This window comes from Aricia agestis, chromosome 17 (assembly GCF_905147365.1).
Source record: "Aricia agestis chromosome 17, ilAriAges1.1, whole genome shotgun sequence".
Taxonomy (NCBI): domain Eukaryota; kingdom Metazoa; phylum Arthropoda; class Insecta; order Lepidoptera; family Lycaenidae; genus Aricia; species Aricia agestis.
The window spans coordinates 10,440,599-10,512,687 of NC_056422.1; the positions used below are offsets into that span (position 1 = coordinate 10,440,599).

The 72,089-nt window shown below is 34.2% G+C and overlaps 1 protein-coding gene, 1 long non-coding RNA gene and 1 other non-coding gene across 3 annotated transcripts; all 3 read right to left on the reverse strand.

Moving 5' to 3' along the window:
- Nucleotides 1-19,937: 19,937 nt before the first annotated feature.
- LOC121735331 lies at nt 19,938-45,188 on the reverse strand. The gene is made up of 3 exons (XR_006036837.1): nt 45,177-45,188; nt 39,139-39,146; nt 19,938-20,028 (listed from the first exon to the last, which is right to left on the reverse strand). It is a non-coding gene; the product is annotated as an uncharacterized LOC121735331 (long non-coding RNA).
- Nucleotides 34,765-36,161, reverse strand: LOC121735330. The gene is made up of 2 exons (XM_042126121.1): nt 36,014-36,161; nt 34,765-35,867 (listed from the first exon to the last, which is right to left on the reverse strand). Exons 1-2 carry the CDS (start codon nt 36,098-36,100, stop codon nt 35,511-35,513), a joined length of 444 nt encoding a protein of 147 aa, XP_041982055.1. The 5' UTR covers nt 36,101-36,161; the 3' UTR covers nt 34,765-35,510.
- A 386-nt stretch (nt 45,189-45,574) lies between the features above and the next one.
- Nucleotides 45,575-45,646, reverse strand: Trnap-agg. The gene has a single exon. It is a non-coding gene; the product is annotated as a tRNA-Pro (tRNA).
- Between the last annotated feature and the right edge of the window lie 26,443 nt (nt 45,647-72,089).

Here is a 72,089-nt window from a genome sequence, read left to right on the forward strand (position 1 = left end):
ACCATAGACAATTTAAATCATTAGTTTTATTCTTTTATCGTTCTGTCATTATGTCATAAACTTAGAGTTTATATGCACAATTATTGCATCGGTTTTGGTAATTTTGTTGATTAATTTGGGTATTTCGAGACCACACGCACTTTTGGATTGAGTTCTAAGAATCATTAACGTAAGAAATTCGTTTATATCTACTTTACAATATAGCCATGTAAAAGATGTTTTTCCACTCAGAAATAGACACTGACAGATTGGAAAGGACAGATCAAAACAAACTGCAATTTTCAATCTATATAGGCTATAGCTCTTCTAAGGCTGCTGTTGTCCTATGCTATGCTACAAAAATCAAGTAGTTTCAGGCGGCACCAAAAGCGGTAGCCTGAGCGGAAACGATTAAAAAACAGCGATAACCAGTCAAGGGTTATAAAGCCTTATTTAAAAACAGCACGCCCTTATCAAACCCTCCAGATAACTTTAGGACGAAACCGCATTTTTTATTGCCCTTCACCAAACCCCAAAACTTAACACTAATGGCGGATAAATCTTATCGTGACCCTAAATAATAGCGATAAAGAAAAAAAGATACCAAAAGATAAATATTTCTTAACACCACTATAAAGTTCTGTTATCTTAAAGGAGACTGCGCCCTTTTGATAGTGACACTTCCGATAAGAGAATTCTATAAATAAATTCGGATTTCAAATGTTTTTTTTTACCGCAGCAAAAAGATTTTTAAATATTTTATTGACTGCCAGCATTAATCAGGCCGCCTTTTTTATGCTATTTTTGCTATTGGGTAATATAATTAAACATAAAATAAACATAAATAACTAAATAGCATGTTAAATGCAAACTGTAAAATTACTTTGGCAATGTCTCAACGCCCTAGAGCCTACCAATATTGGATTATAGCGTTTCTCAAACTTTAAAAAATAGAGTGCGTTAAGCCCAAGTTTATAAACACTATCAGATTACGCAACACACATAATCGCTACATCCTGTTGTAATAGCTTTATAAACGTCAAGGGCCAACCTGAGAAAACAAAGTCCGCATCGATCATCGAGAAACGGTCCGAAACCCGAAGAATCCCCGAAATTACGGGCCTAAGAAAACACAAAAGTCGCCCGAAATACAAAAAGTCCGAAGATTTATTTAAGGGAGCGTAAAGATCTGTTTATGGTATGTGTCGGTAATTAAGGGGCTACACACGTGCGCGAAAACGAAAAAAACAGTACCTGTTCCCCGAGACTCGAAAGTCGAGCGACAGGTCCGTGATGCGCCCCGGGAGGGACGACTCCCAAACTTTAGGGACCGGAGTTCCCTTATTTTAGTATTTAACAGGCAGAAGTTAACTATATATCTCGTTCTAATAAGTTTTAAGTCTAATTGTTATAACACTTTGGATCACTGGTCTGAAAATAATTGATTTTTATTTTATTTTATTCATTTTTTTAATAAAATATAATATGGAGTTAGGAGCCGAGCTAATTTCTCGGTGTTGTAAACTGCTCAGTTTTTGAAGAAAAATTCCTCAAGTCAGATTTTAAAAGTAGATATAACAGGTAACTTATTCAGTAACAATAAGCATTAGAAACGGAAAAACACTCTTTAAAGCTTTTAAGTGTTATATGAAGTAAAACATAATTAATCTATTAACAATATTGATTCTTGCTTATCAACTTATAAGTTATTACACTTTCAAAAACAAGCCAGAAGATACTACGTTACTATAATATCTTCGCGAGTTTAGTACCCCTAACTTTTGCGAACCACTGACCTTTTCGTTTCTTAATGTTATCTTATTACGGCTAAAATGAGTTCGGTGTTCGGAGATAATAACCGACCGGGGTTGGTTGCCACCATTTTTTTATTTTTTTTTATTCACCAACTAATGCTTTTAGATGGTTTGTGCTAGATGGGGATATGATAGATATTTAGGAGTCGTTGACTCTTGAGTTCTTGACAGAAAGGTACGTAATTATGCGTCAATTTAATATAGTTTTAGTAATAGATGGTTTATAAGAATAATCTGATGGCATGGCAGGTTATATTGTAAAATTAAATTTTTGTCAGTCATCAGTGTCTCTGTAAAACTTTTATAATTTTGTATAGATCACCTAAGAGACACGACATGTCGAACCAAAGTGGTCAAAATAATTTTAGGGTTATCAGGGACTAATTATTTTAAATTTGAGGTATGATATTGGCATGAAAAACGTTTTTTGTAAGTTTCTTTTTTTTTCTTTAGCGTTTTAACACTGCACAGGTTATGCTGTAACCTAGCTAAGCCGCCGGTTGCAACATATAATATTATAATATAAAAACCACTATGAAATGATATAAAAACTAATAAAATTATGATAATAAATGTCTGTTTAGATTAAGATTTTTAAGTTTTTTCTCAAATATCCACGTCCGCGTCGTGGTTATTGGTTGCCTATATCTACTGATGGTTAAACCTTTGGGTACTCCTTACAACCTTCTTAACAATCCTTATTAGTACCCTCAGCTTTACTTCTCGATCCGATTAAATATTTAAATGTTTACTATCTTTCCTTACATCATTAAAACACCCTTTCTATTATCAAGTAGGAATCTGGTTCACAAAACTATATTTTTACCAAATAACGTGCAAGAATTCTAACGATGTATCCAATAGGAATTCGACACATCCAACTATGGAACACCAAAATCGTGATAGTGGATATTATTAAAAAGTTTTTGTCCCATTTTATGGGGGTATCACGTGTTAACCCAGGAACTGTTCAGGAATGTTAGCACGTGTTTCGAATATCCTTATTTTTGTTATCCTAAAATAATGCAGCCTTAAAAATCTTATAACGTGTTATGGTTTGGGTAAAAAATATCTACAGTTACTTGCCAACGATAGTAAACATTGATAGTTTACGCGTCTTTCTTTTTTTTTATAAGAAAAACTATTCGTAGCCAGCAATTTTGGTCGCGCAAAAATAATTTATCGCTAAATAACACATAATATCCTTTACTTTTTCCGGGCTCAAAGTATCTAAATTGATTCTGTGATTTCAGCGTGCATAGGTAACAGACATACATACAGTTTCAAATTTTGAATATTAGAAGGGACAGAATGGATTTTCCTTCATTCAAGCTTTTTTATTTTTTCTTGCAGCTCTTACATCGTCGGAACGCGGTACATTTCAAATGAAACCTACAAACCACTAGGGTATTAAGTACGTAAAATATGGCGTACTATCTGATACTCCTTGTGGCTGCTACATTGCATTAAGATAACATCTATGAAATTAGATGCGCGTGCGCCGGACGTTACTTGCAGGTACCAATGATATTTTGTACTAGCAAAGGAAATGACGTAAATGATTACGAATTAATTGGTATATTATTAAAGTATGTAGGTACATAACTCTGAAGTAAATAGTTTAAGGTTTTATAAAACACTTATTAATTTATTAAAACTTTTGTTAAAAAATCGTTGTACTCTGGCAAATTTTTCTTATTGAACATGGATTAATAAGTAGCAAAGATATCTTGATCAGCATTTGTTACAAAAAAGGAAGACTAGCAAAACTTTCATTGTCTTTTAAAAGAAATGCAATTTTTTCGCTCCTACATATCTATCATTAAAGACACATTTTGGGAAATCTTTCACCACTGTAAGAAACATCCTTCAAATTAATTCTACATTTAGTTCAGACCCACAAAAACTTTGTAACGAAATGTCGGCGTTTTCAACATATTTCATATAACAGCCAGGGGGCTGGCATGTCAAAGAGTCCCCTGTTAATCCTAATTTAATAACCTTCAGAAACTCGACTAATTACTAAACCAATTATAAATAGTTTATGATGATTAGAAGCTAGGAAGACATGTCGACGGTAATCACTTTCAGAATTAGTTGTAGTAACTTTAGGATAATGTTGATCTTGATAACTGGTTCACTTGATATTTGAACTTGGTTTTGCATTCTAATCACCTGATTATTTTTTTTATTGATGGAGTTAAAGTAATTTGTATCGATTAAGTTAATTGGTGAGTAATCCGACCCAACTTCGGTGTATTATGCCAAATTAAATTTAAGTTATTATATTTCCTATATTAAATATGATCCATAAAATTATTATGATTAAAATAAATATTCATGCGTTCTTATACTTAAACTTATTTTTACAAAAATAGGATCTCTAATAAAAATTAAATTTAAGTATGTATTATGCGATGCTTTATTTCTTTTATTTCATTTGACATAAAAAAAACTCAACTTATCAAGATAACCAAGGTTTAGTTTATGTGTCAGTAAACTCAAAAAACACGTATCTTTCTACTAGGACCAAAAAAACGACCAGTTCCACAGTCCAAAGTTCGGACCAAAATTGATTATTCACGACCAAAAAGTAAGGACCATTATAATTTATCCCAACAAGGAATATCTAATCTTCCATCTGAATCGTTATTTTGGTGTTAGTTTCGTCTAGGGTAATGATGGGTATCTCGGCCCTGATTCTTTTAGTTCGAATGTTTCTATCGCAGGCTGCCTCTTTCTCTTGCATACGCGTGAAATAGACATCTCGTGATCGAAATGAAATACGAGGTCTGAGAATCAGGACCCTGTGTCGAGTGATCGTCTAAATCGCTCCTCTAAAAGGATTTGATTCGATTGATACGGTGAACAAGGGCCCTATTAGACGTTAAATAGATTTTTTTATTTGTCCCTTATACGTACCTCACGCTTTGAGGACGATTGTACGATCTAGGATCGAGTTTATAGATCAAAGATCTTTAACTAGACGAGTAAAAACTTGTGTATACTTATTATTTACGTTTATATTTATTTGGATGTAGTTGTAAATATAGCGCTTATTATGATAAACAACAATTTTGAAACTTACTTAACATTTAATTTTTTTTCAGAAACTTACTCATATTTAGAATTCATTCATGTATTACTTTTTTAATAGTATTAACTTAACATATAATTTTTTTCCAGAAAATTACTCATATTCAGAATTCATTCCTGTATTTAATTTTTCATTTCGTTAAACAAAAATATATACTTTGAAATGTACTTTTTGAGATATGTAGAGCCAAGATTTTTTAAAATTTAGAACAGGCCACTAACCAGCATTTTATCTAATCTGTATAAAATAAATATTAATTAATGCATTAACAAATTCGCCGAAAGGGGATCTATCGCAATATCTTGATTAACGTCCAAATTATCCGTTTATAATGCAATAAATTTCGTTTAACTATGCCAATTAATCAAGTTTAAGCGGTCAAGGTATTCCGTACAATTTATAAAATCAACATGGTCGATTTTGCTTACTAAGATCTAAGATGCGAATGATATTATACAAGGTGTAACAAAACAAAGTGATTATACTTTTAGGCCTAGAGGATGTATGAGTCCTTTGCAGTGCCGTAAATAGGGCGGTGCCACCGGTGCCCAGGCACAGGGCGTAGACTCTGGGGGGCGCAAGAATGGCCAGACCAGACAAATCCTTATTTTTCGAATTGCTCCCGATAAGTTCCCGCTGCGCCCCAGAGATGTTTCCCAATGTAGTAAAAAAATATACACAGCCGAACATATAACCTCCTCCTTTTTGGAAGTTGGTTAAAAAAAAGGTGCAGTTATGTAGAAGCTCGCACAGGGCGCAAAAAAGTCTATTTACGGCACTGGTCCTTTGTATAAGTATAGTTCAGTATGAAAGTAGTAACGCTGAAAGATTTTGTTTTGTTTTAAGATGGCCAAAATCATAAAAATTGTACATTTCTCATAGATACATAGACTTTTGTTTCCTAGTTTTTGACTTCTATGTCAGTACTACCATAATTATACACCCAAAATAACTCTTATTTTTGTTACACCTTACATATTATATTACAGCTAGCTTACAACATGATTAAACCGATATAATCTGCAAGTTATCCCTAAAACCTGACAAGAAATTTCATTCTGATTCGCCAAGTAAAAAGTACTTAAAGTTAGAGCTTAGCAAATTAACAACGAATTCTGTTTTTTTTTCATAAGTAATTGCATACTATCAGGTGATCTATCTGCTCGTTTATGTTATACAAAATATGGGATAAAAAAAAAGAGATTTAAAATAAACACGTTTAGCAAATCTCGCGGCAAATTTTAAAGATGGGTTCATTCTTTTGCACAATAACGTAATCTTGGCACGGTACACTTGATTCTAATGCGGGATCTATTCAGTCAGGATTACGATGTTTATCAATATTTCCTCGCAAATATTTAGTACACGTGTTTACCTAACATCTTGCGTGACAATATTTGTGTAGGATTAAAGATATAATATTATGCAGTTGCATAGGCTAAACTACAAAAAATATAAAGCAACGTTTCTTGAGATATGAAATCGTAACAAGACTGTCACAATTATATTTGTTTATTAATCCAAGACTTCAGCGAAAGTGTTTTGATAACTTGGATACAGGTAGTTTCTCCGTCTCTTCAGAAAGGTCACTCTTTATTAAGATCGTCCTGAAAATTTAAAATTTTGAGTACACCGTAGAACCGACATTGATGAAAACTGGTAAAAACTTACAGTCGCAGGAAATCACCGTGGCAAAATGTATAGTTTTCGTATAATAATAAACGAATAATATCTAAAACTATACTATTATTATAACAACTACTACACTTTCTGTATCGAATCTTACTAGAAGTACCTACCTCATGGTAGGTACTTCTAACCGCACAAATATATACAATATACATCTTGTATCCAAAATATTATGTACATCAATTACCTGCACTATAAAGACATTTTATAGAATGACCAACTTAAAAGCACAGGGCCCAAAAGCTTGGTCTTATCTGAGGACACCATCTTTTGGTGTAGAGTTACAATGGGACAGGCAGACCGATGGATGGATGAAAGACCATACATTTACGCCTCACTTGATTTGAAGGCGTGTATGAAATTCTGATAAAGGTTAAGCTACTTTGATGGTTTTATTAAATGTTTGTGCGATTCAGCTGTTGTAGAAGAATTTGTTAAAGAAAACATCGTAAGAAAAATATCAAAAAAATATATATACTTATAATCAACCGAAAGTAGAACTTCCTCCTTTTTTGGAAGTCTGTGAAAAGGATCCAACAGTTTTCTAATTTTATATTTTTCATTTTGAAATGATTTAAGACGCTCGTAAAATCATCAGATACAAGCCGGTGTTCTAAGCCCAAAAAATAATAAATTATTTGGATTTTATCGGCTCAGAGCATTACAAATCGCAACATTTTGTAACCCATTATTTAAGCCATATTAATACAATATTTATACGAGATCTCCCCTTTGTTTTGTCACTGATAAGCCCGGGATATGATATTTCATCATTTACAAGAGACCCCCTGCGGGCGGAATCGCTAACAAATATTTTGGAAATATTTCTCCAACTTGTTGCCCTTTTATCTACCGCTTCTTTCCGTTTAACTGTCTATAAAACTGCTATTTTCGAGAACAGCCTAAGAAATATTAGCAGACAAACAAACTCCAACCCAGTTTCAAGGATTTAAAACGCATTTTTCTTCGAATAATACAAAGTTGAAGCCGTTCCTAATTCGAGATCATTATTATCTAACAGCAAAATCTTTACGTAAAACTAAAAATGGTCGTGAGCAAAAAACGCCGCACATATTTAGGGCTGCCAATAAATCTCAATTTATTAACTAATAAAGTTAATTTAATAATTCATAATTGATAGGGCGCAGTTCTGCGATTTTATTCGGTCCCTTCTTTATAAACAAAAGGACACGTGTTTTCTAAAACGAATATGCGATTTATTAACAAAAAAAATAATTATAGCACGTTCAAAATTAATTAAAATGGGGTGGATACTTTTTTATGAACATATTTTTTAAGGATTTTCAATATTTATTGGCTATTGTAACATCGCAGCAGCGCAAAAATACCTAAAAACAAAACAAAAAAATCTTTTCTACCTACCTAATAACTATTAACTGATAATAATAATAATTATCATAATAAATATCAACTGACAATAATAATAGTATAAAACTAGAGATAAGAAACACATGAGATAGTACATTTTATTTTTAACACAATATCACTTACAATAAATTCACCTTCATTATTCTATTACAGATTTATAATATCAATTAAATGTGTGTAAAATAACCGAAGTATCAACCCTACGTAATCTACCATCTCGTGGGCTGTAACTCGACACTTTTCGCTGACAAAGCGCACGTTTTCTCGACAGTCAGGACTTATGAACCCGCGCAAAAACCCCGGCAAAAACCAATTAGGGGTTTTTGCCCCAAATTAATATTTACAGGAATGTCGGGGTTCAGCACGTGGTAATGCACATGTGAACTTAGCAATTAACTTGCCACTTGACGGGGCTAGGGGTGGTCTTAAAGAAGGACCACCTCAATTTTAAGTGGTCAAAGAGCGTTATAACTTATAGAACATTATTGACTAGGTGGCCGTTGAAATCTGGAATATATCTGCAATTAATACAAATCTTAAGATTTAAAATAACTTGCGGCAGCTATAACTGCCGCACTCAGAGTGGAACATTAATTAGTTAAATGTAATTAATTCAAAATTTTGCCATAAGCCTCATACATTATCTGTAAAAGTCTTCATTAAATTGAAGGTTAATCGTAATTAAATGTCTCTGAGTACGGCGGTACGAGACATATTTTAATAATAATTTTAAATTTTTAAGTTTAATTTGCAGTCTTAAATCTGATTTATTGTATAAAGTGTAAGTCAAAAACTTAATCAAATTAATCATAAAATATCTCTGGATAACAGATCCAAATAAAGTAAAACATAAAACATTGTTCGTAGCACGCGCTACGACCATGAGTCATAACCGTAGCTCGTGGTGTTGGCGCGTGGTCGTCGGCGCGTGGTCGCCCGCGCGTGGTCATGACTCATGATCGAACGATGGAGTTGACCTACTGTTAAAATGATGCTGTATTTTTGCTCATGTCTTTTTATTTTTTAATTATTGGTATTTGGCAAAAAAGTCACATTTACTTGATGATTTATGAAGTGTTTGTGGAAATTACTGTTTACTGATACAATTATAAATAATAATCAGTGTTGACAGATTCCTAATACTTTAACCATAGTATTAATTATTTTTTTTACTTTTAAGTTTTAAGTATTTCTTCTCACAATGCCTAACGGTTGGAGTGTATAGAAATAAAAATACAACTCAAAAAATAAAAAAAAGCAATCCGAATCATGTTACGTATCTTCAACGCAATTTTTGGCAATCGGCGGGCAATATTATCAAATATTACGACGGAACCAGTGGTGGGACAATGCGATGCACTTGCGGACAATGTGCCCCGGGTGACACACGATCCCACCTATCCTACAGGAAGTGCTTTGTCCTACCAGATGCGAAATTCCAGAGCTGATATGGGCGGGGCTGGAATTGTGCAGTCTTCCTTTATCTCGACAGTTATTCCAGGATCTAAGGAGGTTTTTAGGTAACAATTGAAAACTTTAAGCCTCCGGTTTCGGTAGGCTATAAAGGTACGTTTTCAACGAAAGAGAGCCGCCAGAGATGGTACATAGACTGAAATAATTATTGTAGAGCCACAGAATAGATAATAGTACAAGTAGTAGAGCTAAATTATGTTTTGTCTTGTTGTGTTCAGCTGAGCAGACTGTGTGTGAAAATATTTATAATTTTTTAAGTTATATTCTATAAGGTATCAAAGATTCTAACTTGTAAAAACCGAATTCTATAGGTGTCAAAAAAAGAATGAATAAAATAATTCAGGCGGCAAATTGGTATCGAAAAAGGATTTTCTACTGTTTTGAAAATAGAATGCTGCTTCTCTGAAAGGGATTAGGAACCTTTTGCGGATTGTTTTTACAGCCTCCAGAACCCCTTTGTCGGGTTACAATACGTGGTTCTTTGACGGCGGCACCCATTTTACGGTTCTTGAATGGTTCCCGCATCCTTTGACGAACGTGCGCTGTCAATAGTTTGTTTCTATTTCACGGCTAAGGCGCATCAATAGTTCTACAATCAGCATTTGTTTCGCTACTTTATTCTTGAGATTTCGAGTATTCTTGTAATAGTTAACCGTATTTAAGGGAAACTGGGAAGCTTTTGTTTACCACTTGTGGTGAGTTCTCTTGTGATTGTCAAACGAACCGTTCTTGAAAAAATGGCTGCTGGAATCTCTTATATTAACTATGTCCACACTATGCAATTTCATCTTCAATTTTCGTCATCATCTTTTTATTCAACTTTCGTTTGGCATATTCGATAATTGAATGCGTCAAAATCCACCCGCGTTGGAAAGAAAAGTGTCATGCGTCGCGGGCATGCGTCACGTGCGATGTTGACTGCGCTATAACATATGCCCTTGATGAACAACAAAAGGCACAGTGTGGACAAAGCTAATAACCACTTCATTTCATTGCGTATTTTCTTACTTTATAGCTAAAAAGCTAAAAGATCTATGATATCTGCGTCTATTTCTTTTGCCAAAAAATAATAATCATGAACTGCAAGCAAGCGAATGTAGTCGGCAGAACTCTGTTCTGTAGTAGTAACAAATGTCTTATGAATACAAGGTATTATTAACCTATCGAATAAACAAAATATACCGTTACTTTTACAAACTGTATTTACATTTTACATATTTAAAAAAAAACTTACTAACGAAGTTTTAGGTAGCAAAATGTAACCCGTAAGCTTCTAAGTGTTTTTCTAAACAACCCCAGGCTACCTGGCTTCCACGACCGTGCCATATTCGTATTCCTCAAAAGGGTTGGTTAGCATGATTATAGGGTCGGTTATAATAATTAACATGTCCCTATGATAACCACGCACCCAAAAAGGATTTTTAAATTGGTGACTAAAACGAAGACTACTTTGAGTAAGTTTCATTCAAAAACAATGTTAACAAACCTGCATAAATACAAAATATTCAGACTACTTTGTGTAAGTTTCATTCAAAAACAATGTTAACAAACCTGCATAAATACAAAATATTCAGACTACTTTGTGTAAGTTTCATTCAAAAACAATTTTAACAAACCTGCATAAATACAAAATATTCAGACTACTTTGTGTAAGTTTCATTCAAAAACAATGTTAACAAACCTGCATAAATACAAAATATTCAGACTACTTTGTGTAAGTTTCATTCAAAAACAATGTTAACAAACCTGCATAAATACAAAATATTCAGACTACTTTGTGTAAGTTTCATTCAAAAACAATGTTAACAAACCTGCATAAATACAAAATATACTTTGAGAGACAGTTACCGCGGTAATAAGTACTAACTACTTAATTAGATATCATAGAGGTTTAACGAGTAAACGAATCGCCTGATGAATGGACTTTATCCTAGTGCATTACGAATGGAGTTCGAAACTGAATAAAAGAATTGAACTCAGAATTCCAATTGAATACAGTTAAGTAAATTAATGAAAAATGATTAAGATCCTCTAAGATTATACAGACAAAAAGGCGGTTCGTACCTTGATATATTTAAATCATTAACAAATTTGCCACGGCTCTGATGAAGTTGAATGTAACTAATACGGCTTTCATATGCTGAGGCATCCCACGTTATTAATACGTACATTTTTCAACTTCTGACCATGCCTAATCCTTACAAGGTGTTTGCATTAATCATAAGTTACAAAAGAAAAAAGTTTTTTAGCATCGAACAGGAAACCGTACCTCAAATATTTAAAAGTGGAACGTTTTTTTAAGGGTTACTATATTTAGCGTCGGACCCTTTTTAACAATGCTCGGGACAGATTAGACCCTACGGCCAACATTGACAGCTATTTTTTCGCGCCCTCGAGGGCTGACGGATTTTTTGCCTCTTAACTATTATAAATGGTCACAAATGATACTTTTTGCATAAAAATCCTTTGCCTAATTTGAGTTGCGGGCTGAGAAATTCGATAAAATACACAAAAGGTACGCAGGAAAGGTTTGACAGTTATTAAAAGAGGTTTAGTAAGGACTGAGGACCTTTTGTATGATAAAAAATAAAATATTAAATGATACTTTAAGTATTTTTAGAAGGGCAGCATTTGGTTTCCATTTTTATTACAACAAGATCAATAACAAATTATTTGGTATTTGATATGTATGATATTATAATTACTTTAATTTAATGAATATTATTTTTATATAAACTCTTTACATTTTTTTACAAACTATTCATAAAATTAAAGTTGAACAATAATCATTACATGTACCCTTATAGCAAGTAATTTATATTTTTCGTCACGCAAATCGGAAAACCATTTTTCTTCAACTTTCGCTACGGTATTTCAGATGTAACAGAATATGCGTTAAGCAGAACTACTGACAATACGCCAAAGTATCACAGACCAATTGTCAACCAATAAATAATAACTGATTGATGACAAAACCGTACAACTCCGACCAACAATACATCCTAAGCCCAAAAATGCCTTCCAAGTGTGTCCTATAAATAATACGTTATATTGAAACTCTCAATGCAAAGCCTTAAGGTTGGATGATCTCTTAAAATAACAAGTGTTTGCTTCAATGATTATCAACAATGCCAACCTTTGGCTGCCTTATAAAAGGCTCTTTACAATCCCCCGCAATCGCCATTTAACAAAATTGGACTCTATAACTCAAAACATGAAATTTAATTTTGAACACCCTGTGTTATTCATCGCCCAGTTGTCTGACATTTAAATTTAAACTCTAAGCTAACTGTCTAAGTTTTAAATTGCCTTGGATGTATATTTATTTGTAAGTACAAAGCACGCGTGAATCTTTACGGCCAAGATGGTTCACCATAACATAAAGCAACAATATCCCATTGATACTCAACTATTAAATGGTTTTACACATTTATAATATAAACGATAAATAGAATCTTTTGTGAACCAAGTTTTTTCATAGCATACACTAATGCATTTAATTCTATTTTCAATATTTAGACGATTATATTATTTTATTAAAGCGATAGTTGCTGTTACATAGTTTACACTGTTTGATATGTAAATAAAGTTTAAGGACTTGAAATTAGTTAGGATTAGTGATGGGTAAGTGCCCATCTTTAGTTGGTTAGTTAACTTTGATGGATAAATACTAAACCATGGTTGGAAGCTTGGGACTTGGGAGTTATACAGGGTGTAACAAAAATAAGTGATAATACTTTAGGGTGTGTACGTGTTCCTTGTAGAGAGTTCAGTGAAAGTAGCAGCGCTGAAATACCAAAAAAAATTTTCACTTTTGTATGGTAAAACTCGTGACGCTCGAACCCTTCCCCATACAAACGTGAAAAAAATTTCGTCTTTTAGAGCTGCTACTTTCACAGTGAAATCTCTACAAGGAACACGTACACACCCTAAAGTATTATCACTAATTTTGTTACACACTGTATAAAATTATTTATGTAGAAAATAAAATGTTATCTTTGATATTATATTATGTTCTGATACAAAGAAGTGACATTAAAATAATATTGCAGGCAATTTTCGTAAAAATCCTTAATGTAGCCCGAAACTTCGTTGAACATACATTCTTGTATCCTGTATCCTTTCCTAAAACTTAAATTTCCTTCACATCAATTTTTGTCTCAACCGATTTGTCTGTTCGTGGTTGAGGAGGTATCGAAAACACTGTAGTGAAGTAATAAACGCATTTACCACTACTTTCTAGCACTATTTATAGTAAGTACAAGATAAACATGTATCAACAAAAAAAAACTATCGCGTATCACGTTCAGTTAAGGAAGTAATGTGTTCCTCCGTCCGTCCGCCTACAATATTAATCTTACAAATTGGCTTCATTCCTCGAAGTCGTTACAAATAGAACGAGCCGTTCCGCCCTAGGTATGAAGTGCCCCGCCCTAGGTTTGAAGTGCCCCGCCCTAGGTTTGGAGTGCCCCGCCCTAACACGCCCGGTGCGAGCGTCGACACGAGGGTATTAGGGCGAGCCCGCCTTAAAGTGTTTGGTCAAGACGCTGTTAATGGGTTTTCTTAGAATTAAGCAGATTGAAATAAAAAATATATGGGAGTAATTTTGAGATCCAATTATTGTTTATTCTAGCAAGTAAGCACGTTTCTTTATTGCTTAATCTTTATGGAATCGCCGATCAAAATGTATGAAATTGGCATGACATTCATAGTCGAATGTCAACTTTATAATATAATTATCTAACGCATATGTTCGAGAAAAAAGCAATAAAAATGTGTTGGCTAGGGACTCCGATGCTAAGTTTGAATAAGGCATATATATCTGCAAAAACCGTATTCAAATCGGATCAGCAGTTTTCGTGTTAAAGAAAAAAGTTTTATACAAAATCTTGCCGCCTCTTTTGTCCCCTTAGAGGGGTGAGGGGAAAAATTTCATACACCAGATATTAAATTAGAAAATACAGTTTATAATATGATGTAAGTTTATTCAAGAAAAAAGTTTGATACAAAATCTGCCCCCTCTTTGGTCCGTTTGAGGGGTGGGGGGGGGGGGGGGGGGGGAATTTTTTACACCAGATATGAAGTTGGAAGAAGACAAATATATCTGCGAAAACCAAATTCAAATCGGATCAGTAGTTTTCATGTTAAAAAAAAGTTTGATACAATATCTGACCCCCTCTTCGGCCCCCTTAAAGGGGTGGGGGAAAAATTTTATACACCAGATGTTAAATTGGAAAATACAGTTAATAATATGAAGTTAGTCCATTGAAGAAAAAAGTTTGATACAAAATTTGACCCCCTCTTTGGTCCCCTTAGAGGGGTGAGGGGGAAAAATTTATACACCAGTAGTGCTAGCACGGCGACCAGCGGAAATGCGAAAGTATGGACAAACTGTGGAAATAAACCTAAGGTGCCGTTCCGATCTTTTTTCGTTCCGAAAAATTCAATTAAAATGCCACTTTATGACAGACTATAGTCACAAACTGTGGAGATAAACTTAAGGTGCCGTTCCGATCTTTTTTAGTTCCGAATAATTCAATTAAAAAGCCACTTTATGACAGACTATAGTTCTAAAAATTCAAATAATATCCTACATTATGACATATACTATAGTGTGTCATAAAGTGGCATTTTAATTGAATTTTTCGGAACGAAAAAAGATCGGAACGGCACCTTAGGTTTATTTCCACAGTTTGTCCATACTTTCGCATTTCCGCTGGTCGCCGTGCTACCGCTACAGGTGTTAAGTTGGAAGAAGATAAATATATCTGCGAAAACCGTATTCAAATCGGATCAGTAGTTTTCATGTTAAAGAAAAAAGTTTGGTACAAAATCTTACCCCCTCTTTTGACCCCTCGGAGAGGTGGGGGGAAAAATTTTTGTACACCAGATGTTAAGTTGGGAGAAGACAAATATATCTGCGAAAACTGCATTCAAATCGGATCAGTAGTTTTCGTGTGATGCTGGAACAAACATACAGACAGACAGACAGACAGACAGACAGACAGACAGGCAGACAGACAAAAAACTAACCACAGTTTTGGCTTCTGTAGCGATGTAGTAACAGCTTATTATGTTTTGGATATCTTTAATGTACAGAATTGTCATTTCTACAGTTTTATTATATGTATAGATTTATTTAGGTAAGGCAAGACGCAGCACGTGCAGACTAAACAACAGACGGCCCAATTGGGCCGTATTTGAATCTTCACAACGCGCGCGGTAGTAACATATCTGCTTTGAGTTTTTCATCATTGGTTTTGCATAAATTATTTTACTACAAAATAATCTCTTACAAATCGATGGTGTGCATCACATTTAGTTACATAAAAATATTCAGCATTAGTGACAATACCATTTACATTTGCAATAATAATATGTTGTAAAATAATAATATGTTACGGCAAGTACCCTTGCGGCTATCTCTAGTTCTAGTTGATCTGAACCTAGTTCTTATAATATTATCTATCTTAATACAATTGGTTAGATCTGGTATAAGCCGACTCCTTTCGAGTAAAACTATCTCTAGCTAGTATCACACCGGCTAGTACTAGGTCCAACAGAACCCTAGTAGCTCTTTTATTATATTGATAAGGAAAACAAAGCAAAGTGATAATACTCTCGACTATTGAGTATGTATGTGTCTCTAATATAGAGTTCACTGTAAAAGTAGCAGCGCTGGAAGAGTAACTTTTGATTTCTGTTCTGTGTTTCTATTAGAAATACCTCAATGTCATGAATTAAGGCCCGTAGAATAATAAAAGTAACTTTGTCAGTGTTGTTAGTTTGGCGAAAGAAAAAAAATCACTCCTATGCAGTGGACAGTGGTATGGCGGCCATTGGGAACTGTCGGAAAAGTATGTCAAGGTGATTTTCGTGAATGGCTACTCGACGATGAATAGCTTTGCAAAAATTAGCCTGGTACAAATGGTTGAATTGTTTTATTTAAATTAATGTATTCGCGTCGGTATAGCGGGCTGTAAGTCACACCCGAGAAGTATGGCATTACGCTACCGCCTACTTCTTTTTTTTCGACCATCTGAAAATACAACCATTTTTGTGGGACGAATCGTTCAACACTCGTTATTTATCCGACACGTTCGATTAACGCCCACGCGTTTGGGCCGCCGGTGCGAGCGCTATGACCATCATTTTCCTTTTTGCCTTTACGTAATTAGACCCCTGAAGAACCGCCATACTGGTACAAATAACCAAGAATTTTGTGTCGCCATCTCCCGGTCTATTATTTTCACAGCAAACTTTATAAAAAGGACACTTTAAATTTTTTTAAAGCACTCTGTAAGTATATTATATATAACAAAATAGAATTTTGAATTTTGTTAGTCTTACTATAACTCGAGAACGGCTTAACCAATATCACTTATTTTAAACTTGAAATAATTGTGGAGGTACAGATAAAGTTTTCATAGGGGAAGGAGGATGAGGAGGAGTGATACGAAGTTCATCGGGTCATCTATTTTTTGCTACGGTATATTTTATATAGCAATGTTTTTTGCATAAACAGTACTTAATGTCGGTGGCTTTACTGGCACTTACTGGCAATGCACTTGGCATGCCTTTCAATGGGCATTGATTGACACAACACGTGTAATCGGCCGATCTGCGATCTTATCTGCAATGCACGTGGCCTGGACTCCGAGTACAATCGAATTCTCGCGTCATGCCCGTTAGCGTTGAGCGGTATTTGATGTGTAAGTCCTTCAATACTAAGATTAAATACTATGTGAAACTATTTGTTGATGAAGCGGTGGATGGATGTTTGTTAATATCTCTTATATATGACAAAATGTAGGCTCCGAGAGATTTGAATTAATTAGATACGCAAATAAAATGCATTAAATTGAGAATGGGAAAGAAAACACGTAATTGAAGATTTTTTTTCTTAGCCTACACTGCCTCACTGCTGGGTAAAAGCCTCCCCAGGTAGGCTTTTACACAAAAAATCTCTAAAAGTTAAAATTTTAAATCTAATATTGCCTAATCTATTAACTAATTTCTCAAGTAATAAAATTTCTCGAAAATATCTATTAAAAATATTCTATGGCTATCGTATCCAAACTTAATGCATTCAAATCAATGAAAATTGAAAAATCGAAAAAGGTCTATGCTTATTATGATTCAACGTTACAATACCAAGCATTTTAATAAAATAACATTCCCGTATAATATATTTATAACATTGAAAGCATACAAACCTCTCGTCCCTTGGACGGCCAATGTTTGGTTAGGTGCGCCCTTTGTGAAGGATCGATTTATAGTAATTGTCATTTATTATGAAATAAATATGATCCTTTATGTTTGTTGTAAGAAAAGACGTCCTTTATGAAATTATCCGCGCGTAAGAATGTAAGTCGAATGATATTACCCGGAATGTAATGTCAAAAATGTTATTTCAGTTTGCGGCAGATGTTTGTCATTTATCATTATTCATTACATTGTAAGAATTAAGATTAAGAAAAGCTTAGTAATTTTCGATCTCTGTCTTTCAAAATATGGTATGCTTATAGTCCACCCAAAAATAGTCAAAATGAAGGTGTAGAGTGCGTGAGCTGCAACCTAAGCAATTTCTTCAGAAATGTTCAGGATGGCTAGAAGGTAAACATACTAAAAGTCCCCGCTCCTGGGGGTGGAGCCGGAGTGGGAGGAGGGGGTTAAAGTTCCCAAAATTCAGTTTTTTTGCTCATATTTTTAAAACGGTGCGTCGTAGACAAAAAGTGTGTTCTACATAATAAAAGCTGATAAAATTTCCTACATTATTAATTGTCTAATTAATACACTTTTGAAATGACTGAGTTGAACTCAAGTTTGATTGAACTGAGTGTGACTGAAATTTGCTCAACGGGATAAGGTTCTCACTTCTTGTTGTTTTTAGTCTGGTGAATTGAGAAAGCATTGCACTAGGTCGGCAACAGTAAGTATACCTAGTAAGCAGCATCTTGTATAGATTTTGGTTATAAGTTTTCAACTCTACTATCGTAATATGCATTGATAAATAACGCTACCAATGGACACAATATCAGAATGCATGACATTATCATAGTAGAACGTAAATTAATGCAAACTTATTAAAGTGTCAATTTCCATATTTTCTGGTGGTAATACAGACGTATTATTTTCAACATAATTATGCTCTAGCTACATTCAGAACAGATATTTATCAGAAAAGATGTCCTCTTGATAATATCTCACTGTTTTTTTCGTTTCATTATTCTAAATTGGTGGCATCTTCAGCGACGTGGCAAAACAGTTGTCCGACAATGTTATTGATATTATATTCCTTTGTGTTCAGAGTCACCTTATAAAACCCTTCAGGTGGAAACACAAAAGGGGATGACGTTTTAAAGCGAATTTGTCTACATTTAAACGACTAAAAGGTCTATTAATGTCCCTTTGTGCGCGTGATTTGCAGATTATACAGCGGGTTTTAGTTTAATATTGAATAATATTAGTGGTTAAAGTGAAGTATGTTTTTATTAACAATTAAGTTAAAGTCTGCAAAATTCTGTTCTTAATAACATACAATTTGTATGTTAAAGAATGCTGTAACATACAAATTGCAACATACTTATATAAAATTGATCTATCTCATAATATGTAAAGCTATCTATGCATTCTTTACATTATAAAGTATCGTATCAAATAAAGGCTTAAATAATAAGGTTTGTATAAATAAATAATAATGAGTTCTCTTAAGAGATTGCTCAATGCTCAGTATCTTAATTTCTTAATTTAGAATTAGAACTTGTAATTATATTATGAGAGATAAAAAACTCTATACAAGTAGAATGTAGAGTTTTACGTAAATTTGTAAAGTACAAACACTATTTTTATTTAAAACGTACATATTTCTATGAAAGCCTCTACAACATGCATATAATTTGGCTCACCCTATATAAAGTTAAACCTCGTTTAACACAATAAACATGACAAAGGACATAATAAAATCATAATAAGCCGTAAACTGACTCAAATGATATTTTCTCGGTTGGATGATCTTTTTGAGTTGATGATATTTAGCGTGAGCATCATCTGTCGTTATTATCTAATGATATTATATTGAATGATTTCTAAACAGCCATATATCGTCAATTGTGAGACGTTTAAAGATGTATAAAAGTCTCTACAACTTATAGCTTTGATTTTCAAGCTATGTAGAGCACAAAGAGTTTAGGAGAAGAATGACAAACGAAAAAATATATGTATATGAAATCATAATTATTATATATTATTCAAGTAGGTATCTTAGAACTTAAAATTTTACTACGCTTATGTACCAATAACCTATAACTAATAATGGTTGGTTAATGGTACATATACAGTGTCATTACATCACAAATAGTACACTACGCACCTAGGGCAGGAAAATAAAAAATGTCTTAGATCACATTTTAGCCGAGGCGAAGCCGAGGTCAACAAACACAACAGGCTTTCTTTACTGCCCATGTTGCGTATATTATATAGGTGCTAGGTACTATTTTTCTCCTCGACGAAGGCGGCAAACGGCAACATCGGTAAGCGCAGCGGGACGAAACTTGACGTTTTCCGCCTGGAGGTGAGAAAATATTGCTTTATCAAGAACTCAAGAGTTTCATTTATTTTTTAATTTAGTACATTTTTATAATTTGTCACTTAGCTTGATTTTTTCAATTGATTTCTAATGTTGCTGTTCGAGACTGAAAGGAGATGTACACTCAGGTTGGGCTTTACGTAAGTAATTATGAATCTGTACTTGCATAATGCATTTGATAATTTCGACAGTGAGTTGAGAAATAAAAAATGGCGATTACCATGTTTTGTGTCAAAACACAAAGCATGGTAATCGCCATTTCACTTAGCCACGCGTAACGTACCATATCTCACACATTTCTGATTTTATTACTTCGCTGTCGAAAATTATCGAATACAACTATTCGAGTACAAGTTATCAAGTACTCTAACTTCTAAGCTGCTGTTTTTATGGTGGCTGATTTTAAGACCATTCTTAGAAGAGTTTTATAATAAATTGGCAGTTGGCACAGTGTGAAACTTTACCGAGTCACGTACGACGGTGCGATTGTTTTGTTAGTGTTCACGCCATCACAACATTGAGCGGTCATCAATTTGCCCACTTCCTTAAAGATGTCGTTCCTGTCTACGACTAAATAGCCAGGTGTACAGACAATTAGGTAATCACGGCGAGTGGAGTGCTGTCACGGCTTCGCGGAAACCCATTGTCCCGGGAGAACCACCCAGTAGTGTTTGCAAACCCACACCAATATTTGCCGTACGAATGAACGAAACAATGCGACCCAACAGTCAAATCTTTCTTGTCACGAGGGTGTAGTTAAGGCGAAGCACGTTTGTTATATTTTGTTTTGTCCAGAAATGTGTTTATATAAGATTTGGGATAAGACTGTTGAAAATACTTTGAGATGGGAATAGTTTTAGTCTGTGCATTATTTAGTGGGTTCTTTTAATTAATGCTATTTATATTAATCAATGATTCTTATGTAAATTCAAAAACCATTTGTTACATCGTACTTGATAATAAAAATTTAAAGTTATGGTAATAATGGAAATAACAGAACTAAGTTATTTTAATACCGTATTTCTCAATCGTTTTTTTATTGAAACTTGATTAAAACTAAATATAACATAGTATTATAACCAGAATAAAACAAAAACTACTTTAACTGTTTTGCTCTATTTTCAATTTGCTCTAGATTCCAATTTCAATGTCGTGCTTCGCCTTAACATAGTTAGCGAGCACGGGCGAGTATGTTGGCACGTCCGCGTCGCCCCACGGCCCCCACGGGTGGTGGCCACCACTGCGTTTTGTACCACCACATTGTACCATCACCATATTGTAAAATCCACCATAAATAAGACTCAGCGTGCGATACGCGGACAATTGAATTAATCCAATTTTTTTTATGTCAAGATCAACACTGCTCAAGTTGACAGCTCTCTGAGCGCAATGATTGGTGGTACTACTGGTACTTAACTATCAAAAAAATTGAGGACCTTTTTACTTAATCAAAAACAAAATTTTATATCGCAATATAGCTATCAATATTACTTTATGCCATTAATTTAGGCTCCTTTAATAAGTAGCTTTAGAGATGTGAGTTTTATATCTGAATAAGAATGCTGCAAGCATATACATGCAAGCTGAAAATCTTTTTTTTCCTTTCAGATTAGTACGTGGAAAGAACCCTCAAGATTTTCAGAGATACAAAATTATTCTTAGCATTTTTATTCTAAACTACTTAGCCTTTTATATTAAAATAGGTTTCTAAAAGATTATATATTATTATAGGCCAAGTAGAGATCTACCCCAAATATTTATCACTAAATTTTAAAAATCGATTTCCGATTATAACACACACATTCATTAATTATTCCTAATTCAATTAAGCCCTTACCATAAATAGGTCTGTCAAAAGGGCTATTGAGCCCGCACGTGTACTCACAAAGGGCTCGGCTGGGCCCTAGTGAGAAAGTCCACAATACACGTGTCATAATGGCCTCTATATTGTATCGGAATTGTCACATAGAAATTACCAAATATGTATCGGTCGAGATTCCTTGAAAGTCCTTTGGATTGAAGTAAATTCAAGTTCTTCTGAAGTGAATTTTCAAGTTTTAAAAAGTAGAAGAATGTCAACTAAAGTAATGATAGTAAGTAAAGTAAGCATGCAGAGTTTTGGTTTAAACTACGCAAGTACAGGTTTCATTAAAAAGATTTTTTCTAGGAACTATGTATTTTGAAAAAAAAAATGAATCAAACGAAATATTCTTCACTTTGCTTTATTAACGAGTTTTTTTTACAATATTAATTTAATTACTAACTAATATAAAACTTATCTAAGACATAAAGACCGATAAGAAATGAAACGACAATTTGTAAAATTCCTAAGATTTTAGTGCTCGTTCAAGGCCAACGCTTAAAACACAATTAATACCATCAAATAATCTTGAATATCGTTAATTATGCATTAAAATACAATAAACTCCCAACTTTAGCTACCTAAAAGCATTTAGGCATTCGCTATTAAATTAAGTAGTCTAAACTATTTTTTATCATCGAATTAGAAGACCACCTGGCCGGTACAAAAGCTGGACTTATTCTAAGAGCCTACGTGATTAAATTTTGAAATAACACGAAATACGTTTTAAAACGTGATTAAAATATAATTATAATACATTTGCAAGTTAATACTGGTGTTAAAATAGGCGTGTTTTTACACTAGGTGTATTTATCTTCTGGAAATCTTATCCTTATCTTTGATTTTTTGCGCACTTGATATTTCAGACCTTAGAACATTTAAATATGACCTTTAGATGTCGAGGAAAAGCCTAAATATTAAAATCTCTTAATTATTCGACACTTATAAAGCCTAAATAGCGAGGCTAGTCACACTTCTTAATTTTTTACATTCAATTAGCTTATGTTTTTTAGGAACTCCTACTAATATCTTCTTATATATAAAATTCTCGTGTCACAATGTTAGTCACCGAACTCCTCCGAAACGGCTTTACTGATTTTTACCTATATGCAGGTCTGAGAATCGGCTACTGGGTACTTTTTATATTGATAAGTGCATTTGTTAAATAAATAATAGTAAATTATTACAACTCGAGACTGACGGCGACCATTGTTTGTGCGACGGGATAGCGATGGACGTTGCCATGGTGACATACTTATTTAGTCACTTCAATAACATCATACGGGCGAAATACTTTATATGGCAAAAGAACGTTTGCCCCGGCAAACGTTCTTTACAGGTAGTTTTATTATAAGTTTATTAGCCAATGTTTTTATTCACCAACACTAATGATTTTTTTTATTCAGGTGATGAATACGAAAGTCGATGGGTATTTAAAGCCAAACATATTTAGTATTTGTTCATGACTAAACGCGAATTCTATGAAAAACCTTTTTACATTTTGTTCAGTCATTCGCTGCTTGACTTGCCCAAACAGACCTTGAGGGTGTATTTATTTTGGTTCATCGATTGGTGTTATCATTCCAAACATCGAAGGCTGCTTGTTTGGCCAAGGACTGCAAACACCCACGTATATTTAGTAAATAAACACATTCTGAAAAGCGCATTAAAGTTTGACTTTGGGCTTATGCGAATTTGGTCTCTTGGTACAGTTTTTTGCAAGTATTATGCACCTAATATTGTTTATTCAATGGGAATTAGCAATTAAGTATTATCGGATCAAGTGATGTTAGGTTAGGTGGGGGTTTGCCGTAGCGTACTTTGCGTACTTTGGTGAAAGTCCCTTTTGAGGTAGACCGGCCGGTCGTGGAGGGAGTTCTGTGTTTGACAGATCCAGTACATCCTAAACGGCTGATGGTAAAACGCAGATGGTTACAATGTGTAGGTTTGGCGCTTCTCGTCGACCAGCCCGACATACACCCGGGGTGCTACAGCTAATAGCATATCTAAGGCACATCTCCAACCCGGGACATCCATAAAACGGTTCTCCTGTATCATAAACAAATGTTATTCGTCACTTACGTCCTACGCGCTTTTCCGAGGGCGTTGCATTTGGTTCTATGTTTCGTATAAACTAAAAGATCGCATCATAATAGCATTTTATGGACTCTGCGTGTTCATCTATAATGGACCAATACAAACGACTAAGAACGAGTTCAGGGGGCTCATTCATCTGAGATTGCCACCGTGATATCTGTTCAATCATGGTGATGATCTAGGTTTTCCGTGTCTCAACTTGAAGAGGACCTGCCTTTAGAATCAGTCTTTGGTTACACAAACTATCAAATTATGTATTTGGATCCTGGACCTGATTCGAAAATAGCGTAAAAAGGCCAGGAAACATATTTTACTCTCGACAGTTCAAAATGTTTTCAACAATTATAAACGTTGTAAAATCGCACTTGAATGGATGTAACAATGAATTCAAATAGTTTACCATTGTTGAGCACACTTTCAAAAGTTTAAAAAGAATGTAATGAATTCAGTTCATTCGTGAATGAATCGCGCACTCGTTCATTCAGAGTGTGCTCGAGTGTCCAATCACTTGGTCACGGGGTGGTCAAATTGACAGTGGTAAAATGGTATAAATTTTTAATTTGCCACACTCTTTATGTCACCATTCGATATGAAGTGTAAGGTAATGAATAGGCTATAATGTAAAAGAGCAGCAGTTACAAAGAAGCATATAAATTTTTTAAACTTCAACCATCTATGAGGTTTTATTTAGAGCTACTATGTTGCGGTGGAAACCCTCAAGTTGGTAGGTCAAGTAGCATAAAAATGCCGAAATAGCTTTTCACGTTAATTTCAGAAACAGCGTCTGAAAAGATCTACCTAAGTAACAAAGTAAGGGTAGGTACGGCACGACGCATAATACATAATTGTTTTTGGCCGTTTCTTTTTCTGGCCTCGACATTTCTAGAATACACCTTTACGATTTTAATACTAATAATTTTTGTGTCAATGATAATAATCTTCTTTATTTTCTAGGTAATTTTCTTTGTCTTCTTTTGATAGCTGTGTCCAAAACAATTTTACTTACCAAAGTTACATTTATTATAATAGACGTAAAATTAAATTTATTTGTAACAAAAAATCGAAAATTATGGGTGCAATAATGTGCCCGTATAACTCAGCGTGGGTCCGAAATTCGATCAAAAGGAATTTATTGGCCAGATTCGCAATTCTACGCTTCCTTTTCAGTTTTTTTTCTTTTTTTCTCAATTGTTAAGGCGGACCTCAGATAATGCGTGGCGTTGCCGACGACCATTATACAGAGAAAAAGTAACGCCCACTTTTTAATTCCTTTGTGAGCAGAAAAGTTTTTAAAGATTATATTCTTTCAATGAGATACGAAAAAGAATATAAATATTTTCGAATGTTAAAGAATTCGGTAGTTCGGTACTTAGGATCGAATTTCTTCAGCTGCTTTTTGAAAATGGCGACCGTTTTTCCCGCCATGTTACTTTTGAAAATATACAAAAAGTTGGTAGCTAAATAGAATATAAGGAATAAGGGGACCTAAATAAAAAAAATCTTAAATTACATAATATAAATTTTACCTACCAGCGGGGATAAAACGGTAACATTTAGCAATTCCTCTCAATCAATTCAGCAAATGAATTGTCAAAACTGCCAAACTGACAAATGTCAAATTAGTACGAATTACTAGACATGAATTGCAAGCAGACTTGCATTTTGCGATTTAAGAAAAATGAATCATATTATGATTCAATATATGATTCTCCAAAGCGACCATTTTAGCCCCGCTGTACCTACATTTTCATAATAATTATTATCCCATCACTATGCTTAATTAAAAATTACTTGTACGTATACTTGTATGGTCTTTGATTGAACTTATAGTATATTATCTTGTCTCTACCTATTATACACGTTATTAAAATTAATGAATTGTGAGTTGGCAGTTGGCACTGAAACTGATATCAGATAAAACTAATGAAGAAACTCTATGTATTTACATAGTAATATAATACCTAGTAGTTTTTTTTATTTATTTATGAAATAAGGGGGCAAACGAGCAAACGGGTCACCTGATGGAAAGCAACTTCCGTCGCCCATGGACACTCGCAGCATTAGAGGAGCTGCAGGTGCGTTGCCGGCCTTCTAAGGGGTAATAGGGGAGGGTAGGGAAGGGAATAGGGGAGGGTACGGAAGCAAATAGGGGAGGGTAGGGAAAGGAAAAGGGTAGGGGATTGGGCCTCCGGTAAACTCACTTACTCGGCGAAACACAGCGGAAGCGCTGTTTCACGCCGGTTTTCTGCGAGGACGTGGTATTTCTCCGGTCGAGCCGGCCCATTTGTGCCGAAGCATGGCTCTCCCACGTTTAGATATATTATATAGTTAGATAGTAGTATAGAAGCCAAAGCATAGTAGTAGTCTAGAAGCAAAGACTTACATTACAGCATTAATAAGGGCACTATTAAGGTAGTAGGTACTCAAAGCCGTTAAACTCATTATCATCGAGAGTATTGATGATCACCGAGGAGGCTACTATTCATCACAATCTTCTAGTGGCTAGCTAACACGTGTTCTGTTTGGTAACAAATCGCGTACGTTGGAAAAAGACCTAAAGTCCAGCACTGGTTATGAAAAATCTACCGTAACTCAAAGATTTAGAATTCAATGTTGAATGTAGAGCAGCAAGAAGCGATTTAAATTGAATTTGAACTTTATTCCCCAGCGTTGAAGTTAAAAATGCAATGAATTTGCCATAAGGGCATGCACAAAGGAATATCAATTTTAAGGGGCACTTAAACTATCTAAGATGTCGTGCACAATGATTACGTTACGTCGATCCATCACGGCGCAGACACTTCGTAGGCTTCTATAGATTTTTTGTTCGCCCATTTCCTGTCTCGCCCGGGGCCAATTCGCAAAATACAATTAAATTTTTTCGGATTCGGATTTTTTCTTTCTTAATTTTTTCCGCGTCGGTCAAAACTTTTTGTTAAAAAAGCCGTGCGTAATAGCTTCGTTATCAATGCAAACCGAAAACGGTTTTTGAGGTTTTTTTTACGGAATTCGCAATGTTTTTTGTCCTTTCAAAATGACCGCTCGAATGGATTTTTTGTCCGCGGAGGCGGAATCATGGTTTAATTTTTTATATTTTTTGGGCCAATCGAATTTTTAGTTTTTATTAAAAGTGTTGAATGCCGATCATTGCCAAAATGTGATGAGGCAATTAAAAAGTGAAATTGTTTGCTTTAGGGTAGTTTTAAAATTAAATGCAGTAGTTTTAGAATTTTTAGGTTACGACAGTTTTTCTCTTAATTAAAAAAAAATCTTTTACTATTTAATTACATTCGTCTTATGTTGTATTCGTTATAATATAATATGTAATACGTTATAATATGTATTCCTACAGGTGAAGCTTTACTATTAAGTTCACAGTGAAAAGCAATAAAAATTAATGAACTTCATTATACCGTGTCAAATTTTTAAATTATGTCACGAGTTCAAGCCGAAGCCACTAAATCCTTATCTAACACCACTTAATCCAGCATCCGTTGTACAAATACGTCTAAAACCGTCGTCACCTAAATTTAATAGCAAAAAATTACCAAAAATATGTCAGTCGCCCAAGAAAAATTGGTTGGAAAAAACTGGCTGGCGATAAAAAAAAAACTGGCTGTCAATAAAAAATCTGCAGTTTCCGTTTTAAAAAAGGAACGTAATTTGAAACCGCACGAAATTGTTGCAACACGTGACGATGTTGCACTTGTTGCTGTGTTTTACAAAAACATTTCGGGCTCCTTTTTGTGTTGTCACGTGTTTTTGATTTGCCTAATGGATACGGGTTGCAATATTGCATTCCGAGTGATTTTAGTGAAGTGAATATGAATTTTCGTTTTACAGGACCGCAGAAATACTAACGCAGATCTACAAACGGGGATCTAGACTTTTCAGAATATTATATTATGTTTTTGAGATTTAATAGTGTATCAAAAGATAATTATATATCAATTGTTAAGCTTATCCTAACGGAATTCAAAATTACGGGATAGAGGATTTAAAAGAAATTTTGACATGTTATAAAATATAATAATTACGTTTTACGCCAGGATTTATCTTTGTACATCATGCTTCTATTTATTATCTCATAATATATTTTTTTCTACTTATGAACTTAGGCCTTCTAGAAGGAATCTTTTTTTAACTTGATCTTTACAGTATATGGTAGGTACGTAAAACGTATTTAATTTATATATACATCAGGTACCAAAAACACATTTAATTTAAACAGACACATCGATATCGGGTATCAAAAATTATCCGCAATTTGGCATGCATCATATGCACCTACCGGAAGCTCGCAAGTGGTACACGGCACCTAATTATGTGGAGTAATGGTTTCCTGATCACCCCGCGTCCTTGCGAAGCCGCTAATGCACACACTTCCGAAACACGTTAGGTTGGTCACACTGTTGAGCAATTAACGCTACTTTAACCTTTTTTGGTACTTTCAGAAGTGCACTGGTTGTGTTTTTTGCGAAAAACTTAAATTCAAAATTTGCGAAAAAACTTTTTCTAATTTTCATCACTAGGTACGTGAGCAGCAAGGAATCTGAGGTCTTGATAGTAAAATACTTACCTAAGAAATTTTTCCTCATCCTTCCAGTATTTTTATTTCCACTTTTTATTTTTAGGTAAAGTCCATGACTTGACAGTTTCTCTGAAATCTAGTCATTTGGGGGCGTTCGAGTGCCAAACGCCCATCACGAGTCGGCATCTTTTATTTTCAGCGCAATTTTACTATCCGCCATCTGCTCGTGTCCAAACAATGTCAAAAGCGCGTCAAAAGATACCGCGCCATTGTCAAAAATCACACTCTTGGAGGAGCCGCGGGCACAAAATAATTAACATCCACCATCGAGAATTTTATTATTCGCACCTACAAAGCCAACGAAAAGTTGTTAAACACGGCACTCTCGGTGTTAAGCCGGGAATAGTCAACCGTAAACTCTTTTGGATACCACCAACTTCATCGCATGCTATTTTAGACTATGTTTGGCTATAGTTTTGGGTTATATTTGCATGCAGAGTTAAGGTTTAGGACAGTTCTACCAACATAAGGATTTCACGCGACACTTGTTTGTTTTCCGCCACCCTGTTTCGCACAAAACACTGAGTTGTTTCACACAAAACTAACAGGGCCAAGTGGTGGCATTAGTTTTACACGGGTTTGCACTTAAATGTGTACTTATAAGACGCGTGATGATTCCTTTAATATGAATAGTTAAGTCTGTATTGAATTGAGACGTTATGAATACTGCCGTAGAAGAACTTACTTAAAACTGCTGCACTGGAGGTCAAACTTATAACGTTAGAATATGATGCATACATCTAAAATTAAGTTTTAACCTGTAACTAGGTATTACAGAATGCCCAATCTATTATTCAAGGAAATATGAGTTGGAGATGAATAAAAAAAAATATGCGATATAAAAAATCATAATATTATTATGATCTTTCATATATTCCTTAAATATAGCTTTTTATAGGAAAGACAGTGTATTATCTAAAAAATACCGCAAAATAATATTTAACTTATTTAGGTCTTTTTATTGCCAGTTTTCCTCATTTTTAAAAGATTTACCCGTATTTGTTTTGTAAAGTTCAACAAAGTGCGGTTTTGGTGAAATAGCTACCAACTACCACTAAACCACGAGTTTTTGTGGTGAACTCATGTACATATTGTTCAGGCATTGTTCAATTCTCTAATTATTGTAAATTGTAGAGCATTATTTAAAGTAATTGTTGTACTTGAAAATTGTATCTTCTTTTTTAAGTCTTTATGGTTCTTTTAAAATCTGGTGGTTGTGTTTACTTACGCATATGGATTTACCAATAGTAATGAATGCCGTTATGGGTTTTGCAGCGTATTATCGTGTACTGTTTTCTCTACTTGAAATTAGTCTATTTGAGAATTAGAAAATTTATAATTTTAGATTAACCTGGGAACAAATTTTAACTCCCTTCGGCCATTCTCACCTCAAAGGTGATCTAGAATATTCGGTAATGGCTGCTGTGTTTCCTATTTGCCTAGCTGCCAGGTCTCAGGCCATCTGCGTATTCAATAATAATCTATGTCCACCTTATATAAATGGCGTGAAAAATGTTTCTTTGGCTTTTATATTTAACGGCGAATATGAGCGTAGCAGCTGTGACGGAAGGTAAGTCAACATCAATGTAACGCGTCTAGACCGTGAAATTTGTCGCCAAATTGAAAAGCCGTCCCGGATCGCACAATGCAGAAACTTGGCTAAATCAAAGCGCATGTGTCGGTCGCAAACAGCCGTTCAGCGGATCGAATCGCCGAAGAAAGCCCGTACAAATCCCTAAGAAATAACCGAAAAACCGAAATTTTTCTGCGATTCGCCACGCCACCCCCGATTTCACGGGCCTATTAGAATCGCGACCTGCGACGTGTCGTTGCCGGCTCGGGACGGAACGAATCGCATAGAAATTCCCGATTTATCATTCTTAAACGTATTGCATTATACCCTTTGGACGCCACTTTTGTGGGCCGTCACGTAGCGCATACTGTTTCTCGACACGTACCTTCGATCATATTTTATTTATGTCAGGTCCGATTATGCTCTGTCCACTGAATGTCCTTACACCTCGGCTTTAATCGTATAGGATTTCTTTAGCGGTTGTTTGTTTATCAGTATCAAAAATACACCGCGGTAGGTAACTAAACTATATTTATGTTAACCTTTGTTCAATTCCAGTTAAGTATGTACATTATTATCAGAGAGCTACATAATATCTTTCCCGTTCTTTGTAATTATGAAAGAGATAACATGATATGTAGCCCAGCGTTAACTTTACCCAGAATCGCGAAAGTTGGCCTTTATTGTATATTGTATAATCTTCACCTGTTTGACCTTACACTTCACATCAATTGTTATCAATGCCCAAATTATCTGCAAATTCAAAGAAAGGGATTCAGCACGTGTTCAAAATATGGACGATAATGAGCATAGTGACTTAACTATTCATATCAGCTGTTACTTGTTATTGACCCTAGTCGAGGTCAAAGGTCAACATGTGACCTCTAGTTTTTATCGGAAATGTGCGCGTGCGATAACTTATATGATGAAAAATAATTAAGACTTACATCAGGTCTCAACGGTAATAAAACATGATAAGTAATTATTATTTTTAAGATAAAATACCCACCTATCTGACCTATATGTAACTTGTAACTATAATATATCATTATTTTAAAAGTACAATATACCTAGTCCACGCGTTGACGGTTGAACTTAAGGTGACGCCGCGTTAAAGTAAAAAACCGTGTTGGATATGTTTAAGATTGCTTGTTTGAAAACAAGCAATGGAACAGCAACAAATGGAAAGGGCGTTAGCGACAAAATGGTTTTTTTCGCGTAATTTAAAAACCATAAATACATTTCATATAAGCTATGATCAAATTAATGTGTATGCTTGAACCAATTTATGTACAAATTTTGGAAGCTTAAATCACTCTCCTCTGTTGGCAAAATAGGAATCCCTTTTTTACAGAGGTCTTTTTGATTGATTATTCTGTGTTATAAGAGTTGACCAATCGTGTTATGATATGGGTAATTCAAAGACAAAGACACGATTAATACTGACAATGAACTTTAATTTCTTAGCTTTAGTCATTGCTGAGAAAAACGACATCGCTACAGCCAAATTATCAAAGCGTCCCCTTAATAACAGAAACAGAAAATAGCACTAAAAAGTAAAAACATATTACCGTGCTAAAGCTTGTGTTTCGAGTAATATAGGGCATAGGCACCTACTTAACAAAATCACTTGCGTCAACAATAATATCTATGGACGCTTCACACCACGTCAGTCTGGCCCCGTGGTAAGTACCTGAAGGACTTGTGTTAGGGGTGCCAGACAACGGAAATATAATATTTAATACTTTTATACTATACATATATTTAAGATTTTTATTATATGATACACATATTTAATACACATCCATGACCCAGGAACTTAGAAAACTTTTTGTTCCGTCGGCGGGATTAGAACCCGCGACCCCCGGCTTGAGCTACCAACAGCCCACCAACTGCGCCACAGAGGTCGTCAAACAATGTTTTATATTTTAAAGAAAAAACAAGAGCATTTATTTAAATAGTGACAAAGTTGAATAAAGCACCCATGAAATTATAATAAGGAATGTAATAATTTAAATTATATTTATTGGTTAAAAAGTTTTATGTCATAATAATAATTCTGTGCAACAAAGATTCCAGTAACTTCTAATAATTAAAATAATTAGATGTTGCGTCTGGAACTTATTTGGTCGTAAAAAAGTTTTAGCTTGCTTGCTTTTTTTTCTTGCATGCTGTTTTCTAACTGTCCAGTACCTATCTATGGTGCTTACTTTTGGCAATATGCGTCAAATATTATTATTTTCATCTACACAAATTAATAAAAATTAACACCGCCATCGTGGGTAAGTATCGCAGACACAATAGATTTTAAATTTTTATGCGCTTGGGGATTAATGGATTAATTTTAAATTTTTCTAGTCTCGCTAAAACTCGAGAACCTCTGGATTGATTCGGCTTATTTTAGTCTGGTTGTGGAAGTTAAGTTCCCTCCTAACATAAAGCTTTTATGTTTATTAGGAAAGAAGTGATACGAAGTTCACCGGGTCGTCTAGTTAAAAATAATATAATATACTAGCTGTTCCGACAAATGTTGTTTTGCTATATAAAGTATTTCGCCCATATTATTTTATTGTAGTGACTAAGTAAGTATGTCACCATGGCAACGTCCATCGCTATCCCTTCGCACAAACAATGGTCGCCGTCAGTGTCGAGTTGTAATAATTTACTATTATTTATTCAACAAATGCACTTATCAATATAAAAAGTAGATGTGGTCCGATTCTCAACCCTAGCCGATATGTTCGCTAAGATTCACGAAAATCGGTCGAGCCGTTTCAGAGGAGTTTACGCACACCGTGACACGAGAATTTTATATATTAGATTTTTATTATATTCCTGTGCTAAAAATGACCGTCTCAAATATTGCATAACGCAATTTCTAGAGTTGTCAATATACCAGAGGTCACAGGTCATCTTACGTTGGCCTTACATCATATTTTCATTGATAACTTGCGATTACATTGTTCTGTGTCGTTGAATTTTATTTTTTAGACAAATTATTCTAACGCGTAGAACTCTGCAGATCTGACGAAGCCGATATGATTTGATTACGTTAGTAGACGTCATAATATTCTTTTTATTTTACAAACATTCAACGTTTTTAAATTTGGTTATAATAACAAAAGCGTTTGCAATAATATAGCACCATATACCATAAAGTTAAAAGCACCTACTATAGAGTCTCTTATGTCAACACGCATCTATTAAGTATCGCTTATTTATAGAATCGCGGATCAAAAATACATAATATATTATGTTATAAGGAATTGACTTAGACATTGATTGCGTTAGATAATAATATGAAGTCGACATTCGACTCATGTAAAACATTTTGATCGGTGATTCTATAATGAAGCGAACAGAAAACGTGTTGGCTAGGGTCTCTAGCCTGTCGTCATGTTGGGCTCAAGCCCCTGATGTATATTTATGCCTATTATGATTGGCACCATTGCAAAGCTTCACATATTTTGGACAATAGAAGGTGATTATGACGAATGTAGTCTCTTTACGTAATCGCTTGTCCATCAACCAATACGCTTTTTTCTTGAAGGTTTGCAACGTTTGTTTACTCGTCGTTCGTAGATCAAAACTATAATTCCGGCTATAGACAGGGTTGCTATACGTCAATTTTTTGAATTTGCAGCCTTTTACAGTCTCATCTTTCGCTAGCCAGACTCTATGACGTGTGCAACATGTGGGATTATGGTCGGATCGTTTACTTCATGTGCTAGTACTACAGTAGTACTACAAGATATTCTATGGAAACTTAAAGACTATCAAAGCCTATAAATTGGTTCCAATGTACGGTTGAAGACATCCATCCATCCTTTTTACCATGAAAAGGTTGAAAAGTAGCTAAATTGATAATTATATTATTATGCTACGTATGACTACCTTCCGTATTAACTTTTCCTACATTCCAAGTAGGTACTTATTACTAAGTTCATTTATCTGCAGTTACCTATGTAATTTTATGATTGTTATTATCAGCGTTGCCTTCCTTATTATCAGTATATTCATATATTCATGTTTGCTGACTACAGCTGATGTTACTTTTTCTGTAACATTGTAATTTACCAAAGAAAATTTTCTTTAATAATATTTTTGTATCATAACATTATCATTTTAATCATAATTCATATATGATTTAATTATTATAACAAAATGTGTTGTTTAATATTAATCTTTATCTAAAGTATCATGTTACAGTTTTGAAATCAGCAATTTAATATATCATGAGGAAACATAATTGATTTAAGTAAGTAATTCAAATTTATGAATGGTAAGTTTATGGTTATTCGCAAGATAACATTGAAACTTGAAAGCTTATGTATGTAGGTTAAAAGTATTAGGTTACTGAATAAGATTTGGAGGTGAGTAAAAATTAAAGAATTCATTGTTTTATTTATTATCTTTATTAGATTCAGAGATCAAATAAAAGTCTTGATATTCTTATTGTTATCAGTCTAAAATGATAGGCACATAACACTGTTGATAATGTAAACATGTACATAATACATAAGTAATAATAATTACTAAACCTAAACAGTAAACATACAAGTTAATGGAGCATAAAACTAAAAATACCTTAAACATACTAAATTCGAACTTAGAAAATAATACATTTTGCTTAGTACTAACTTGAATGTAACAAGATATGACACGAAAGAATACAAAACTTAACTTAATTAAAGGTTTAATCGACAAAACTGTTAAACTTACGAACAAACATAATTACAAAACCTTAATTTAGATTAATCTTAAGCTAGCATTGGCACATTCGGCCTATTTCGAAATCAAGTAGATTAAAAGAAATTTAAAGCTTGCTACACATAATATATCTCTTTTATAAACTCTTCTTAACCTAGTTAAAGCTTCAGTAGATGTCCATTCATATCACAGTTGGGTCACTTACGAACTAATGGAAGACGATGATGATGAAATTGAAGACAGAGATGAAGATCCGTGCAAAATTAATTACAGTGCAGTTGGCGTTAAAGCTGTCTACCAAAACATGACGGATAATTTTATCGTAACACAAACTTATTTAGATGTTGCACTTGTATCTCTATTAGATTTTATTCAGATAAGAATCTTATTAACTTTAAACCTGATTATCAAATTTTAATCACTGCCAAAGTTTAAATCTAAACGTTAACTGAAGTTAAAACGAGAATTTAGAATGAAATCAAATTCAAATAAAGATACGGTACAACATCACAAAACTAATTCTAATGGAAGACGTTGGCGTGCTCGGCACAAACTAAATCTAAAATTGGAAGACGCGATTTTGTTTTCACTGCATTAGAACCAAAATTAACCGATAATGGAAGACGTGGATTCGTTAACTTGATCTGGATTAACAGCAAAGGTTACATACGAAACAGCTCCTGTTGCTCTCGTAGCAGATCTCCCGGACCTCGTTGGCCAAGTTGTCGCTGACCTCCTGGTCGGGAAGCAGCTCGAAGCGGGCGGAGTTCAATATATTCTGGTTCGTCGCGTTATCTTCGTCCTCGACCGGCACCGGTTTGACCGGATCCAGCGGGTAGAAGTATTCCGAGAAGGCGATGACGAGAGGCTCGTCGGCAGTCTTATGCGATGGTAGGTCAGGGCTGGCCGGCGAATTGGAGATCAGCTCCCCCAGCTTCGACCAGCACTTGTTCAAGTTCACTCGCGTAGAAGTCACCACCCTGCGCGGAAGCCGCGGCTTCGAGCTCTGTAAAAAACGATAAGAATATGTTAGCACCGATAATAATATAGTATTGTAGAGTCACCGAAACCGGTTGCCACTTGCGAGTGACAAAAAGTAAAAACAAAACTTCAAAGATATCACGGCAAAGGTTGAATAAAAAAGATCGTTACCTGACGATTTAGGAGCTTCATCCACGGTGAGCGAGGTGACTGAACCTCCTTAGAAGGAGATTCTGGATTCTTCTCCGCGAGACACATACTTATGCTACGATCTACGACTACGTATTTACAATGCCGCTGCGGGAGCGACGTGCACACACGAAGGTACAGACGGGAATGATGCGAGCAGGAAGGGCGGCGGGCTTTATATAGCGGTCCCGTGCGGCGCGCGTGCGTCCCGGGACTAGCGCGCGCCGCACCGCGCGCCGCGCTGCGCACGAGCGGTAGCGCGCGCGCATACTGGTTTCCACGAACACGGCCTTTGACGTGCCGCGACTTAGAAATGATTCCACTGGATTATTATGGGACAACTATCGATATTTGAATAGTAATTAATGTGTTGACAACGATGCAATGTTAACGGATCTGATGCCTGATTAGTGATTAGAAAACAATAACTTAGATAATATCTGATAATTTGCAATCAATAGGTTCAATTAGTACTTCATCAATAACAATTGATCGAGTATCGTAAAAGTATGTACTTCTAAAGATATAATAGGCAATGATAATAACGACGTCTCAATTAAGATAAAAGGAGTTTTGACAAAACACTACACCCCTATCCTCGCATCCGGTGAGCAAAAAACCTATACAACGAACGAATACATAAAAATCATTTGCATAGAATTAGAAGTTATATATTAGCGTATCCGACCATGATATATAGACGGAGGCCGCATGATTTGTGGCGAGCTAGGCTAGCTAGGTGATTTAATCACAGGAAGCGCATAGGCAATCTCTGGACCTAGCACACCTGCCGTTGTGATTCATAATAGTCAAGATACAAGCCTAGAGCAATGTACTCTAGCGCTAGCTATTCTTAGGCTAGATAGCCTTCCGCTGTATTGTGTTGGAATAAACGCTAAATAACATAAATGCATCTTCTACAACAGTGGGTGCTTAAAGATTCTATTTTATTGACCAACGGCAAGTCAAATGCATTGACAGAATAATAGTCTCTTATCGTGTTCATTTTTCGAAGATTTTTTTTTCGGATAAACTGACAAAAGGTAACGTTATGGGTAATATTTAAATATTATCTAGCTAATTTAAATTAGATGAAGGATAAAAAATAGAAATCCTTTACCATGCAAGTCTTGAGCAATCAAATGCTGATAAGAAATTGCTAAGTTTTGAAGTCTTCAACCACAAATGACTTTCGCCCGTACCGCGTATAGATGCTAATTTCAATAAATTAATGCTACATAATTAATACATATTAATTTATTAATTAAATGCGTAGCGAGGGAGCCGATGATTATCAGATTCAGAATTGTGATTAGAAATTTGTTTTTGAGTCGCGGTTAAATTTATAGATTTTAGCGATTGGGGCGTTCAGATTATGGATCTGTTAATTATTTTTTATTTGAGCATAATCATAGGATCTTTGATGAACTAAAAGGTCTGAAAGTAAAGTAGAAGTTAAACATCTGGTAAACTAGGAAAGAGGCTAATGAAGTTTTTGATGATGATGATAAAATAAAAGATGGAGTCGCGCTTCTAATTAACAAAACGAAACATAAAAATGTCAGACTTAAGACCAAAGTCTTGTTAGAATAGAAAATAAGCAGCTAATCTTTATATTTGTTAATGATAAACACATTTTTGTAGAGTACTAGAGTCCTAGAGTCTCGATTAAAATTAAAAGGTAAAGACCATAATATTATCTACTACGAAGCATATTTTATCCACCCCTACACCGAATGTGGCTTCTTTAATATCCTCTTATAAACGCTCTAGTACGTTCCATTTTTCAACTCAATCAACGATCTCATGAAACTGAAACCATATTTAGAACTCGTTGTAACCGATCCCACGCATTCCCCGCTGAATCTTACACATTATACTTACATTACGAAAAAGAAAACAAAAAAATCAACACCACATCGCCACCACGTGCAGTGAAAAAAAACCTCCGCCTTTCTGACGACCCCTCCACGGATAGGGTTACAAATGGAACTTTGTATAGTTTTTTGTGCCATCGAGGATTTTTCAGTCAAGATTTTATCTTTATTGATATTTTAAGGTACAACGTTTGAAGTGCGTTTCAAACAAGCTTACAAAATTGTTGCCTGTTGGCTATTGTTTAAAAAAAAGTGTCAGCCATTTTTAATTAGTGTTTAAAATTCGAACGCGGTCAATAACATTTTGTCTAAATAGGCTTGTATCTTTGTATTGTATAATGTATACCTACTATTATAAAATGTTGTTAATCAACAAAATTTGTTAATTAACAACATTTTATTAGTTTTTATTGTATCAGCTTTTAATGCTGATACAATAAAAACTTATTGTAATTATATACAATCATAGTTATCAATACCATTTTCCACTTATCAGCATAGTGTTGTTATGCTAATTTTATTTCTAAAATTTCTCGGTGGAGTACTTTATATTAGCATTTTCGTGCCTAGCAGATAAAATTGTTTTGTTTCTTTACAAATGATGTCGCTAATTTAAATAAATTTTTGAAGATTTGAAGATTGTAGGCAGGTGAATTCTTTTATATTGGTATAAGAAGGAGAATTATAATAATAACCTGTGTTTCGTCAATAACATTTTATACTTATAGGTAGGAATAGGTACCTATAAAGTATCTATATTATTAATTATTATTTCGTTTTGCGAAATTTCTAGATGTTAAGTGTTGTTAATTTTATTTCGTTTTTATTTCTTAATGAAAGTTTTTATTTTTAATATTGACATCAAAATTTAATAACTTAATTTAAAAATATTTAAGTATTATCACTTAAGATCTAAATTTAATCCTTTAAGATTACGGATCAAATAAAAAATAGAATCTTAAAAAATAGAAAAAAAGTCATTTTTATATAATCTGAAAAGCAATTTAAGGAACACATTTATTGGATAATTTGCCGAAATTTATAGTAAGGTTGTTAAAAAGAATACTTTTACTTTATCTTTGAAACATCGTCAGATCTTGTAAAGATTATAGTTACAATATTATATTTTAGTAGCACCTGGATCATTGTAATAAAATATTTCTTGTGAATAATAAATTTAGGAAAATATATTATTCGGTGTCTAAGAAAGAAATAATAAAAACCTAGGACTATAACAACTCTATCTTTGTGACATATTTGTCACACAAAAATACCAATCATCTATATATTAATACGTGAGCCAAAAACTTTGTATCCCTTTTGCACAGTTATAGTTTATATGGTGAAGGAGTGCATCGAGCTAATATTATTTTGAAATTATGCATTTATCATACATTTTTTTAACAAATAAAACATTACACACACTACAACACACACACTAGGAAAAATTACAGATTTTTGAGTGACAAGCCTATACATACGAATTATTCTCTTTTATTTATGGTTGAAGTTTGTTGACAACAAGGTGCCAAATTGAAAATGGATAATGTTATTTTTTATTGAATCTTAGATACTATTAGACAATGCTTACGCGGCCAGTCTGAGATCAGCTGAGTCCCAGAGACAAGAGTTGAAAAAATATATGATAAAGTCAATATTTTTTTACAAAATATAGGTAGTAGTCCTAATGTCGTTGAAACTAAGGTCTAATTTCGACCATTGGGCGATCTCTAGTACTTTTAATTCTAAGAAGCATTTTGTGTCATTAGAATTCGTTACATAATAATAAACATAAAACATCATCATAACAATAAGCAGTATAAACAAAAGACAAACGGTTCCATCAATTTATTATAATAACGTTTTATTATTATAATAACAGGAAAGGGATAAATAAAACAATCACGAATAGATAAGTGTCCCTCCATGACAATGCATGCATTCCGACACAACCTAATGCGGGCCCTAGCGCATAACTTATACTATAATATGCCGCGGTAAAAGTAGGCAGAATGGGCAGCTTAGGAAATGTCTGGATACAAAAAAAATGCAGCCACCATAGCATTTAAAAAAATATGGTTACAAAATATATTATGATAAAGCTACTGTCATACTGATGATTTAAAAAGTTATCTGGATAGTAAAATATAAAAATCAGAATAATATTCTGATTTTGAGTAGGTACGGTAGGTACTGAAATAAATATTTTCTGCTGACATTTAACGAAATAGTAATCTAAAATTCGTTACATATTTTATCGATTTTCCAATAAGGATTTAAATAGTTTAGTCAAAATCAGCGGGGGTTAATTAATTTGAATCGTTTTTTATCAGATTACGTATCCATGAGCACAATTTATAGAAATAATAAGAATATTACGTCTAAAATTACATGGTGAAAGATCTTTAAGCAGATTATTTAAAGGTCAAAATCATTATTTTAATAATAAAACCATTACAATAAATATTTTCGTTAATCGAAAATTTACTTATCATGTCCTCCATATGGCCCATAGGACCAGTTTACACCAGCTAATTATTTTAATAAGATACTCACGTATAGTTACTTATCGTCGTATATAATTATGTATTATAATTTTTAAACATGATTGGAGACAACAATGTTGATTGTTTTGGTAGTCAAATGAGGCGTTCATTAAAAACGAAAATAATTAATTATTACAAATTTTATTGCCTTATTCTGATAGAGTAATAGGTTGTTGTTTATTTTCTACGCGTGGTTTTATCGTTTAAGATCCTTTGTTTCTATTTAGTGACTTTGAAAACTCCTAATTGATATTATCTAATTATCGTGATATAATATTATGATTATTTATACAATTACTGATCGAAAGTCAAATCTAAATAAATCTAGTAATTATGTAACTACCCGGTTTTGTGCATTGCCTGTAACCCCGATTATAATCTATAGGGTAGGGAGCTCTATTCATAAGTCCTGACCGCACGCCCGGCCGTGTGCCTGTTTGTTGTCAAATAACGCCTCAATTTGGCGTTGTGACGTCACATTGTAGGAAGTGACCCCTGATGAGGATAATTGAGGGGTGCAATGAGTACATTGTAATTTAATATGGCATTTTGCGCTTCCGAGAATAATGATGGTAGTCACGAGACACAAATTGGTACTTTTATTGAGTATTGTGACGATTAATATATTCCTCATTATTTACAGTGTGTAACAAAATATGTGATAATACTTTAGGGTGTGTACGTGTTCCTTGTTGAGAGTTCACTGTGAAAGTAGCAGCGCTGAAAGACTACACCCTGTATAATATATTATTTCATATAGATAAATTTTACAAATTGTTGCCTTTATTGCTATTGAGTGTTGCGTAGAAGATTTTCCATTATCTACATCTCATCTCTAGGTAGTAGATAAGTATTCCCTGGGTGCAACTATTAATATCTATGAAGGCTTAAGCTATGATTACATAAATAATTTATTTCCTTTAGGAGCTTAATCTTAATAGTTTTCTGGGTTCGTAATCAGGGAGCGATCTTATCTTAATTAAAGCATCCGCCGGAGTTATTAAACCGATTACATTATGCTTAACACGAGAAACTTCGATTACTCCGTAAAAAATCCCTCGATTACCATTAAAATGGCGCGAGGACGCACCCAATCACGGCGAACCCCTGAAAGTACGCACACGCACACGCTCACGCGTACGCATGCGGCACACACGCACGTTTTCAGCGCGGGCGCAACGCACGCTTACGGCGCGAGCACACACGCACACTTTCAGCGCTCGCGTACACGCACGCTTACGGCGCGAGCACACACGCTCGGCAGCTCCTCGCGTGGCGGGCGTGGAGCATCCCCGTTAAGGGGCGCAGGTGTGGGCCGGTGAATGGTGCGTGGGAACCCGCCGCAACCCCGGGTTCCCACCGCCACCTGCCACCTGCCGTACTACGCATAATTCGCCCGAGTAAATGAACGGTAGTGACCACGTGTGCCCACTTTTTTCCGCGGAAGACCGGTGAGCCCAATTAATTTTATCTCGAAGATAGAAGTGTAGCTGAACTAATCGATTTATCGTCGCGACCGAAGACTGCGACGCCGAAGATAGTTTAACTGGGAGATAATGCCTGAAACTAGTCTGTGCTATCTGCGATAACGTCGCTACTTTAGTTCAGACACTTTATTGATTATCTCGCCGATGGTAATTAATAAGAGGCGTAATTAAATGCGCTTTTAATTTAGACAAATTGTAAAAAATCTGATAACGTTTAATTCTCCTCTTAAGGACTACTTCATCACCATTAAGACGATGCATAAAATTAATTACAGATAAGAGAGCGGGCATAATATTAAAATCTGATAAGGCTTCTCGAAAGCTCTGGAGTTTTAAATGTGGTCTATAAAGTTCAGAATAAAATGTCACACCGGGTATTTATCGTGACATTAATGAACGCTACAAAAATCGCGTAAACTTTCATAGTTTGCGTTGTTTTATGTGCGTAAGGAGCGAAGCCATATTGCCCCGTTGCATTGCGGTGTTTTTTAATTTGACCGAACGACGAACATGGTTAGCATGAGCACTGAGGAAATTACTTTCCTTTTTCATGCCCCTTCTAAATAACCTTTCTCAGTTTTTAATTTTTCATTTGCTAGAACGTTTCATAATTTTAGCGTCCTTGTCAATTCCTTCGTAGAAAGCAAATCAGTGTTAGGACTTAGGGCGCATTCGACCAAACTGGAGTAAAATTTTACTCGAGTATAACTGTCTCCTAATCTAAGAGTAAGCTGGTTTTGCGTTTTTCCAACTTCTAATCCAAGAATGAGGTAATTACACGGGAGTAAACATTTACACGGGCTATTTTGGTGGAGTAAATATTAAACTGAGAATAGTTGCACAACAGGGTTCAACTGTCACGGTCAGCGTCATTGTGAACTATAATTGATATTTTATTTCATACTCTTTGAGTAACTTGGTAAAATGCAAACGATAATACCCTAGAGTAAATTAATGGAGTAAAATTATTCTCATGATAGTTATACTCGTGTAACTTCAAGTTTGGTCGAATCGGGCCTTAGGGTCGCATCAACGCTTGCAACGCATGTATCATAGTAGGTACGGTCTAATAGGGATGATGACAAGGTCAAAGATTAGGAAATTTTGTTAATAAAATAAAGAAATCACGGTAAAAAATGTTCCCAAAATTTCAGCTTGATAGCATTTGTATTTTTTTGTTAATCGCCTTCAAATCTATCATCAGTTCAGTCTATCAGTTTGGTCAGGAACGATGGGAGAATGATCGTCTTACCGGTTGATTGTCAAACTCATTTTTGTTTTAATATTATGTCCTTTTCTGCCATCATTCTAGAGTCGCGTCGGGTCAGTCTCAGACTAATGGACTGAATTTGAACTGATATCAGACTGATCGTGTAACCGTTGTTTAACAAAGCGTGACGTCGTCCGTTGGTAATTACTAATTATAATCGGTAAACACCGGTACAATACCGAACACCTTTAGGGACGACCCATTTTAACCTGTTCACTACCTTTCACGATTCGTTACATACGCGTGTTGTTTTTGTGCATGTGTAACGTTCATTGCTTTAACGTCATATTTTTATAGAAAAAATAGTTGAAGAAGAGACGAATATAATATTATAAGAAACCGCATAAACACCTCAACGTTCGAAAGAAATGAATTAAAATAGCAAAAACGTGGTATTTGCATAATATTACAGACAATAAAATAGCACAAAACCGGCCAAGTGCGTGTCGGGCCACGCGCAATATAGAGTTCCGTAGTACCGCTATTTTTTTTTTAATTTTTAATGGTCAATGAATGTACATTTATAACGTGTACTAACAATAATATCATCTCAGTTACTTTCAAAGGAATTTGAACGAAAAGCTCCTTTATGCTTCGCCGAATACATTTTTTTAGTTTACGACTATTACTCAATAACTTTAAACTTGTGAAGTCTTCTTAGCCGTGATAGTTTTTTTCTACTCCCGTTATTTTTTTACATTTCCAGAAGCAACTGTTTAGCTAGTAGACGTGGGAGAGCCATGCTTCGGTACGAATGGGCCGGCTCGACCGGAGAAATACCACGTTCTCATAGAAAACCGGTGTGAAACAGCGCTTGCGCTGTGTTTCGCCGAGTGAGTGAGTTTACCGGAGGCCTAATCCTCTACCCTATTCCCTTCCCTTCCCTACCCTCCCCTATTACCCTATTCCCTCTTAAGAGGCTGGCAGCGCACCTGCATCTCTTCTGATGCTGCGAGTGTCCATGGGCGACGGAAGTTGCTTTCCATCAGGTGACCCGTTTGCTCGTTTGCCCCCTTATTTCATAAAAAAAAAGATGGGGGGGACACTGGACTCTCTAACGATTTTTCCACTTTAAAACTTAATTTTTCACAAACGGATCCCTAAATAGGAAAATGGTCTATGAATATTGAATATTCATAATATTTTTAAAAAACCTATCCAACGACACTCCACAAAATGGGGTGGACGCGAAAAAAAAATTTTATCCCCGCTTGATATGTTTTTTTGTAAGATTTCATGTACAATTTTGTCGGCAGCATTAATATGTGCATTCATGCCAAGTTACAGCTTTATAGGGCCTATAAGTCTTTGAGCAAAACCGCGGACAGACAGACAGATGGACAGACCGAAACTATAAGGGTTCCTTGTTGACTACGGAACCCTAAAACGTGGTATTTGCATAATATTACAGAATACCTGTGATACAGACACACAATAATTTTAAAATTCAATAATTTATTGTAGCAGTTATATTGTCGCCTCTTTACTTATTCAATATCGTGATATGTGTAAATTTTCAGTTTTATATAGTTGTATTTTAGCACAAGTTTAGTTTATTTAATCGCCGTGTATGGTTTTTTCCCAGCTCTATCTATGTCATATGTGTGATAGAGTGCAACAATGATAAATCGGGATTGTTGTTGAACAAACTATTTTGTTTTAAGTTTTAACAATCTTATTTACACATCTACCTTCATATTTATTTCATACCGAATAAGTACCAAAAGCAGTTACAAATTACCACCAAAAGGCAGTTTTTCGATAATTACGAGTGTATAATTAGCTTCGTACTTTTGTACTTTCTCCCCAAAACCGAACAAGGTCGGAAGCTGTGTCAATTATGATTGGGTTCATACCCGTAATAACGCTGCACTATAATTTATCTGCTAGTGGTAATCATTGTAGCCGGTACAGTTATTGAGACAATTATTTATATTTTATTTATTTGGTTGACTTATGTTTGACTTCTGAAAATTTATCTGAATAAGAAAAAAGTAAGATAATAATTTTGTTAAAAATTAATAAATCTCAGACAATTACGGATAAACGGAGTTGTTCCCAATAGGATAATTTTAACACGCTTTTTAATAAGAATAATTTAATTAATTTTTCATATTTTTTTATAATAATGAAAGTGATTTTTATAACAAACTGAATGCTAGTCTATCACTTATTTATTTCTATTACTATTTCATAACTTAAGATAAGTAAATAAGAATTAAGAAGTAACTAAAATATTTTAGTAAATACGAAATTTTAACTTTATGTTTAACACTATTTAATATTATGAAACCATAATTATACATAATATTATAGAACATAATTAATAATAAACTGAAGTAAAAAAATACTAAAAGTGATTTGGGCTCGTCCGGGATTTGAACCCGGGACCTCTCGCACCCTAAGCGAAAATCATACCCCTAGACCAACGAGCCAGTTGACGGCGTCAGCGAAATACACGATTTGTATTAGATGCGTCACGTCTTACGTTTGTGAAAGGTAAACAATCACGCATGACGTCATGCGTCAACGCACTAATCTCAGTTATCTCTTTATTTCTAACTTTATAGAATTTAACGTTCTTCTATTAGGACTTTATTCCTACAAACACTTATAACTTTTTCTAAATTTTTCATCATCATCATCATCATCAGAAGTCAGTTGAAGAAATTTTGAACAGTAGATGTTCAAAATTTGGCCAATGGCCATCTTGATCATAATCAACCCGCGAGGGCCACAGCACAGTGTATATTTTATTTTTCCAAAAAGTCAACTTTTGAAATCGCTAAGACTTCAAATCTTTTTTTTATAGTAAGCAGTATCAAATACTCAAGAGTCAAGTTATAATAGGTTAATAAAAAATCCAGTTTTAGGCTAAGCACTTCTCGACGCCAGCGTACCCATTGACTGATTGCATCAATTTATCAATTGCGCTGTCTTTTTGTGACTTTAAAAATCCATTAAATTTAATTTATTATCAATAACACCACAAAAAACCAGATTAATTAATAGATCAGCTGGCTTTAATCTCGGTTAGCTTCGGGCGAAAAACTATACAGTATGGACAAGAGTAAAAAATCAATTTGTACTGAGTACATTTTAATTTTATATTGTTGCTACAAGGATAATAAATCATTCACTTAATTTTATTGATTATATTTATTTTAAAGCGGTAAGTTGGTAACTTTGCTTCGAATGTAAAAAAAATTTGGCTGTATCTAATACATATTTGTTTTTTTTTTTGCAAAAACTTTTCACGAGAAGAGAAAATGTCATGCCAAAATGAAACCAATTTTAATATTTTTTCCATTTTTGTATCAAAATCTTAATGCGGTTCACAGACTACATCTACTTACCAAGTTTCAATAGCTCTTATAGTTTCGGAATAAAGTGGCTGTGACATACTGACGGACAGACTGCAGATAGATATGATGAATCTATAAGGGTTCCGGTTTTTGCCATTTTTTTTATGAAAAAATTAAGTGTCCATGGGCGAAGGAAGTGTCTTTCCATCATGGACCCGTTTCCTCGTTTGCCCCCTGCAAACGAGGAAACGGGTCACATGATGGAAAGACACTTCCTTCGCCCATGGACACTCGCAGCATCGGAAGAGCTGCAGGTGCGTTGCCGGCCTTTAAGGAAGGAATAAGGTAGTAGGGGAGGGTAGGGTCAGGAAGGGAAGGGAATAGGGGAGGGTAGGGAAGGGAATAGGGTAGGGGATTGGGCTACGGAATCCTAAAAATTAGCCCATGTCTTTCTCAGTAGTCAAATCCTATGCTTTACAATGTAAGTAATGACATTGAGTTCTAATAAAAATATATATCCACAGTCGAACATAATATAACCTCCTCATTTTTTTTGGAAGTCGGTTAAAAAGAATAAATAGGTACCTACATCTGTCTGATCATTAAATCCCTTATAATGAACACAGACTATGCAATTTTTAATATTTTTTCTCCGTAATAGACCAAAACTGTGTTATTACTGAGTCTTTAAGAATCTGTTTCTATTTTTGTTCTTGTATTTCTGTAATTGTGTTGCCATTTTTGTATTTACAAATTATATTGTTTTTTTTACATACGACAAGTTAGTAGTGCACGCTTTATATAACGAGTGTAGAAAATGAACGTTATTTAACTTCAAAAACTAAAATAAAATTTGAAATAATAAATCAAGTTATGGTTAAAAACAATAAGAATTATTATAAACATTCGTTTATTTTATTAATGTTCATTTTATTTATAATAATTATTCTCCATTTCTGCATTCTATAGCAAATGATATGAAAAACAAATGCCAATTTTATCATTAAATATTTTAAATCACGTAAAAACTACTAATATCAAATGGTTTCTTTTTTACTTTGATTTTTCGCAATAGTATTAGAAATATTTATTTACGAATATGACGCTCTAAGCCCTGTGATTTATAATGCTTATTGATTTTACTACATCACCTACACACGAAACACTAACGAAGTACCTAACAGCAAACAAAGCAGACTATAGCTAAGCGAATGCACTATCTGCCATGAAAAATGACTATGTACAGTCGCGTCCACACGTAATACGTTACAATTACACCTGCAGTAATAAGCGGCTGTGACTTCGCCTTAACATTGCTCGCGTGTACTGTGTCATTAATATACCTCCCCTTAACACTACTCACTAGGGAGAATCATCAGCATCTTAAGATAATTTGGGATAGTAAAAAGTTGATGTTATGGCTAAGTACCAACGTTATCCAAGTTGGGACTTACCCCATAAGTAAATAAAAAAACTTCATACTTTTTTCATCACAGAATTGAAATTTTGTGGGCAAAATTTTAATTAGTATCCGGATTAATCCAATTCGAAATTATATCATATAATTTAATCTAATAAAAGCAACAAATCTTAGGTCCATTACTAGTAACTTAATACCTTAATATTAGGTACTAAATACAAAAAATATAAGCAAAAACCGCGCGCTTACTTTTTAATCTTTGTCAAATTAGCTGTCTCCAAAAGAATAATTACAACATCCAAAAATAAACTCTGATACAATGTATGCAACGCTAATACAATATAAATTATTGAAATTTATTGTCGCTAAACAGCCATATTAAGTTACGAAAAAAAACTTGATTGATTGCAATATTACGGTGCATTCTGTTATGTTTATGACTTGATGGAGTAAAGTTACCTAGTTATGGCCACGTCAGGCCACGTATAACAAAAAAAAAAATGTAATAAAAAAGGATGTATCAAAAAAAGTTACTTCTAGAAACCTTATCACACCTAAGTTGCAGAAACACGCCGTTGTACCCAACTGGGTACGGGGGGTGTAAAGGGGAGGATTTTTTTTATTTTTCGTTTATTTAACATATAAACTGCAGATAAATGCAAGTTTTGTTAAAAAAAATACTATTAGTTTCATTTTGGCGGTTAATGGGTTAAGATCATTCGGTAAAAATAGAAGGGGAAGGCGCAGGGTTAGGCACAGACCTCAGCGGTTTGGGCGTGAAGAGGTAACAGACAGACAGACAGACACACTTTGCATTTATAGTATTAGTAAGTAAATATATAAGTAATTTATTTCAGTGAGCAATCTTAACCTGTGCTAGGCCTTTAATTTTGTTGGTTATTATTGTACGGTGTGCTGTTAAGTGTTAAACATACTTAATAAGGCACTGTGTAAATTTATGAGTTTTCCTACTCAATAAATTAATTTATCTGAAAGTCAAAACATCGACTTAATAATATTAATGAATGAAACATAAGATATTTTGAGAGAATGTTAATTTTTAACGTATCTGTATTATTTTTCATATTCACAACTTTCTTGTTTTTAACTGTGAGTTACAAATCAGTATAATTATTATAATAAACAACAGTCTTCCACAGTGCGTTTCTCGCGTAACTTTCTGCCGCGCACTGTAAAACCCTGGAACGAACTGTCACCAGCAGTATTTCCGGACCTATACGACCTGCAAACCTCCAAGGGAACGTATTCCCTCTTAAAAGGCCGACAACGCACCTGCAGCTCTTCTGATGTTGCGAGTGTCCATGGGCGACGGTAGTTGCTTTCCATCAGGTGATCGTTTGATCGTTTGCCCCTTTATTTCATAAAAAAAAAGAACTATAAAGTTACGGGTTTATATAAAACAGTAAAACAATTGCGAAGTTTCTCAAAAATGATAAATTTTTCGACATCGAAAAAAAACGAGCAAAACTTGAAATTTTACAAAAACTCGAAACAGGAATCAATCAAAATAATATGATATTAATTTAATGTAAATTAGTCTTATTATTAAAAATATTAATATGTACTTAGTAAAAGAAACCTAAGGCGTGTCGGTCTAAACTAGATTAAGCTATGATTAATTCCTCAATATAAACAATTTAAAAAAAGTGATAAATAATTATACGGACAAAAAGCTCTACACTTCTGAAATTCGTATTAAAAAAACACTAAACATTAAGCAGTAACTTAAGTAGGCGTGCGTAGGCGAACCGCCAACCAGGTGTTATAAGTAATACAATTAATTTGTTCCAAAACTTAATAAGATACAAATAATAGCTTGATTACAACTGGTTGCCTTTATTAAACGACATTCTACAAATATTTGAGGTTTATCAAAAGATTGCTGACTATAGTTAAGCATCTTATCGAAAGTAACATCATAAAATTTTATTAGACGAAGTTTTATAAGTATTTGTTATTCACTATCATCGTTAGAGTCGATACCATAAAAATAATTGCCATAGATAAATAAATTAACATTTTATTAATTATTGACATGGTCAGTCGAATTTAGTAAGAAAATAAAGAAATTAATAATAAAGAACTATCCTACAAGAACTCTACGTTTTGGAGCAATATGTGTAGATAATAATTATTTTTATTCCATAACCCTAAATATTTTTAGTTTTCCTACCATGCACTGAGTAATTATAATTATTTTGAAAAAAAATATATACTTAATTATATATATTTTTTTCAAAATTTTTTAAGTTTCGCGTGAAAAATAAACAAACAAACTGTCGCTATTATAAAACCTTTACGATAAATGTATTAATGTCATACGTACCTAGGTATGTCTTAAAAAATAATTGTTTTTTTGTCACTGAGTTATAAGTACTTTTTTGTACGTTAGTCGTAAAGCTAATCATGTATGCTAGGCTACGTTAAACTTAACTCCTAATAAATCCTCCAAAAATATCATCTAATCCAAACCGCAATTAATATTACTATTTGACCGAGCTTTGCTCGGTATTCGTGGAAACACGAATAAAATGACATTTTCTAAAAAATATTCTAGATCGATTTATCGCCCCCGAAACCCCCTATATACTAAATTTCATGAAAATCGTTAGAGCCGATTCCGAGATTCCAATTATATATATACAAGAATTGCTCGTTTAAAGATATAAGATAAGATTAGTAAACTGAACGCCAATTTTTCCTAATTTGGCGCGCTTTTAGCCGCTACTTTTTACGATTGACACATGACAGATCTTTACGCGCCACAACGCGTAAACTAAAACACACGTCATTTACTGCACCAATTAAGGGTGACTTAAAAAGCGGTCGCAAAAAATGTGGTTCGATATCTGAAGTAAACCAAAAAAGCAATATCATTAAGTACACAAAATATGTTTTCCACTTACAACGTCGCGCGTCGGTTATAATATTGTATTTATTCTGACACACCTGCTCCGTTTTCCCACGCCGCGCTCGGATATCTTCGGCCGTCTTCGGCTACCTTCGTGTGCCGTCGCTATTAGCGCTTTTTGTAGCATTAGAACTTTTTACGTCGCTTTTTCAGTTGCGTTTATATGAAAAATTCCGTCCCGTAAATAGATTATGAAGATTGAAAATTTTACAATTTTTAAGTGCTGTTTTTGTAAGTTAGCTTAAAAAAAGTTTAGGACGTTTCTAACAACTTTGCATGTCGGTACTTATCTATATAATTATATATTTTTATCAAATTAGTAAAAGCTTAGAAGTGTTTTTAGATGCATTAAATCAGAGGCATAATATCATAGGTTAAAATAAGGGTAGCTTCATAAGAACCTATAAGAGAGTACGCACAGATTGTCTCTACATCCAAGTACAGATTGCAACATTTTACAAACATAATAATCTACAATTTTCCTTGTAATTAAACCGTACTATTATTGTATTCTTATCCCGTTTAATCAGTTTAAAAATATCGTATATTAACCAGTTTATAAAGTGCCATAAAAACGGGCCCGTTATAAAAGATGCATCGTACGCACGACGGGAATAGTAAAGATAAAAATAAAGATAATTGATACGTTGTGTTTACAATATATTAGTAGGCCAAATAAGTGGCTGGACACTTGCAGTACCGTTGCCGGTACCGCTCCGTACAGTCAACACACAAATTAATAATTATTTATCTTATATCTTTGAACGAGCAATTCTTGTATATATATACCCCCTTACTAATAAACGTTGTATAAGCTTTGAATAGTTATACAGTGTTTTGTTCCTGTCACACAAGTGACATTTTTAATTGGATTGAACAAGACAAAACACTGTATAACTATTCAAAGCTTATACAGCGTTTATTAGTAAGGGGGATAATGTATATAAATGTTTATATGTATATAATTGGAATCTCGGAATCGGCTTCTACGATTTTTATGGAATTTAGTATATAGGGGGTATCGGGGGCGATAAATCGATCTAGCTATAGGAATAATTTTTAGAAAATGTGATTTTATGTATGTTTTATCGAATACCGAGCAAAGCTCGGTCAAATAGCTAATTTTATCATAAAACATGCAAAATGCAGCAAGATGTACTTTCCAATAGTATGTGTTTATGTAATAAAACCTCTTGACTTTTGAGTGTGTATTAGGAAAATAGTACCTACTGAAATTAGTGAAGGATGCTTTGAGTCCCGAATTTTGTATAATAACATTCTATGTCCTTAACATAAATATTATGGTGTTATTTATTACACAAGATTAGACTGTTTCCATCGATATTCAAACTTCTGCGTCGAAATTGCAGTTAGCAACTAGAAGCACTTAAAAGGGATAATTAAACGAAGCTACTTAAATTTAAGTTGGATGTCAACTTTTATAGAAGCTCAAAAACTTTGAACAATTTGTCTAGGTAAAAATAACAGTTTTTCCACATTTTTCTGCATAAACTTAATTTTTTATCGAAATGCAATATAAAATAAATTGCATTTATTTTCTTGTCTGTCTGTACTTATTGCAAAACAGGTAAGGCAGGCCCTAACCTTGAGAATAAATTTTTCGCTTAAATAGATGCTTGCTTTAACTGAAAACTTTATGTTATTGTCAATAATCATTTATTTATGTCCTTATTATTATAAATAAAAAATGCAATTACTCTCAGAAACGTGGCTTATTTAAATAATTACTATTTTGTAGATACTTTTATCTGGATAATAAGTATTGAAAGATCTTTCGTTTATTGCCCGAAGGGAACTTTTAATTGTGATATAAAATATATAGCTTTTAAAAAAGTTTAAACTGTAGGAAGAGCAAACCATCTTTGGCAGTCATCCTATTACTGCAGGTACCTTAGATTTCAGTTTGAATAACTATGGTGTATGAAAGCTTATCTTATAATCTTTATCTAGTTCATAATAATCATAATAATATGATTATTATGAACAAGGTAAATAAAATACGCTTTTCGTAAAATGTTATTTTTATTTTACCAAAACTGTAAGTATTTTCTACTCCAATTTTCTTCATTTTATAAATATAAGTACCGTACCTAACAAAAAATTTCATAAGTTTTCCTCACAAAATATGGTTAAGTATTACGAAAGAAAGATGGCGCGAAAGATTTAGTTACATAATGTGGTACAGTATACTGATTCTGTAAGACACCTATTAAATCTGGCCAAGTTCAGGCTAACAGTTCACATATCACGTTACAAAATGCAAGGTGTAAAAAACTCAAGATTACCATCAAAATGGGTTGCACAAAAAATGTAATAAACTGTAAAGTTCCAAAGCGTTTTGTGTTCCTTTTGTTGTCAAATAATTTATTCCTTCTTATCAAATCTTAATACTTAATTAATAATGATTATATCAAACTTAAGCAACGCGAAGTTAAGAATGAAATAATCGCAGACTTGACATTCGAAAAAGGAATTTTAAAATACCCTGCAATTTTTATTGTAAAAAATATGTTTTTTTATTATATTAGCCAAAATATCAGCACATCATCGGAACGTATCACCCACACACCACAAAGCTGATGATGATGTTTTGAAGTAGTTAATTAAGAATCAATATAAACACAGTCCGCACCTGCTCGCTTCTCCCACGGTACCAAGTCGCTTTTGCAACGTTTTTTTACGCTCGCATTCGAACTTTCCTTCCAATTTTGTAAGCTAAGTATCTCATTTCTCATAATGTTTTTTGTGTTGCGAAATTAATTGATATTTTTATGCTTGTTGATTCTTGTTGGGCGTTTTTATGTAAGATTTTTAAGAACTTATGCATAGCAAATAGCATAAAAGATACAGGAGATATAGGAGGCTTAATTAATAGAAACATAGTAAGTTTCTTGAAGGTAAAAGTAGCCCTTGTTATAGTCTGTCAAGAAAGTCATGACATGACATAAAAGGCGGGAATTTTTTAAATTAAAATAAGAAATAAGAGAACTTTATTAATTCGAGATAAAAATGTGCAAGGTACGGACAATATTTAAAATGTAATAAGCGTTTTCTGTGAAAATACAAAGAAAAAAATAAAAGCGTGATTACGTTTAGAAAATTTTCCCGCCTGTCATGACTTTCTGGACGCACTATAACTCTATGTCTATTGTCTATGGCATAGATTTTATTGCCATAGACTCTATGCCAATCAAAACCGGTGTGGTACTTTCGGAGCCTATTCGATGCAAAGTGCAAACAAAAGTATTTAAAACTAGGCAGTGTGCCCGTCTCGTTGACAACGGATGCCGAACAATGTAATAATTAGGATAACTATGGCTAGTTCAAGAATTCCTAATTCAAAATTTGAAAAGCAAACCAAACCAAAGCAAAAAAATATATTAAGTTCTATATAATCTACAATAAACATGCCTACCTAACCAAAATTTCATGGCTACTCGTTCTAAAATGTTATGGCTACCTGTGAGCCTTACAGTTTACCTACCTATTTTGCTACCTACCGTAACATGATCATTCAATTTTGGAAAAGATAAAAAAGATAATCGAAAAAATCACATCGACACAGGTGTGGTATTGTTCAAGTGTGCTTAGAATAGGGGTGTTTTTGTGTGCACCGTGTAACGTATTTCCAAACAAAAAGTGTTAGGGAATTTAAACAAAAACGACATTAACTAGTTGTTTAAATCTGATAGGGCTTAAATATAATATTGGCTCTATAGTTAATAGTAACTTTGATAAGGCATCTTTCAGAAAGAGTGTTTTGACATTGTTCTTTGGCAATAACTAAAATTTGCTTTTACGCATAATATTATGTACTTATTACAGTATCCCATAGGAATTATACATTTTTAAGGATAAACGTAGCCTGATTACTCAGAAGTCAGAACCCTTAACTAAAGTGAATATCAAAATACGTCCAGTAGTGTTGGCTTGAAGAAGTCACAAACTATGCTCAACAATTGTCATACTAAAAGAAAAAATACAATTTTCCTAATGAACCGCGAAAACTCATCACGCCTAGTTCTACCGGCGTTGTGATTGGCTCTCGCGCGGCCAATGGGAACGCCTAACGCACACGCCTACCAAACAATTTTCAAATTTGGAAAACTTTGTAATGATTTAAAATTTTGTTTGTTTTTTTCTTTTTAGTTGATCTTTTGTCTGTTTAAAAATGGATTGCAATTAATTAGAATGTCTTGCTCGAGAGTGGAGCGAATTGGCCCATATTTTTAAATAATAATAATTGTGAAAGCTCAGAAAAGATTAAGTAAGTACATGATATGATAATAAGTATTGAAAAAATTGCTCAGTGAACACATTAAAATTACAGTATCCTATTAAGGTGAAGCCGCGTTAAAGTAAAAAACCGTGTTGGATATGTTTTCGATTGCTTGTTTTCTATGAGTGGCCGGCCCGAACTCTCATAGAAAGTTATATTACTAGTACTTGTTAATACTTGTTAGTACTTGTTATTAACACGTATTCTTTACACGTGTTCAATATCTGTAACAACCTTTATAAAGATGATTTAAGATATTGCTCTACACGATGATCAAACTTATCATATCACAATTCATATATTCATAACGAGCTATAAATAATATAATACCAATAATATCGTGATGAAACACAGGAAACGAGGCTCAGTGACTGGTGACGTTTTGATAAAATCTTGCCGCTTATTGAGATTAGAATCGAACAGATATGATATACAGATCGCAAGCTCTAAGAGTTATATCATTTGCATAATATTAAGGCGACGCCTTGATAATTTGGCTGTAGCGATGTCGATTTTTCTCAACAATGACTAAAGCTAAGAAATTAAAGTTCATTGTCAGTATTCATCATGTCTTTGTCTTTGAATTACCCATAGCATAACACGATTGGTAAACTTTTATAACACAGAATAATCAATCAAAAAGACCTCTGTAAAAAAAGGGATTCCTATTTTGCCAACAGAGGAGAGTGATATACGCATCCAAAATTTGTAGGTACATAGATTGGTTCAAGCATACACTTTAATTTGCCCATAGCTTATATGAAATGTAGTTTTTATGGTTTTTAAATTACGCGACAAAAACCATTTAGTCGCTTACGCCCTTTCCTTGTTCAGAAATCAAGCAATCTAAAACTTATCCAACACGGGTTTTTACTTTAACGCGGCGTCATCTTAAACGCATGTAGTTGCAAAAAATATTTTTAAATCTTATAGCATGTGTAAATACTGACTGTATTACACTGAAATCGCACATTTAATGTTATAGAATGTGCCTTTCACCATGTTCTAAATACTCTACTATTATAATATGTACTATACTACTCGGTAGACTATATCGTTGACAATTTTCATAAAAATTGTCTAGTATTTTCAGAGCCTATTTGATGGATATAATAGAACAACAATTTATAATTAGTATCATATTATAGTACGAATTTAGAATGCAGTTTTAACATCTTTTTTGGCATGCTATAAAATCACTTTTTGAGTAGGTATTATCTCATAATATTTATCTCACCTTGCTTATAATTATTTAAGTAACTCAAATTATAAAACTTATATCAATAACTACGGTATAATTAATTATATTACTATAGCTAGGTACTAATGAAGTTGTAAATTAAACGTTCTTAATTTTCTACAAACGAAAGCCTAGCGCCATCTAGTTAAGAGGCAGCGAACTAAAAAGTTTCCCCATATATCCGCTGGCGCTAGTGTTCAAATTATGAATTTGGTCAATATTAAAATAATCTTTTGTGAACAATATTACTATTGATGAGATATGTATTATATTATAAAAATAATACTTATTAAAATTACTTCAGTCTAGTAAAGTTTATTTCTGTTAAAAAGTTAAATAGGTAAGTATGACGTTTTTTCAGAACTCTACAAAAGTAGAGCTCCTATAAAATTGTCTTAAATGCTTATTTAACAAAATTAATAAGATTTGTAAAAACAATTTTAAGACGATGATAAATCATAACACACGGAAACAGAAATTCTGCTTTCAGGAAACCACTGAAAATGTAACATTACATTGTTGTCATTGCGCTGAAAATTGCCACGAGCCAAATGGTTTCTCCCTCCCTTTCACTCCGACGTACACGGTATATATCCCTCTCTTTCCGCGGCTCGTAGCGCTATACAGTATCTCGGTCGTGCGTCTCGTTCGATCGTTGATCTTTATAATTCGTCGTTAACACGCGCGCCCGCGCATATTCCTTTGGCCTTATGTTCTATCTCGCTCTGTCGCGCGCCGCGGTGCTGTTGTCTCGTGTTTCTTTTATTGCCGTTTTATTATTTCTTGTAGATGATCACGCGATTGTGAGCTGTCGCTCGGCGCGCACACGTCACGTTCTCTATCCTTTTCTCGCGCGTTGGCTAACGTATGTTTCGTCTCGCGTCTCGGCGCACGTCGCAGCCGTGTCGATGTTTTGGGAAGTGCACCCGCCCGCCGTTCCCACGGTTCACCTTCGGCCGACTTCCTTACGAAAAAACAAACAAGAGCACTCTGTTGAAGAAAATCGAAGCCGGTCGTGGTGAATGATTAATACAATTATGCCGCGCGCCGATACGCGGTAATAATACCTTTGTGTGACACGTGTGGCTTAGATTATGTTACCTACTGGACACTTTATTATTGCAGTTTGAATTAGTCAATGATAGTTTCTAGGTATTAAGTGGTAGAGATTTTTATTTGATTAGTAAAATGTCTCTACTGCCTTTCTAGACGCGTATGAGATTTTTTGTAGAGAATAAGGACTTGAAACATTTTAAGAGAGATAAAAAATTAAAGCTCATGTCTTAGACTAAAATATATTGTCTAGCTATTTTTTACGAATGGCCACAAATTATGATACATTGCTTTATTACTTATGATTATAATCTCATCTTCTTTATTGATGTAGAGTGTAGACTGTAGAGCAATTTGACGTGTATGTTTGCATACTATTTATAATATTGTGTAGACTTAGTACAAGTACCAGATAGATTCGTCTACGATATATTTATCTCGAACTCTACATTTTTCGCTTTTGGGTTGTATCATTTCTATTGCTGTTTTAAGTTTATTCAATTAGAACTCTACTAAATTATTCTATCGGTTATTGATCGCGTGGCTAATAGGTGACATTGAAATTAGAATTATAGCCCATAAATTTGTTTGGATTAAAGAGAATAAAAAGTAACTTTTACAATTTAACTATCAATTTAGTAATCTCTGGTAGGCATATCTGACAATGATAGACCTGATAAAAAGCAACAATATGTAGAGTTTATGATAATATCAGAGACATTTTAATCTGTTACTGATAAACGGGTTAGGTGGAAATTGTTGACAGGCACCGTTTTAGAACTGTGGTGATAACAAATGATAGCGGCATTTATTTCTGGATCATTTTATTACAGAAGTTTCTGAGCTCTGTTGTTTTTCGTAGCTCTACTGTTTTATTTTTGTTCTAAAGCTATGTAGCATGATACATATGTTCAGTCTTCATAATATTGGTTAACTGCCGAACTTAGAGACAATTTTATTAATAACTTAACTATATTAAATTGAAGATTTTAACATAACCCATCATCAAACCAAACTCTCCATTAAATTAAACTTTAATATCATTATAAGTATCTGAGTGCAGCACTTCGCAAAATTATATAAAGTATACTATTTTATTTTATTTAGGGCCAGGCTAAAAAATATAATAATTAATAATTATGTATTATGAATCAAATAATTGTAAAGTCTAATACATAATTATATTAGCAGTAGTACGAGTATTTAATCAAATCAGCCATTTCATGCAATACTCCTTTACTTGCTTGGTACTTAATCAGGATGTGATATGAAACTTTGAATGTTTTGTTAAGAGCCGTTTACACGCTCCAGATCGGGGCAGATGGCGAATCTTCCTTTTATGCGGGACGATTGTGACGGCGCGACGGACTTATATGGATAGGACGAGATTATTATTATAACGGCTTTTAAGATATTATAAATGTATGAGATTTTAATGTCGTTTTTGTGTGAAAAAAAAGACACGAGTGAATGAAGTCGGTAACAAACAATTTGAAAACTGACGTCTTTTTGCGTAAATGGAGGCTTTAAGACCAGGAAAATAATTTAAAATCCAAAAAATGTAGATTCTGTGTACAGCTTGGCCACATTTATGTTTTTCTTAAGTTTAGTTTAAGTAACATGATTGTATTTAAATATAATGTGAGCAATAAAGTATCTATCTATCCTTTGATTATTTACGTGTAAATAATCAAAGTATATATCTATTTAGATATATTAGCCATATGATGAAGGTTTGTAAAATTACAAGGAACATGTCCATTACCCAAAACGAAATAAAAAATGTCGCTGTTATTTAAAAAAAAACAAAAATTAATAGATATATTGGAAAAACTATAAATGTAATTTATTAGCAGCTCTTAATCCGATTTTATTACTTCACCTTATAATTAGAGTTCTAAGCTCACTGAAACTTGATTTTACAAGCTTATTAGTTTTGTGTTCTACACATTAATCATATATTTTATTGACTAATTATACTACCAGTCGTATTTAGCATATCTCCATAGATGATCGAAATAGATAAGAGTAATATAGTGGTTCACACATTTTTTAAAATAATATTAATTAATGAATACTCTGATCTTTGGGATTATGTTACATGTTTTATGTTTTTTAAGCTTTTATTAGTGATCACGTTGCCATACTTCTAGTTTTAAAACGAGGTAAAACAGCCTGCGACTAAAATAAAAAGCATACCTACTGCATAAGGTTGAAGCCAAACGAGCGTAATTTGTGAGTTGTGACTCACAGAATTTCTACCGCTTAAATATCATGAATATTTCATACAAATCATGATTCACAAAATTACGCTCGTGTGAATCAAACAGGACTTTTGTATGAAACTGAATGCAGCAGAATTTCTGCCGAAACGAAATTCTGCGACTCACAACTCACGAATTACGCTCGTTTGGCTTCACCCTAAAAGTGAATAATTAATAAGTATTTATTACTAGATGACGCCTGACTCAATTGTGCCAAAATTCGTTTATCGTGCGGGAACCGTACATTTTTCTGAGATAAAAGATATCCTTTGTCCTTTTCCGGGACTCAAAGTATCTCCATACCCAATTTCAGCAAAATCGGTTCAGCGGTTTGAGCGTGAAGAAGTAAGAGACAGACGGACAGACAGATAGACAGACGTATTTATAATTATATGTATTATATTAGTATGAAAGTATGGATCGTATTTTACCTTATTAGCGTGTTACTTTGTACCGGAAACGACAGACTATTGAGTTTCTATTAATTATAATGAGTTCTTAATTTGTCTGGTATACTTATATAATAATTAATTAGTCGTTTGGTCCTTAACGTACGTAGTATCCGGTTTAAATATATAAAATAGTAACACGGATCTATACTTTATTTTGATCGTACCAAATTTTGTCGTTAAGTATACATCATCATAAAATTATTAATACGTCATCATACAGAAGGTATAGTGTTATAGTGTATACAGTATACCAGGTTTTAAGAATGCACCTGGCCTGTCCTGACCCTAATTTGACGACAGTACATACATAAACCTAGATCTCAAAGCCTGTAAGGTCTAGAAAACTGATTTATTTACACAAGTAACTTCAGTTCATGAACATTAAATGCTCAAGACGAAAACACGATTACTGAAAAAATGGTCGATAGTTTCTTTTTTGCAAAAAACCTTGTTTTAGACACAGTTTTGCTTGGATCTTCAAAGTTTGCTGTCTTTTCTTTAATATATTAAGAATATCTAAAAAGGCATTGATGAAACCTAAATTTGCTCAAAATCCTTTATAATCATTATAGTTCGTCTTTTATTCAAGTAAAACTAACTCGGCGATGATTCCGCGTCGTCCTTTTTCACCTGGCATATGAAAGACGGGCGTGAGTGTGAAGAGAGAAGGACGATGTCTGATTTTTTGGGTTAGTCCGCCCTCTTAAAACAATATAACCACACATAAAACCACAGCAATAAGTAATACAAACATTGAGATTGTATTATGTAAAAAAAGAAAAATGTTTGAAATCATCTTGAAAAAATGAAAGAATCCACCCTATTCCACCGTCGTGGCATGTGCTTAAGAACAATATCAGCACTCGGAGATCCCGAGGAGCGTTCCCACGGCTCCCCACACGTGTGGCGGGTGTTGTCGGATGGCGTGTCGCAACCCAATACACTTTAATGGATTAATAAGGCATGCTTAAGACGGACGGTTTGTAAGAAACGGGTAGTTTTTGTATTGGGTCAGTTCGGTTTTGATTTGCTCGTGTGTCCGTTTTGCATTGAGTGGTCCGTTTTGTTTGTGGACATTTAGGCTCCTAAAACGCTAGTCTGATGTCAATCCAATACTATGCGAAAGTTTGTATGGCTGTGGCCTCTTCAAGTGCAAGCCACTGTATTTGGATGGTATAGAGATTAGAGATACCTACTAAAAGTTCTGAGAAAGAATACAAGATAATTATTGTAATCGTGGAAAATGCGATTCCTCTCAACATTGTACAAAACAAATTTGCGGGCTACATATACCCCATTATACGTGGGAGAGCCATGCTTCGGCATGAATGGGCATGCTCGACCGGAGAAATACCACGTTCTCACAGAAAACCGGCGTGAAACAGCGCTTGCGCTGTGTTTCGCCGAGTGAGTGAGTTTACCGGAGGCCCAATTCCCTTCCCTATCCTCCCCTTTTCCCTTCCCTTCCCATCCCTACCCTCCCCTATAATTATCCTATTCCCTCTTAAAAGGCCGGCAACGCACCTGCAGCTCTTCTGATGCTGCGAGTGTCCATGGGCGACGGAAGTTGCTTTCCATCAGGTGACCCGTTTGCTCGTTTGCCGCCTTATTTCGTAAAAAAAAAACTTGCAACTTCCCGCTCTTGCTTTGTCCCTCAGCAAGAAAGAATATTTTAAAAGGTTCAGTATTCTGAATTTCTTTTAAGTTATTCTGTGTCTAGAAATTATCATACACATTCTTCGGAAGTACAATAATGCCCAGTCAAGAGCTGAAGAGTGATTGTAGTAAGAAGAGGAAGGCTTAAATTGGTCGCAATGAAGACAGACGTCGCGACAGACGGACAGAATCATAGACGAATGGTCGCGCTTTTACACATTTTTACTGATGTGCTTATGCGATCATTTTAATTAGCCTATGCGATCCCACTGCTGCCACAAAAGCCTCCCCCAGAGTCTTCCATCATAATTTAAACATTAAAATAGAAAAGATCTTGGCAACGGTAGCAAGAAATTTTGTATCCATGAGTTATTTCTCCAGCAATTTTAGATGCTTGATAAAAATAAGATCTAGCAGCTAAATAATTTGATGTCTTACAAATACTGTAGAAAAACAAAATGTGTATGCTCAACCTTTTAACTAAAACCTTTTTTACGTAAAACGTAACATTTTAGATTCCTAGATTATTATAAAGCCACTGAGTTGATCAATCAGTCAAAATTTCTGCCTTTTATATGGACAGGAACAATGATATTCTATGTTACTAACGTAACTAGATTGGAAGTTTACGGTAGCAACGCGTTGCCACTTCGAAGATGCCTGCAGGCATATCTCACATATATAATGACATAACGAATATATGACTTGACATTGTCTTTTGAACAAAAAAGTGGTTACGCATTTCTGAGAATCTTTTGCAAGACATTGCTACTCTAGTATTTTAGAAACTCATTGGACAGGAATATTATACGTATGCTATAATTGATAATATATAACGGGTGTGTTAGTAAAGTATAAAATCATAGCGGTAAGGTGCAGTTATTGGGCTTGATGTAACTCGACACCAAGAACTGATTATGGTGGGAAAGGAAGAGGGGCAGATATGATCGACTTGTATATGGCTTCTACTTACGGTATTAACTGCGCGCACGCATGTTGAGATTGCACCGGGTTTGACGATAAAAAGTATAAACATGGTAAAATTATTTCATACCGTAATATTTCATACGCGAAGCCTAGACAGTAGGAGAATAAAATATCTAGATAGTTGATTTTATAAGCTCTCAATTTGTTTAAAAAAAAAACATTAGGAATATTATACCTAATTTTGTTCCAGACAAAATATAAAGCTATAAAGAGTACTCCAAGATACAAGTACTTTGACACTGAAAAATATGTTATTTTAGTCTTTATCTTGAGATGATATTTTATATTACAGTATAACTGAGCTATTTAAACTTTAAATAGCTCAGTAATACTGTAATATGAAAGGTGAATGCATTTCGTTTAAATTTTTTGGATTTGGAACATTTTTTATGCTAAAACGCGACGTTTTCTTGAGAAATATTGTAACTAACTGAAAATGTCAATACAGTAATTATGACGGATTTTTGTTACATTTATAAAGCCATGGCATACACGCGTGCAGGTTTTTTAACACATGCAATAACATTATTAAAAACTCTTATCAATTATTATTTAGTAAGTAATGAGTTATGACTTATGAGATAGGGAAATAATAAATTCTAATTAAATGAAATTGACAACCGATACAGATATTATGACGACAATAATTACAAAAAAATCAGAAGCGATTTTAATTAATTACATAATTATATCAAAACATACATTGCATATTTAAGGATTTATTAACTTACAATCGAATTTAAGTCATATCTTAAAGCCTTAAAGTTAGATATAGTTTAGCAAGGAATAAAGTTGTATCTGCAGACAGAAACATTTCTGATATTTAAATTTGAACTTTATATCACAGTGATAAAGTCGGATATGCCTTGGTAAGTAACAGCGTTGTATCTGCAGACAGAAACATTTGTGACATTTAAATTAAAACTTTATTTCACAGTGATAAAGTCGGATATGCCTTGGTAAGGAACAGCGTGATATCTGCAGACAGCGATAAGTGACACCTGCCAAGTTTTCCCACAGTCAACGGATATGACACGTCAGGTCGTTTGAAAAGTCGTATCTCAAAATTTACGACATAATATTATTAAAACACACAGTAGATCATCTTCAAAATAATGGACCGCCCTACACCTCTGTGTTGTCTTTACTAGACTGAACAACTTAGAAATTGTCTCTGTAATTCTCGCCTAAACACAGAGAAAAGTAACGTAAGTGCAGCTTCCTTCATAACGCGATCTTGTCATCAAACAACAAAATGGTATTCTCGTAAAATGCCTGGTGTGTGACAGAAATGGATTATTAAAATTGTAGGAAAACAATGCTGTACCTTGATAAAGACAATTTTTTCTTTATATCATGTACAACATGTCTCTGTGTTGACTGTTGAGTGAGTATAATTTCAAATACACGACCAAGTTACTCTACTGTTTAATATTTTTACTGTGATCCCAATTATTAATTATGATCATCAGATTCATCACGGATTAACGTCGGGATGTCAACATGATGCAATGTTGCAATATATTTTGTTGTATATAAATTTACTTATATGTTTGTTTGTTGTTGGGTAACATTAATTTTTCTTACTGTATTTGAATTCTTTTTTAGCACCCTAATACAGTTTTCATTTCAGTAGGGGTTTTTTTATAAATTTACTAGTTGTCCCGGCAAACGTTGTTTTGCTATATAAAGTATTTCGCCTATATTATTTTATTGAAGTGACTAAGTAAGTACGTCACCATGGCAACGACCATCGCGGCTATCCCGTCGCACAAACAATGGTCGCCATCAGTCACGAGTTGTAATAATTTGCTATTATTTATTGAACAAAATATGCACTTATCAATTTAAAAAGTACCCAGTAGCCGATTCTCAGACCTACTCAATATGCTCACAAAATTTCATGAGAATCGGTCAAGCCGTTTCGGAGGAGTATTGGAACGAACATTGTGACACGAGAATTTTATACAGGGTGTAACAAAAATAAGTGATAATACTTTAGGGTGTGTAAGTGCTCCTTGTAGAGAGTTCACTGTGAAAGTAGCAGCGCTGAAATACCAATTTTTTTTTCACTTTTGTATGGGGAAACTCGTGACGTTCGGGCCCTTGCCCATACAAAAGTAAAAAAAAAAATTCGTCTTTCAGAGCTGCTACTTTCACAGTGAACTCTCTACAAGGAACACGTACACACCTTCAAGTATTATCACTTATTTTTGTTATACACTGTATATAAGAAGAAGATATTCCATTATAAGAGACAGTTTTGCCAACAACCTCATTCAAAATTTCGAAAAACAAGCGGAAGTGGATCTAAGAAGAGTATTCGTAGGATTTAAAGTTATCAGGAATCTCTCTGAATAATGTCGATAGGAACATAAATAATTAATACTCAGTAAGGTGATCTAACATAGCATCCATTTAGATTCCATTTATTATTGTCGAGTACAAATTAGGTGAGTATAGTGCTCAAATGAACTGTTCACACCTGTTGGTAAGTGATAATTTATTGCCCACTTAGTTTGTTTGAAGGTTACATCTTAAAGTAGAAGAAATCAAATATAGTGCTCTATACAATGATATTATATGAAAAATTGGCTCTATACCAGCCTTTTCCAAAGTGGGCGATAACGCCCCCTTGTGGACGCTGAAGGTCTGAAGGGGGACGGTGTGGGACCCAGAAAATATAGGGGCGTTTTGTATAGGCTTGGAGGGTAATTTATTTCATCAGGATTCAGGATACATTTTAAATTGAAACAATGGAGGCGCTAAAATACGAGTATGATTTGTTTTTAAAGTGGGCGGTTGACAAAATAAGTTTGGGAACCTCTGCTCTATATTATCAAAGTGATATCGTGCGGGAACGGCTCGTCTTATTTCTCTTCCAATGGTCTACTCTATATGCCAAACTTCTAAACAGCAGTGCTGAAAGACCAACAATTTTTTTACTTTTACTTGTGACGCTGGTGCGCTTGCCTATACAAAAGCGAATTTTTGGTCTTTTAGCGCTGCTACTTTCACAGCTCTTTACAAGGAACACATACACACCCTAAAATATTATCACTTAGTTTTGTTACACCCTGTATATCTAGCTATACTTACATACAACTCACATTTTTATTTCAGATATTTTTCCCGGTCTATTGCCTCCATTTATGCGCAAAAAAAAGAAATTCCAAATTGTTACTTACCTGCTTCATCCACTCGTGTCTTCAAATGATAAAATGATCAATCATAAAACTGTAAAAGTTTACGATCAATTGCCGCAATCTCGGCGATGGTTTGTGCATTGAAACAAATGAACATGCAGTCGTTAACTCATCCGGTTATGTGGTGACGTTAATGGCGCAGATAATGTCATGATGGACGATTATTTTGAGGTCAATGTCAGGTCAATGTTGGCCCTTCTGATGCTTAACCCATCAACTTCAAGCGGCACCCGGCTGTCGCATAACAATTGAAAATCGATTGTGTCTGCCATTCCCACGATCGAGGTATTTCAGAATTCAGCTAGTCCAGGGCACGTGGCATATAGCAGTGAGACTCCTAGTTGGCGTCTGATGCTAGAAAAAGAAGTTTTCATTTAGCTAGCGCAGGACATGTGGCACAGTGGTACTTTTGGTTAACTTTTGATTCTAAAATGTACGTAGTTTACTCTTAAAGTTTTTACTATTTGTGAATGAAAATATTTTTACACTAAGCTGGACGTTGGAGCGACACATTTTCCTGACAAAAACCTAATTTGTGTCTGTGTAGTTTTATTATTCGTAGCTGTGTCACAATAGACATAACGACCAATAGTTCGACTGCAAAGAGACGGACAGGTTTCAATATCTGTCAAATTCGTCGGGTTTCACTAGGATTATGAACGGAATGTGCCTCGCGCTGGCTGATATAATTTATTTTTAAATATTTAAAAAAAAGATTTCAAAATTGGATTCTGACAATTTTAATCGCATGTGCCAAAACACAAACAACAATACGACCAAAGAGGAACACGTCCAGCGAATATGTCATAGTTTTAAATTCGTAGGTAACAAGTTAACAACCCTAGCGTCGATTTTCGTCATAATACGTCAAATTTAAAAATTTAAACATCAGTTCTAAGTCGGCATACTCTATCATTCTGTCTACTCTGGCTGTGTAGTATGAAGTCTAAGCTAAGTAGCTTAGACTTCAGACGTTTAGGGTGGGTTGCACCAACTTACTATAACTATAATTTTAACAGTAACTTTTTCTATAACTACAACGCAAAATGTCAAATCTTTGATAAAAGTCAATAATGGAGCCATATTTAACGATAACCATAAACGCTTAAACTTCTGTCAAAATTTTTTCGTGAAAATTTACTATGGCTCACAGTGTTGTTATAACATAGTACATTACGCACCTAGGGCAGGAAAATAAGAAACGTCTCAGATCACCTGTAATCAACAAACATATTGTGATCTGAGGCTTTCTTATTTACCTACTGCCCATGGTGCGTATACTATTTTTCTCACCTCCGGGCAGAAAACGTCAACTTTCTTCCTGCTGCGATTACCGATGTTGCCGTTTTCCGCCTCCATCGATGATGAGTAGTAAATTTTCACGAAAAAAATTCGATAGAAGAAGAAAATCAAAATCAAAATCAAAAATATTTTTATTCGGAGTAATTTTTTTACAAAAACTTTACCGAACGTCGATACTACGGTGCCTACCACCGGTTCGGGAACTAACCCGGCGAGAAGAACCGGCGTAAGAAACTCGCACGGGGCCATCTTTTACTAAAAAGATGGAAAATTACAATTTAAAACATATACAGTACAACACGGTCACATTAACCTGACGCACCACTGGAATGTATATGCAAGCTTCGTAATGACGTCATCACCATGCGTCTAGTTAATTCCTCCTTTAGAAAGCCTCAGATCACAATGTGTTTGTACAAATTACATGTGATCTGCGACATTTCTTATTTTCCTGCGGCTTAGTAATAGAATAAAATCGGCCAAGTGCGAGTCGGACTCGCGCACGAAGGATTCCGTACCGTTATGGAGCGAAAATAAGGAAAAAAATGTGTTTTTTGTATGGCAGCCCCCTTAGTTATTTGTTTTATTTTAAGTTTATTATTTAATATAAAAGTACACATATAACTGAGGATTTTGTGAAAATTTCAAGTGTCTATATGTAGCTATTGTGGATTACGAGCCAAAAAGACCAAAAAAATAACGTTTGTTGTATGGGACCCCCCGTAAATATTAACTTTATTTTGTTTTTAGTATTTGGTTGTTATAGCGGCGGTGAAAATTTCAGAAGTCTGGCTATAGCGGTTCTTGAGTTACAGCCTGGAGACAGACAGACAGACGGACAGACATCGAAGTCTCAGTAATAAGGTCCCGTTTTTACCCTTTGGGTACGGAACCCTAAAAAGTAGATCTAGAGATATAATATTCATAATTACGAATGAGAATTTACAGCGAAGCTAGTGCGGCTCGCCAGTAAAGGGCAAAGATTAAGACATTAAAGTTTTAGAAAATAATTTAGATAACCTATCACCACCTGCTTGTTTTTGACGGCTAAAAAACCTTAATTGACATGATTTTAGCAGTATAATGTGATTAAATCTCTACCTAGAGTAAAGGGTTGCCAGGTGTACAACTAGTTCAGAAGGTCAAGGTTACAGGTGTCAAATCGCAGATGCTTGTGGAACAACAATTATTTAAAGTTCAAAGTTTACGTGGTTATTGTGTGTTGCTCGCGACTTTGCTTGTGAAATTCTTGCTGGGAAATTTACAAAGGCTTTTCCTGAACAATGGGCCAAACTCCATATTGTAGAAATTCTAAGCTGTCTGTTTAATGTTATAATAATTTATAATTCACTTAAATATTTTGTTGAGACATGCAGATAAAATAAGGACTTCATTTTTTAAAATTATTTCGGCTTTTACAAAAAATTATATTATTTGATTGTAAAAAACCTGTTTTGACTGCGTACTTTCACTGATAACAGAAACTGTGATTGCTTATCTCTTGCATTTTAATTCAATTAAGCAATGTGTTTTTTATACCGCTGCATTTAAGATACCGATTTTATTGGATATTTGATAATATTAATATTATTCGCTTTTAAGTAAGTATTTAAATTGCACTTCTTCAAAATTTTAAAATATTTTTATTCTAAACAAGCGACCCGCCCCGACGTCGCACGGGTATAAAATATATAGCCACTGAAAAAATGATTAAAATCAGCCTTATATATTATCCTTCACGTGGTCTACTTCTTATCTGTGCCAAATAACATAAATATTACTCCAGTACTTCCCGAGATAAGCCCTTTCAAATAATTTCCACCGTTTTTTCCACATTCTTCTATTAGTCTTAGCGTGATAAAACATAGCCTATAGTCTTCTTCGATAAATGGACTATCTAACACTGAAATAATTTTTCAAATCGGACAAGTAGTTCCTGAGATTAACGCGTTCAAGTTAGCCCTTTCAAATAATTTCCCCCGTTTTTTCCACATTTTTATCTATTTCTTCGCTCCTATGAATTTTAGCGTGATAAAGTATAGCTTTTATCCGTCCTCGATAAATGAGCTATCTAACACTGAAAGAATCATCAAAATCCATTGCGTAGTTTCAAAGATTAAAGGAAACAAAATTACATGAGGGCAAAAAAAGCGACTTTGTTTTATAATATTATGTATAAGATGAAAATAATTTGAATGCTTAAAATTAAACACCCGCAAAACACGATAATACAGACACAATACAATGTACTAAATTCGAAGCAATATTTTCATTGAAACATAAATAACCCTTTTCCTAGCACAGTTGGCTAAAAACGGAGGTTTTCAGTTCATTGTAATTCTGGTCTTGTTTTGATTGCGATATCGTTTTATGGTGTAGATCAATATCATTTTAAAGATACGATGACACACATACAAATTAAAATCATTTGAATGTCGAAAACTTCGAAAAATTGGATTTTTTTTTATGAAATAAATAAGCAAACGAGCAAACGGGTCACCTGATGGAAAGCATATTCCGTCGCCCACGGACACTCGCAGCATCAGAAGAGCTGCAGGTGCGTTGCCGGCCTTCTAAGGGGTAATAGGGGAGGGTAGGGAAGGGAATAGGGGAGGGTACGGGAGGAAATAGGGGAGGGTAGGGAAAGGAAAAGGGTAGGGGGTTGGGCCTCCGGTAAACTCACTTACTCGGCGAAACACAGCGGAAGCGCTGTTTCATGCCGGTTTTCTGTGAGCACGTGGTATCTCTCCGGTCGAGCCGGCCCATTCGTGCCGAAGCATGGCTCTCCCACGTCAAAAATTCGCTAAGAAAAAAGTATATTTTTAAAAATTTTAAAACTCAGCCATACAAAACAATAATGTAATAAAAAAAAACAGTGAATATTTTTAACAAATACAGCAATAATAATCGTTAAAATATCTTGTGTTTCTTTTTTTTTTGTTTTTCAAAACCTCCGGTCATTTGGCCAACAAAAAGACTTCAACGAGTTGTAAACTTTCTTTTAAGGGTTGGCAAAAAGTTGTGCCCAAAGAAAGTAATGTACCCGTTAGTTTATTATAGGGTTGTAGAGTGCGAAAACAATACAATGTTATTTTATATGCAATGTTATATTTACTTTTCATAGACATACCTGAGCTTTCTTTCCTTTTATAATAAAGTAACATAATAATAATTATGGTAATGAATGTTCAAACATTTGTAAGCAAATTTTTGCTAATTAAAGCTGCTGCATGACAATAAAATGAATAACATAGAAAATCGGTTTGAAACAACAACTATACTAAGAAAACGTGTGCGTGCCGAAGCATAGTTGATTCCAATGATAACGTAAATCACCCAACATCGTCTAAATCTAGGGCCCAAGACACAAGTGTAACTCTCATCTGAGGTCATAATATAACTTTTTTTTACAATATTTTAAAATTTATTTGTGGTACAAAATATACAAAATATGGTAAAAACAGCGTCCCATTTTTTTTAAAGAATGTGTGTGTGTTCAAATGTCAGGGGCAAGATGTTCTGTATAGTTCACAGCCCAGTAAGATATTTGCAGCTAATGCGTGGCTTATTGAACAAATTGCCGCGAGCAGCGCTAACATTTAAATCAGCCTTAATGGATCATTTCCATAAGTACTCTGCAGATATGCAAACGTGTAGAGGCGGCTTTATAATGTTATTTTGTTAAAATAATATGGAGGTTTCTGTTTGTAGCATAAAGTAACTATACCTAGCGGAATAGAGCAACAATCTCGAGCTGTAAAACGAAACCAAAATTGGTTTTCATCTGTGTGAAAAATATGTGTACGTATACACTTACACAAGAGATGAGATTAAATTGTCAACGTGCGGCACGTGCCGACAGGACGTCAAAAATAGAGTGCTGCTGTCTAGTATCACACGTCTCTTTTTACCACGCAGTGTTACCGATAGTGACATCTCTCTTGCTCAGGCCTTTGTTTCTCTATTCCGCTAGGTATACTAACTTTATGGTTTGAAGTATCTTTTCGATAAAATTCATTATTCTATAATTTCTCAGTTTAGAGAAAGTATGAGAAATAATGAACATAGAAAAGAACTTTTGAAGAAGATTTTTCCAAATAGTATAGGAAGAAGTCGTAAGGAATTTTAGTAGAATAGATGTTGTTGGTTTACGATAAGTGAAGTTTTCTTATTATGGTTCATGGATGGGTTTTCATATCCTCGACAAACCTTGGCTTAGTAATAATATTTTACGAGACAAACTAACATGATACAACCAAACTGAGGTACCTACCTCATGAATTGAACCTTTAAAATTTAAATTAAACAACAAAAATAATGCGTTGTTTTGAAATTTTCGGTCATTGGTATACAGAAATATATAAGATTGTCACGTTTAAGGTACAAGATAAGATTTTTTTTCTGTCGTGATTTCTATATTGCTAATCCAACAGAAGCGGCAATATTTAGTAGCGCTTCACAATCTCTTATCTGCCCTATCTTAATTAATGACACACTTAATGCACTTACTTCATCGCAATAGTATTCAGCGTTAATCATTTCTATGTTTTAATTTGTAACCCATTTGCTAACTGTACGTTAAAAAGCCACTATTAATTTGTTTATTAATTACCATATTATTTATTTATTGTAATAAACGTGTCATTGTTATGTACGGAAGAGTCTTTGTATAGACTATATAGACGCATCATAAGTATTTTCGTGTGGGTATTTTTTTTTATTTATGCCAATTTTAAGCTGATACGCCATGGTTTTCTATTA

Excerpts from the sequence above, each read along its gene's own strand:
- LOC121735330 (XM_042126121.1), bottom strand. The coding sequence starts at position 36,100 with ATGTGTCTCGCGGAGAAGAATCCAGAATCTCCTTCTAAGGAGGTTCAG. Across the intron at positions 35,868-36,013 it reads TGAAGCTCCTAAATCGTCAG|AGCTCGAAGCCGCGGCTTCC; the intron begins GTAACGATCTTT and ends CGTTTTTTACAG.